The sequence below is a fragment of the Oncorhynchus kisutch genome, linkage group LG2 (genome assembly GCF_002021735.2).
Source record: "Oncorhynchus kisutch isolate 150728-3 linkage group LG2, Okis_V2, whole genome shotgun sequence".
NCBI classification, from domain to species: Eukaryota; Metazoa; Chordata; class Actinopteri; order Salmoniformes; family Salmonidae; genus Oncorhynchus; species Oncorhynchus kisutch.
In genome coordinates, this window is record NC_034175.2 from 47,668,245 (window position 1) to 47,740,333 (window position 72,089).

At 42.7% G+C, this 72,089-nt stretch overlaps 1 protein-coding gene across 1 annotated transcript; it reads right to left on the bottom strand.

Annotated features, from left to right (window-relative positions):
- Positions 1-22,469: 22,469 nt before the first annotated feature.
- On the bottom strand, positions 22,470-48,700 carry LOC109867455 (rho-related GTP-binding protein RhoE). Its single transcript, XM_020456630.2, has 5 exons — positions 48,430-48,700; positions 48,065-48,152; positions 26,156-26,265; positions 25,212-25,346; positions 22,470-25,045 (listed from the first exon to the last, which is right to left on the bottom strand). Exons 1-5 carry the CDS (start codon positions 48,577-48,579, stop codon positions 24,797-24,799), a joined length of 732 nt encoding a protein of 243 aa, XP_020312219.1. The 5' UTR covers positions 48,580-48,700; the 3' UTR covers positions 22,470-24,796.
- Between the last annotated feature and the right edge of the window lie 23,389 nt (positions 48,701-72,089).

Here is a 72,089-nt window from a genome sequence, read left to right on the forward strand (position 1 = left end):
TCAGGATGTGACAGTACTCCCCCACCCCCCCAAAGGTGCGGACTCTGGCTGCAAAACCTAAACCCATAGGGGAGGGTCTGGGTGCGCCTTTGTCCACGATGGCGGCTCTGGCGCGGGACCTGTACCCCACTCCACCATAGACTTGGCCCACTGAGGTGGCGCCTTTGGAGCGGCGACCCTCGCCCCCGACCTCGGACTGGGGACCCTTGCTGCGGGCTCCGAATAGACGGGAGGCGGCTCTGGCAGCTCCAGACAGGAGGGTGGCTCTGGCAGCTCCGGACAGGAGGGCGCCTCTGGCAGCACCGGAGGGAGAACCTGGAGGGAGGAGACGGAGAGACAGCCTGGTGCGTGGGGCTGCAACAGGACCCACCAGGCTGGAGAGACCTACAGGAGACCTGGTGCATGGAGGAGGCACCGAATGGACCGGGCTGTGGGGGAGCACTGGAGCTCTGGTGCGCAGCCTTGGCACCACACCTCCAGGCTGGATGACCACTTTAGCCTGGACCCTCCAGAGTGCAGGCACAGGTTGAACCGGGCTGTGGGTGAGCACCGGAGATCTGGTGCATACCACTCGAACCTCTCCCTTAGGCTCAATGCCCACATTCGCCCGGCACGGGCGGAGAGCAGGCATAGGGCGAACTGCACCCTCCCAGCACCCTGGAGACACAGCACGCAGCGTCGGCGCAGGATACCCTGGGCCGAAACGGCGTACCGGAGACCAAACACGCTGAGCTGGCACAACACGCCCTGGCTGGATGCCCACTCTCGCATGGCACTTGTCGGGGGCTGGCCTATAGCGCACTGGGCTATGATCGCGTACTGGCGACAACGTGCGCTTGACAGCATAACACGGTGCCTGACCAGTACTGCGCTTCTTCTGGTGAGCACGGGGAGTTGGCTCAGGTTTATCGCCTGACTCCGCCAATCTCTCTGTGTGCCCCCAATTTTTTTTGGGGGGGGCTGCCTCTCGTGCCTGTTGCGCTGCCTTGTTTGTGTCGCCAACTCCATTCTCCGGTATCCCTCCTCACACTGCTCTAGAGAATCCCAGACGGGCTCCGGCACTCTCCCTGGGTCGACCGACCACCTCTCTTTCTGTCTCATACTCCAGATAGTGCTGCTCACCTGTCCAGGAGTCCCCTTCACCACGCTGCTTGGTCCTTTGGTCGTGGGTAGTTCTGTAATGATTGTCGTCGGGAGAAGGAGAAGAGGACCAAAGTGCAGCGTGATACGTGTCCATGTTAATATTTATTTAAACTGAACACAGAACTAAATAACAAGAGAACGAACGAAAACGAAACAGTTCTGTCTGGTGCAGACACAGAGACAGAAAACAACTACCCACAAATCATAGTGGGAAAACAGGCTGCCTAAGTATGGTTCTCAATCAGAGACAACAATAAACAGCTGCCTCTGATTGGGAACCATACCAGGCCAAACACAGAAATACAAAAACATAGAACAACACATAGAATGCCCACCCCAACCCACGCCCTGACCAAACTAAAATAGAGACATAAAAAAGGAACTAAGGTCAGGACGTGACAGTGTGACAACCACATATCACAGGCATAGAAAGTACAATCTTCCTCAATAACCTAGCTGTCAGTAGAGTCAGATCTTTTTTTGGGCGGGGGGGTTGAGGTTAGGAGAATCGAGGTGAGGAGGAGGATTATTTAAGATACTGTTTGAAGGTAGGGTTTCAGATATTTTCAGAAGATGGAAGATGGGCTCTCCTGTCCTAGTTTCAGGGGGAAGCTGGTTTCACTATTGGGGTGCCAGGACAGATAAGAGCTTGGACTGGGCTGAGTGGGAGCTGCCCACCCATAGGGGTGGGAGAGCCAAGAGACCTGAGGTGGCAGAATGGAGTACTCGGGTAGCGGTGTAGAGTTTGAGCATAGCCTGAAGGTAGGGAAGTGCAGTTCCTCTTGCTGTTCTATAGGTAAGTACCATGGTCTTGTAGTGGATGTGAGCTTCAACTGGAAGCCAGTGGAGTTGACGGAGGAGCGGGGTGACATGAGAGAACTTGGGAAGGTTAAAAACCATGTGGGCTGCTGCATTCTGGATAAGTTGCAGGGGTTTGAAGGCACAAGCAGGGAGCCCAGCCAACAGCAAGTTGCAGTAGTCCAGACAGGAGAGGACAAGTGCCTGGATTAGGTCCTGCGCCGCTTCCTGTGTGAGGTAGGGTCGTACTCTACCGATGTTGTAGAGCATGAACCTACAGGAGCAGGTCACTGCTTTGATGCTTGCAGAGGACAACAGGGTGTTGTCCAGGGTCACACCAAGATTCTTTGCACTCTAGGAGGGTAAGACTGTGGAGTTTTCAACCGTGATGGAGAGGTCTTTGAGCGGGCAGGCCTCCCCCGGGAGAAAGAGCAGTTCCATCTTGTCGAGCTTGAGCTTGAGGTGGTGGGGCGACATGCAAGTTGAGATATCTGTCAGGCACGCAGATATACGTGTCGCCACCTGGGTGTCAGAAGGGGGGAAGGAGAAAAGTAGTTGAGTGTCATCCGCATAGCAATGATAGGAGAAACCATGGGAGGATATGGCGAGGCCAAGTGACTTGGTGTATAGAGGGAAGAGGAGAGGGCCTAGGGACACCAGTAGTGAGAGTACGTGGTTCAGACATAGATCCTCTCCACATCACCTGGTCGTAGATCCTCTCCACATCACATCGCCTGAAATGCCCAGCCCTGAGAGGGTGGAGAGGAGGATCTGATGGTTCATGGTGTCAAAGACAGCGGATAGATCTAGGAGGATGAGAACAGAGGAGAGAGAGTCAACTTTGGCAGTGCGGAGAGCCTCTGTGACACAGAGAAGAGCAGTCTCGGTTGAGTGACCCGTCCTGGCTGGTTAGGGTCAAGAAAATCGTTCTGAGAGAGATAACAAAAAAGTTCATCAGAAACAGCACGCTCAAGTGTTTCGGAAAGAAAAGAAAGAAGTGATATAGGTCCATTTGAAAGCCACAGCCAGTGGTCCTGGAAGGGAGGAATGGGAGAAGGCCTCCAGAGGTGGTCTGAAGAAGGGAGGAGAGGATGGGGTCGAGCAGTCTGGAGAGAGAGGGGAGAAAGAGGTCAAGGCATAGGGTAGTTCTGTGGGACCAGTGAACTCAATAGGCTAAGTGAATGCTTAGCGGATGTTTGTCAACCTTTTTTTCAAAGTGGTTGACAAAGTCGTCCACAGAGAGGGAGGAGGGAGGGGGAGGTGGAAAATAGTTTCCTAGGGTTTCCTAGGCAGAAGCTCAAAATTTAGAGAGGTAGAAAGTGGCTTTAGCAGCAGATACAGAGGAAGAGGAGGTAGAGAACAGGGAGTGAAAGGATGATAGGTCCTCCAGAAATGTAGTTTTCCTCCATTTTTACTTAGCTGCCCGCAGCCCTGTTCTGTAAATGAGTCACTCCGTCATGGATCTGGAGGTGGAGCCGGGCCGGCCTGGAGGAAAGGGGATAGTGCGCGTTATAGAGAAAGGGAGGAGAAAATGAGACAGGAGGAAGAAGGATTTAGCAGAAGGGAGAGATGATAGGATCAAAGAGGAGAGAGTAGTGGGAGAGAGAGAGCAAAGATTGCGATGGCGCATCACCATCTGGGTAGGGGCTGAGTGGTTAGGGTTGGAGGAAAGGGAGACAGAAAAGGAAATAAAGTAGTGATCAGAGGCCTGGAGGGGGGTTGCAGTGAGATTAGTAGGCTAGCAGCCTCTAGTAAAGATGAGGTCAAGCATATTGCTTGCCATGTGAGTTGGAGGGGATTGGGAAAGGGTGAGGTCAAAGAGGCAAGGAGGGGAAAGAGAGAGTTGGAAAGAAATTAATCTAAGGCAGGCATTGAGAGGTTGAAGTCGCCAAGTACGAAGAGCGGTGAGCCATCGCCAGGAAATGAGCTTATCAAGGTGTCAAGCTCATTGAAGAATTCTCCAATGACACCTTGTGGGCGATAGATGGCAATAATGTTAAGCTTGAGTGGACAAGTGACAGTGGCAGCATGGAATTCAAATGAGGAGATGGACAGAGGGAGAAAAGACAAAATCTCCACTTAGGAAAAATGAGTAGACATGTGCCACCACGTGACGACCAGATGCTCTCGGACTATGAGAGAAAACATAGTCAGATGAAGAAAGAGCAACTGGAGTAGTAGTGTTCTCTGGGGTGAGCCATGTCTCTGTCAGGGCCAAAAAGTAAAGGGACTGAAGGGTAGCATAGGCGGAGATGAACTCAGTGTTCTTGACCGCAGATTGGCTGTTTCAAATGCTGCCAGAGACCCGGAATTCGACATGGGTTGTGCGCACAGGGCACACTAAATTAGAAGGATTGCAGCCAAGGGGTGGAGAGCGTCTGTAAAGCCTACAGGGAGAGGTGTGAACAGGTATAGAAAACACACACATAGTTGACAAAAAAGAGAAAATGAGTTCATCTGTAAATAACCAGGTAAAAAACTCAAGTGAGAGAGTGGTGTGAAGCCCTATAGTCAAGACTAGAGTGAGGGTGTGTAAGAAGTGATTCATGTTGCTCTCACACTCTCATCCACAGCTGATGTCACCACCACTGAGTCAGTCACCCCCGGCAGGGCTCATCAGCCTTGTGAAACAACACTGACACACAGGACAGAAGGAAACAACTACATGGACCTGTTTGACATGAACTGCTTACCACAGCCTTGTAGCTGTCTGTTCTCTTCCTGATACTTTGGAGTTTAATAACCCTGCCCTCTGGGCCCAGGCTGGATAGATAATGTTTACTTACTACTAATATACACTGAGCATACAAAACATTAGGAACACCTGCTCTTTCCATGACATGGACTGACCAGGTGAATCCAGGTGAAAGCTATGATCCCTTATTGATGTCACTTGTTAAATCCACCTCAAATCCGTGTAGATGAAGAGGAGGATTTTTAGGCCTTGAGACAATTGAGGCATTTAAGGAAATCAATCAATTGAAATAAACGCATTCGGCCCTAACCTGTGGATTTCACATGACTGGGAAGACATGTGTATCTATTGGTCAAAAATTAGGGGCGTGGATCAGAAAACCATACAGAATCTGGTGTGACCACTATATGCCTGATACCGCTCGACACATTTCCTTCGCATAGAGTTGACTAGGCTTTTGATTGTGGCCTGTGGAATGTTGTCCCACTCCTCTTCAATGGCTGTGCGAAGTTGCAGGATATTGATGGGAACTGGAACACGCTGTTGTACACGTCAAATCAAAACATCCCAAACATGCTCAATGGGTGACATGTCAGGTGAGTAAGCAGGCCATGGAAGAACTGGAACGTTTTCAGCTTCCAAGAATTGTGTACAGATCCCTGCGACATGAGGCCATGCATTATCATGCTGAAACATGAGGTGATGGCGGCGGATGAATGGCACGACAATGGGCCTCAGGATCTCGTCACGGTATCGCTGTGCATTCAAATTGCCATAGATAAAAAATGCAATTGTGTTTATTGTCCATAGTTTATGCCAGCCCATACCATAACCCCACCGCCACCATGGGCCACTCTGTTCACACCGTTGACATCAGCAAACCGATCACCCACATGACGCCATACACGTGGTCTGCGATTGTGAGGCTGGTTGGCTGTACTACCAAATTCTCTAAATTATGTTGGATGCGGCTTATGGTAGAGAAATTAACATTAACTTAACTGGAAACAGCTCTGGTGGACATTCCTGCAGTCAGCATGCAAATTGCACTCTCCCTCAAAACTTGAGACATCTGTGGCATTTTGTTGTGTGACAAAATCTCACATTTTAGATTGGCCTTTTATTGTCCCCAGCACAAGGTGCACCTGTTTAATGATCATGCTGTTTAATCAGCTTCGTTATATGCTACAGCTGTCAGGTGGATGGATTATCTTGGCAAAGGAGAAATGTTTAACTAACAGAGAGCACAACATTTGGCCACCGGACTATTACATTGAGCCCCCCCCATTTGTTTTGTACACTGCTGCTACTCGCTGTTTATTATCTATGCATAGTCACTTCACCCCTATCTACATGTACAAATGACCTCTAACCTGTACCCCCAAACACTGACTTGGTACCACTCCGTATATAGCTTCTTTATTGTTATATTATTGTGTTACTTTATATAATTTTTTACTTTAGTTTATTTGGTAAATATTTTCTTAACTCTTCTTGAATTGCACTGTTGGTTAAGAGCTTGTAAGTAAGCATTTCACGGTAAGGTCTAAATGCATGTGACAAATAAAGTTTGATTTGATCTGATTTCAGAGAAATAAGTGTTTTGTTCGTATGGAAAATGTCAAGGATCTTGTATTTCAGCTCATGAAACACGGGACCAATACTTTACATGTTGTGTTTATGTATTTGTTCAGTGTAGCTCTCTCTGTCCTTTACTTTAACCCTATCCCGTTATTTATTTATTTATTTATTTATTTATTTATTTATTTTACCTTTATTTAACCAGGTAGGCAAGTTGAGAACAAGTTCTCATTTACAATTGCGACCTGGCCAAGATAAAGCAAAGCAGTTCGACAGATAAAACGACACAGAGTTACACATGGAGTAAAAACAAACATACAGTCAATAATGCAGTATAAACAAGTCTATATACAATGTGAGCAAATGAGGTGAGAAGGGAGGTAAAGGCAAAAAAGGCCATGATGGCAAAGTAAATACAATATAGCAAGTAAAATACTGGAATGGTAGTTTTGCAATGGAAGAATGTGCAAAGTAGAAATAAAAAATAATGGGGTGCAAAGGAGCAAAATAAATAAATAAATAAAAATTAAATACAGTTGGGAAAGAGGTAGTTGTTTGGGCTAAATTATAGGTGGGCTATGTACAGGTGCAGTAATCTGTGAGCTGCTCTGACAGTTAGGCCCTGGGGTGATATCGATACTGGCTGATGCACAGCTGCACTGTCCATGTTGATAATATCTCACTTCCAGGCCTGGTGAGACTCTTTGAATGTGTCCCAAATGGCACCCTATTCCCTTCATTGTGCACTACTTTTGACCAGGGCCCATGGTACTCTGGTCAAAAGTAGTGCCCTATATATTGAATATGGTGCCATTTGGGACATAGCTTTTCTGTCTGCCCAATGCAGGGCATTATAGGAAATTATTTGAATGAGCTCCAGATCTAGAGTTCTTCATTCAAACTAAATAGGTAATAGGGTGCCATTTGGAATGTAGTCATGGTTTGGGATGGGCATTCCTCAAGTGCTCAGTCTGCTTGCAACATTAATAAAAGGCAGATTCTCCTTCAAAACGGGTTTGATCTCCTAGCTCATTTCCTGTATGGGAGAGGGTTAGCTCTAGAATAAGGGTATGTAAATGACTGTATTTGCTCCAGGGGTTGGCTGCTACGTTCTCCAGCTTCTATATCGCTTCAGTTTGAATGCATACATTTTAAGCAATCTGCCTCCATCTGTCTCCGTCTCCACAAGACGGTTGTTAAAAATATATTCATTAGATAACCATCAAAAACTGTCAACACAGGCATACTGTATCTTACATTTCAGACACGACAATTTATCGACTTATATTAAGTCAAAAAACATAAACAAAGACGAAGATATTCTCGACCCTGGCCCACAACTCACAAGCTCTCTCATCTGAGCACAACCTCACTGACGAAGAGAATAATCTTAGTATTGCCAACAACACTTATATTATACCTCACAGCCATAGATTATGTGACATCTGTTGGCTCTGCTGGTGGTATAAGGAGACACTTTGTGTCTTGCCTGCCGATGGCTGCAGGGAGCTTCTGGTAGCTTTTAGTGTTGCAGTTCATTTCCACAGAGTAAAGGAGGAGGATTCTCTCCCTACAGAGAGATAATTAAGAAATAAATATACCACGGCTAAGGGCTATTCTTGGGAAACGCAGAGGAAACACATCTACCTACTCACTTTCTATTTCTATTTGTGTATTTCCCAACTCTGTGACTCTCCTTCCTGCAGCTGCATCCAGAAGACATCATCAGTTCCTCTGTACTGATCTCCCTCTGTATTTTAAGTGTGGCAAACTGCCCCTCCTTGGTGGCTTATGGTCTTCCTTAAAGAGTGTGTCGTGTATATATGTTCCCCTCTCTCTCTCTCTCTTTCTCTCTCTCTCTCTCTCTCTCTCTCTGTGTGTGTGTGTGTAATTATCCAATTATTTTGCCACTAAACTATCTACATATACTGTATACTTCAAATTGTTTATTTTTTTACTGGTCCCAGGGACATTCAGACGAGTCTTGTGAGGTTTCTGGGCATCCTAGGACAAACCGTTCGTATTCTACATCCGATTTAGAGAGAAGACCAATTTTTGGGATGTCACATGGTCTGACAAACACCGCTAGACATCGGCGGTTGTGGTGGATTGAGATGCAAAAAAACAGATAACTCTAGTTTATACTGACAGATTTTGATGGGAATTTTTTTGACAATTCGACTTCCGCGGGGGCACGACCATTGTAGGCTTAGGGTTACGTTAAAGGAATTTCATTCCTATATGTTCATCAACCAATTCAATTAAAACACTCTGCCCATTTCTAAGAATTTGTAAGATACTTATTTGCATAAAATGGACAGAGACCAGTCTCAAAATCAATCAATAGCGTTTATTCTCGAGTACTAATCATAATACAATGTACATTGGTTTATATACATCACATTTCGTCATAGTGTTTTGAATGCTGCTCCTCCTTCTCTCCGATACAATGGCAATATAGTTCACAAGCCTTCCCACATTGTTTAACAGGTGGCAGACAATCTACTAAAAGCCCAAGGTCTCTCCCCTCCCTGGGTAGAGACAGAATGTCCTGTAAGGAACACAGCATTCCAGCCGGTCTGGCGATAGCTCCATTAGTTTCTAACAAGGAACAGACAGTCCTTGTTCTAATTCTTGACTAAAATTACACACATTATATTCAGTATTATGATTCTAATAAGATTCATACATCCATACAGTAACCTAGTAGTATTCTGTTTAGTTATAGTTTTAAGTTAAATGTATACATAATTTAGTAGTCATTATTCATCAAAATCCCATAACAGGTTAATAACAGAAAGTACAGTTATTTTAACAGTAATGTTCCGTCTTAGCGCATAACATTGAAGAAGAGTTGTCTGACGTTGAAAGGTACACTAAATATACACAAAAGTGTGTGGACACCCCTTCAAATTAGTGGATTTGACTATTTCAGCCACACCCATTGCAGACAAGTGTATAAAATCAAGCACACAGCCATGCAACCTCCATTGACAAACATTGGCAGTAAAATGGCCTTACTGAAGAGCTCAGTGACTTTCAATGTGGCACCATCAAAGGATGCCACCTTTCCACAACTCAGTCCTTAAAATGTTTGCCCTGCTCGTCGAACATCCCATTACAAAATCAGTGGCATTAATATGGAGTTGGTTCCCCCTTTGCTGCTATAACAGCCACCACTCTTCTGGGAAGGCTTTCCACTAACAGTAGATGTTGGAACATTACTGCGTGGACTTGCTTCGATTCAGCCACAAGATCATTAATGAGATCGGGAACTGATGTTTGAACAATTAGGCCTGGCTCACAGTCGGGCTTCCAATTCATCCCAAAGGTGTTTGATGGAGTTGAGGCCGGAGCTCTGTGCAGGCCAGTCAAGTTCTTCCACACCGATCTCGACAAACCATTTCTAGCATTATATTTTGGAGACTGCTCGGCGATGCTAACGAGTTCTTCCTAATAAGATCCATCTACCAAATACCGATATCGGCTCGGACGTGGGAAAACTGTCGCCAAGCAGCCACAGGCAAATAACTTGCAAGGTAAGTATGGATGTTGTTATACATGTCTCAATGCTGTTGTTGCTAGGAAAAACTACCTACAGTATGGAGGAGTTGCTGTGAAACGATGTACCTTAGTGTTGATTGACAGATAAGTGTTATGGAAGCCATTCTTATGTAGCCTGCTAGTAGTATTGGGGGAAAACACATTGGTTTCACACAACAGATAAAGGAGGGAAATTGTGAAGACATATTTCTTTCCTCATAGTGTTTACCTTGCACTGTCCCATGTAATTAAATGAGCATATTTATTCATGTTCAGAATCAGAGCTTGTGTTTGTAGGCCTACTGTATGTGTGAGCAATAGCACTTCTTTACATGAATCCTTAGAAGTCATTACGTTGCTTACATTTGCCTAAAAAACATTGTTTAGTTTGTAGCATTTCTAACGCAACTCACCACAGCTTAAAGAGTCTCACATTGGGCATTATTTACCAGGGTAGTGCGCACATTGAGCATAGTGCGCACGCAAAGTCCGTTACTCTTAAAATAAATGTCCTTTCTTATATTCAAGCTAGCATACACGTTTAATAACTTTGTGAAGTGAACTAAACGATCAAAGCTGATATACAGACACATTGAAAAGGCACATTGAATAGGCTCTCTGAACCCTGAAAGAAAAAAATGCATGAAATTAAATCATCCCATCAAGTAGAATCTAGAACAAGGGAAGAATATACTTTTGAATTCACTCTCTCTTTATAAAATAAGCACTTTCGATGGCTGTTAATATCCTTTACTTGAGCTGATGTGTAGCTGTCTTCACAATCTGGACAATTGTTTCTGGGGATTAGAATGTTCACTAAAGTCTATTCTTCTATTCCCCTCCTCCACTCCTCTCTCTATAGTCAAGAGGGGGCCGCTTAAATGTCTCAAGCTATTCACAGGCACACACATCCACACCAAAATAAAATGGAAATACATTTTCTCTAAAGGATTCCTGGGACATAGTTACTGTAGTGGCTGTGATTGTTTATTAAGTAGTTGGAGGGAAAGCCGGGCATACACTACACTAACTCATTCAAGGGTTTTTCTTTATTTGTACTATTTTTGAAATGTAAGAGAAAGGCCATAATGTATTATTCCAGCCCAGGTGGAATATACATTTTGGCGACTAGACGGCAGCAGTGTGCAACTTTTTTTAGACTGATCAAATGAACCATTGCATTTCTGTTCAAAATGTATCAAGACTGCCCAAATATGCCTAATTTGTTTATTAATAACTTTAAAAATGGTGTACTCTCCTCAAACAATAGCATGGTATTCTTCTACTGTAATAGCTACTGTAAATTGGACAGTGCAGATAGCTTAAATTCTTGTTAATCTTTCTGCCAATATCAGATATGTCTATGTCCTGGGAAATTCTCTTGTTACTTACAAGCTCATGCTAATCGCATTAGCCTACGTTAGCTCAACAGTCCCCTGGTAGGGACACCGATCCCAAAGAAGTTTAAACAATCAAAATATATTTTACATTTGAGATTCTTCAAATAGCCACACTTTGTCTTGATGACAGCTTTGCACACTCTTGACAGTCTCCCAACCAGCTTCATGAGGTAGTCACCTGGAACGCATTTCAATTAACAGGTATACCTTCTTAGAAGTTAACTTGAGGAATTTCTTTCCTTCTTAATGCGTTTGAGCCAATCAGTTGTGTTGTGACAAGGTAGGAGCAGTATACAGAAGATAGCCCTATTTGGTAAAAGAACAAGTCCATATTAATGCAAGAACAGCTCAAATAAGCAAAGAGAAACTACAGTCCATCATGACTTTAAGACATGAAGGTCAGTCAAAACGGAAAATTTCAAGAACTTTGAAAGTTTCTTCAAGTGCAGTCGCATAAACCATCAAGCGCTATGATAAAACTGGCTCTCATGAGGACCGCCACAGGAAATGAAGACCCAGAGTTACCTCTGCTGCAGAGGATAAGTTTATTACCAGCCACAGAAATTGCAGCCCAAATAAATGCTTCACAGAGTTCAAGTAACAGACACATCTGTTCAGAGGAGACTGTGTGAATCAGGCCTTCATGGTTGAATTTCTGCAAAGAAACCACTACAAAAGGACACTATTAAGAATAAAAGAGACTTGCTTGGGCCAAGAAACACAAGCAATGGACATTAGACCAGTGGAAGTTCGTCCAAATTTGCCATTTTTGGTTTCAAATGCCTTGTCTTTGTGAGACGCAGTGTAGGTGAACGGATTATCTCCGCATATGAATTTCCCACTGTGAAGCATGGAGGAGGTCTGATAGTGTAGGGGTGCTTTAATGGTGACACAGTCTGTGAATTATTTAGAATTCTAGGCACACTTAACCTGCATGGCTACCACAGCATTCTGCAGCGATACGCCATCCCATCTGGTTTGTGCTGAGACACATTTGTTTTTCAACAGGACAATGACCCACCACACCTCCAGGCTGTGTAAGGGCTATTTTACCAAGAAGGAGAGTGATGGAGTGCTACATCAGATGAACTGCCCTCCACAATCCCCCGATCTCAACCATATTGAGCTGGTTTGGGATGAGTCAGATCCCAGAGTGAAGGAAAAGCAGCAAACAAGTGCTCAGCATATGTGGGAACTCCTTCAAGACTGTTGGAAAAGCATTCCAGGTGAAGCTGGTTGAGAGAATGCCATGAGTGTGCAAAGCTGTCATCAAAGCAAAGGGTGGCTACCTTGAAGAATCTCAAATATAAAAAATATTTTGATTTGTTTAACACTTTTTTTGTTACTACATTATTCCATGTGTTATTTTATTGTTTTGATGTCTTCACTATTATTCTACAATGTAGAAAATAGTAAAAAATAAAATATAAACCCTTGAATGAGTAGGTGTTCCAAAACTTTTGACTGGTAGTGTAAATATTTGCTATTTTTATTACTACACCAATTTCCCTGTATGGCCAGACCAAGACATTCTTCATCCCCAAACAGTTTTCACACAACCTGAAAAAGTGTGTTGGGTTGAATTGGCAAAAGATCATCAGGTGCAGAAGGTAATGTAGAAGGGGGATTGCTGTAGTGTAGCTCATACTACTTGAGGAACTGTCATGCACCAGCTAACAGATCTAAGGAGAGAGAATGTTTTGGTAATGTTACAGGTAATGTTACCCTAATGTTTGAATATCCAGTTTTCTGTTACTTAAGAGAACATTCTTTGTTAGCAAAAACCTTCTGAGAACCGTTTTAGATTTTTTTTTGGTGTTAAAGCAGAAACAAGAACATTCTTGTGTCCAGTTTTCTGAAGGTAAGGATAATATTCCATCAACCTTCCACCAAATATATACAGAACATGGTTGCCATGTTCTCAGAGCAGGAAGCACCAGTGACTAGATCAATAAAAAAGTGGTCAGATGAAGCAGATGCTAAGCTACAGGACTGTTTTGCTAACACAGACTGGAATATGTTCCGGGATTCCTCCGATGGCATTGAAGAGTACACCACATCAGTCATTAGCTTCATCGATAAGTGCATCGATGACCTCATCCCCATAGTGACCGTGCTTGCATATCCCAACCAGAAGCCATGGATTACAGACAACATCCGCACTGAGCTAAAGGCTGTAGCTGCCACTTACAAGGAGAGGGACTCCAGGAAGCTTATACGAAATTCCCCTATGCCCTCCACGAACCATCAAACAGGCAAATAGTCAATACAGGACTAAGATCGAATCATACTCCACCGGCTCTGACACTCATCGGACGTGGCAAGGATTGCAAACCATTACAGACGACAAAGGGAAGCACAGCCGAGAGCAGCCCAGTGACACGAGCCAACCAGACTACTACTATGCTCGCTTCGAGGCAAATAACACTGAAACATGCATGAGAGCATCAGTTGTTCCAGAAGACTGTCTGATCATGTCTCCGCAGCCGATGTAAGACCTTTAGACAGGTCAACATTCACAAGGCTGCAGGACCAGATGAATTACCAGGACGCGTACTGCAAGCATGCACTGACCAACTGGCAACTGTCTTCACTGACATTTTCCACCTCTCCCTGTCCAAGTCTGTAAAACCAACATGTTTTTTTTTTCAATTTAAAGTTTTATTAAGTTTTCTTGTTTTTCAATCAACCAACAAAACACATTCCACATTCACAGATGTGACAGGCTTTAAAAAAAGAATGTCAAAAAATAAAAATACAATTAAAATGAATGATAAAGTCAAATAAAAGCATTTATTTTCCTTGGTGCACACACACACACACACACACACACACACACACACACATACATACATACATACATACATACACACACACACGTACTCAAAAACTAAATTAAAATAAAAACACACAAAAAACATAACAAAACATATATAACACTTGCAGCAGCACTATCAAGGTTCTTATCAGCTATTTCAAGCATTCGCTGAGACGACGGGCCAATAATTCGTTTTTAGGTTTTACAGTACCTTACACAACATGTATCTGCGCGTTTCCCTAGTCACCCCGTTCACTCTGTCCAGTTTGAAATATAGTTGAATAGTGGAGACCAGAGTCTATCAAACTTGGGCTGTCTCTTGTGGAGGTCATAAGTGAGCTTTTCAAGAGGAAGAAAGTCAACAATCTGGTCAATCCACATTTTAAATGTAGGAGGGGTATTTGAGGCCCACAATAGAAGAATACATTTCTTAGCAAAGTTAGTAATAGTCATAAGCTCATTTTCTCTGTCAGGATCAAGAACAAAGTCCTGCTGGGCATTAAGAAGATAGATACACAGGGTCATATCAAACTGTACCTCTAGTATTTTCTGTGCAGCAGTATGTACAGATTGCCAGAATCTGGCAATCTCTCTACAGCTCCAAAATACATGCATATAGGTTCCACTTTCAGAGGTACATATTTTACAGTTGGGAGACATCTGTTTTCTTTCTATGGAGTCTCAAAGGAGTATAATAAAATTTGTACAAAAATTTGTAATTAGATTCTTTCATTTTTACACTGGTAGAGGAGCAGTATACCCTGTCGCAAACCTCCGCCCATAACTCATCACTGATAGTCAGACCAAGGTCCTTTTCCCAGATTATTTTCAAAGGAGTAAAGGAGGAGCTTCCTTTCTCAGAAAGGAGTCTATAGATGTAAGATAGGGTTTCAACTTCATTCAACTGAGTTCTAAACCTCCTCTTGGAGGTAAATGAGGAAATTACATGTCTAATTTGAAGATATTTGAAAAAATGGGATCTTGGCACATCGAATTCACTGCAGAGCTCTTGAAAGGATTTCAGTGTAGTGGTTTTCTGATGAAATAGGTCTGAAAAGGTCCTGATTCCTAGAGTATGCCAAAGATTAAAGTTGGCATCCCTCAGGGCTTTTGGCAAGTCTGGGTTGCCTACTATAGGCAAGTGAGAACATATTTGGGAGGAAATGCCCAGGTATTTCTTACAGTCCCTCCACGCTAGTAGGGTGTTGTAAATCACAAAGGTTTTGGCTATGTTGCCCACTTCACTAAAGTTATTAATGAATATAATTGAGCTTAAGGGCAATGAACCACAGGATTGGGCTTCTATCTGAATCCACGTTGACTCTTGTCTGTTTGTGTTCCATGTTAGCATGTTGTGGATTTGGGCAAACCAGTAGTACAATTGAAGGGAGGGAAGGGCAAGACCACCCTTAGATTCAGGTTTCGATAGAGTGGAAAACTTGATCCTAGGTTTTTTATTGCCCCATATAAATTTGGTGATGCTTTGGTTAGTTGTTTTGAAGAAGGAAACTGGGAGATAGCATGGGAGCATCTGAAATAAGTAGTTCAGTCTAGGGAGGACGTTCATACGGATTACATGAATTCTTCCTACTAAGCTAATTGGGGGGGAGATCCAGGTTTGGAGATCGTTCTTGATTCGGTCCAGGAGTGGAAGATAATTTTCCTTAAAAAGGCTATTCAGATCTGGTGTTATGAAGATCCCGAGGTATTGAAACCCCTGTGTTTTCCATTGGAAAGGACAAAGTGTCTTCATAGAGCTGGTGAGTGTAATATTGAGAGGGCAGACAGTGGATTTGTTAAAATTGATCTTATAACCTGAAAACTTGCCATACTGAGCAATTGTGTCTAAAATGAGAGGAAGGGATTTCTCAGGGTTGGATATGTAGAGCAAGACATCATCCGCGTAAAGCGAAATCTTGTGCTGCAGGCCACCTGCAGAAACACCCATAATACTTGGATTGCTCCTTATCAGCTCTGCCAGAGGCTCCGCCCCCAACAAGTAGAGCAGCGGGGACAGCGAGCACCCTTGTCTTGTGCCCCGTTCCAGAGGGAATCTGTCAGAGTTCAGTCCATTAGTAGTCACCATGGCATTTGGATGAGAGTATAGTGATTTGATCCATTTAATAAAATTTGGGCCCATATTGAACTTTTCTAAGACTGAAAACAGAAAGCTCCACTCCATCCTGTCAAACGTCTTCTCAGCATCCAGTGAAGCCAGCATGACAGGGGTCTTCTGTGCGTTTACTTGATCAATAATATCAAAAAGACGGCGAATGTTATCAGAAGAGTATCTGTCTCTAATAAATATAGTTTGGTCCGCTTTTATTATTTTGGGAAGAAGAGTGTTTAGTCCTTTGGCGAGCAATTTGGTAATTATTTTATAGTCGAAATCCAACAAGCTTATGGGCCGGAAGGACGAGCAGGATAGGGTGTCCTTGTCCTTTTTTAGCAACACTAATGCGAGCTGTGTGCATTGAGTCTGGGAGAACTCAGTTTTTGCAAAAATCCTCCAGCATTGGCATGAAGATAGGGCTGAGCTGGGGCCAAAAAGCTTTGTAGAACTCTCTGGGGAATCCATCTGGGCCTGGGGACTTATTAGGTGGCATGGAGGTAATTGCCTCCAGGATCTGCTCAGGAGTGAAGGGGGAGTTGAGATCTTCTTGGTCGGTCTCTGATAGTTTAGGTAGCGAGATTCCCTCTAGGAAAGAGTGGAGTTCTGCCTCCGTGTGTTTTCTCTCAGAGGTATATAGTTTGCAGTAAAAATCATGAAAAGTTAAATTGATCTTTTTTGGGTCATATGTGACCTCGTCCTCTGCTGTTCGGATAGCCATGATTGTACGCTCTGACTGCTCCTTTTTTAATTGGTAAGCAAGCAATCTACTGGGCCTATTGCTATACTCATGGTATTTCTGTTTAGTAAAGCAAACTTTTTTTTTTATCTCCCGAGTGTAGTCCAAATTCAGTTTGGCTTTGGCTGCTTTAAGATGACTCCAGGAGGTGCTGTCTAGGGATTGTTTATGTATTTTTTCACAGCATTCCAGCTCCCTCTCAAGATCTAGCCTGTGTGCTTCCATTGCTTTTTTCTTAGAGGAAGCATATGCAATTAGATTACCTCTTAGTGTGGCTTTAGCAGAGCCCCACATTGTGGCCGGAGAAACAGGAGAATCTTTATTGTCTTGTGTGTAGTTGTCTATCCATGTAGTTACCGAAGCGTTATGGAACGCTTCGTTTGATAGCATGGAGGTGTTGAATTTCCAGCTCTTTGACCTCGGGATGTTTTTGCAGAGGTCAAAGCGGAGGTGGACAAAGGCGTGATCTGAAAGTGCTATGGGTCCGATTGTACAAGTGGCTGAATTTATAAGTGGCTGGATAAAAATGTAATCTATACGGGAGTAGGTGTTATGGACATTAGAGTAGTATGTATAGTCCATAGATGAGCTATTAGTCTCTCTCCAGATATCTATCAGTCCCATCTCTTTAGTAAGAGAGTTCAACATCTTTGCAGATCTAGGATTTGTGGTGGGGACTTGAGATGATTTGTCTAGGGTTGGGTTAAGGGTACAATTAAAATCTCCGGCCACCACATCTAAGGAGACACAATGCTCATTGAACAGGGTTATAATTTTTGACATGAAGGTAGGAGTATCTGTGTTAGGGGCGTATATGTTTAATATAGTAATTGGTTGACCATATTGTGACCCAGTTATCAAAATAAATCTCCCCTCCGGATCAGATATGTTTTTGTCAATTATGAATGGAACATTTTTATGGATAAGTATGGCTGTGCCTCTACTGTTAGATTTGAAAGATGAGAAATACACCTGTCCCACCCAAGCTCTGCGGAGTTTGGCATGTTCAGCATCACAGAAGTGTGTCTCTTGTAATAGCGCAATGTCTGCTTTTTCCTTTTTTTAGAGCACATAGTATCTTTTTTCATTTTATTGCATGCCCTAGACCATGGCAGTTCCATGTCAATAGATTTAAGGTACTAGTCATCGTCATCGAGCAGTAATCGAACTTTAGTGCAAGTCATCGCTGGGTCAAAGTGGATAGTAGTTACAGCTGCGTTCACATAAAAGGAAAATAAATGGTGTACATAAAATAATAATCTCTGAACACCCCAGCCGAGTTCCCAAACAACTCGACACATCCCGTTGGCTCTATCGCTGCCTGTAGGACTCGTTCCTTGGTCGGTGAATCTCAGGAAACGTATGGTGATTGGGCGCGGTGGTTGTCTGGCTGCTGGTGGGGGCCTCAGTGCTCGGTGAGCTCTCTCGAGTTCTATGGGCCTGTCGGTGGACAGGTGGAGCCACTCGGGAAGTTCGTCTTGCAGGTAGCGGATCAGTGGCATGTTTCCCTCTTCTTTTTCGCCCAGATTGAATAGAACACAATTATTCCTTCGCCCCCTGTTTTCCAGGTCCTCTGTTTTCTCTTCCAGATGCTCAATTTTCTTTTTAGCATACGCTATTGTTTCCATGGCATCTGTCAATAGGTTTTCCATGGATAGGATTCGCCCCTCTGCCTCGTCCAGGCGCCCCGCGTTGTTGTTGATGTCAGGCAAAGCGTTTTCCAGGATTGTCACCTTGCCCCCTAACGCACTGAGCTGAGAGTTAATGGCATCTAATTTAGTGTTTAGTTCTGTACGTTGGGATCTCAACTCAGAAAGGATGTCTTCGACAGAGGGCGAGGTTGGCATTCGTTGTGCCTCGTGGGGGAGCGGGTTCTCTTGCTCCTGGCTAATGGCGCTATTTTTTTTTTAAGCTAGCTTCTTCTTGGAGGCTTTTTCCGTCGCTAATACTCGAGTCCGGGTAAAAATGTCACCATGACTTTTTCTTACTAAAGCTAAATGAGTTTGAACTTGGAGTGGAGGTAAGATTAGGAATTGGAAACTACTTGTGCGGAGCTCTTAGTTCATGCAGCCATCTCGTCCAAGGGTCACGTGATCCCCCCAAACCAACATGTTTTAAGCAGACCACCATAGTCCCTGTGCCCAAGAACACTAAGGTAACCTGCCTAAATGACTACAGACCCGTAGCACTCACGTCTGTAGCCATGAAGTGCTTTGAAAGGCTGGTAATGGCTCACATCATCCCAGGAACCCTACACCCACTCCAATTTGCATACCGCCCAGATCCAATCTCTATTGCACTCCATACTGCCCTTTTCCACTTGGACAAAAGGAACACCTATGTGAGAATGCTATTCATTGAATACAGCTCATCGTTCAACACCATAGTGCCCACAAAGCTCATCAATAAGCTAAGGACCCTGGACTAAACACGTCGCTCTGCAACTGGATCCTGGAATTCCTGACGAGCAGCCACCAGGTTGTAAGGGTAGGTGACAACACATCCGCCATGCTGATCCTCAACACAGGTGCCCCTCAGGGGTGCATGCTCAGTCCCCTCCTGTACTCCCTGTTCACTCATGACTGCACGGCCAGGCACGACTCCAACACTATCATTAAATTTGGTGATGACAACAGTGGTGGGCCTGATCACCGACAACGATGAGACCGCCTATAGGGAGGAAGTCAGACCTGGCCGTGGGGTGCCAGGACAATAACCTCTCCCTCAACATGATCAATACAAAAGGAGATGATTGTGGTCTACAAGAAAAAGAGGACCGAGCATGCTCCCATTCACATCGACGGGGCTGCAGTGGAGCAGGTTAAGAGCATCAAGTTCCTTGGTGTCCACATTAACAAACTAACATGGTCCAAGCACATCAAGACAGCCGTGACAAGGGCACAACAAAACCTATTCCCCCTCAGGAGACTGAAAAGATTTGGCCTGGTTCCTCAGATCTTCAAAAAGGTTCTACATCTGCACCATCGAGAGCACCACTGGTTGCATCACTGCCTGGTATGGCAACTGCTCTGCCTCTGACCACAAGGTACTACAGAGGGTAATGCGAAAGGCCCAGCCCATCACTGGGGCCAAGCTTCCTGCCATCCAGGACCTCTATACAAGGCGGTGTCAGGAAGGCCCTAAAAATGGTCAGTCTCCAGCCACCCTAGTGGACTGTTCTCTCTGCTACCGCACAGCAAGTGGTACCGGAGCACCAAGTCTAGGTCCAAGAGGCTTCCTAAGACTCCTGAACACCTAATCAAATGGCTACCCAGACAATTGGCATTGCACCCTTCTCTTTTGCACCGCTGCTACTCCGTTGTGATCATCTATGCATAGTCACTTTAATAACTCTATCTACATGTACATATTACCTCAACTAACCGATGCCCCCGGCACATTGACTGTACTGGTACCCCCTTGTATATAATCTCACTATTGTTATTTTACTGCTGATCTTTAATTACGTGTTACTTTTATTTCTTATTCTTATTAAACTGCACTGTTGTATTCGGCACATGTGACTAATAGAATTTGATCTCACAACATCTTGGCTTAATGATACTCCTGAAATCACCAAAGTTGTGTGTATTTGTACAGAGCTAAGATTTACTACAAAGTGCATTCACCCCATTTCTGACACCTATCAAGTTTTCATATCTACAGAAGTGCCTAGGGAAGAGGGCTAAGTGGTTCACTCGTGTAGATCAGAAACAACTTGATAGATGTAAAGCAATAAAGTGAATGCACTGGAGTAAATCTCAGCTCTGTTAAAAGTGGCCTGTGTTGGAGACCTGCTTGGGGATGTGAGAGCAGGGTGACTCCCTTAGCAGTTTTCAAACACAGGTCACCAGCACCAATGGCAAACGCCCTAACCACTGTCTAGTACCATCTAGTACTAGTAATAATAAGACTGTATAAATGAACATGCACAACGTAATAATGTATGCAAAGTGTGTCAAATACGTAAGTTGACAGACAAAGAGCCATCAATGGATCAGTGGTTCGCCAATTAGGGCCTTGATTGGCTTGGCAACAGTAACTGGGCGTGATGGGTCAGGAATTTCTTTACACACTAATGTTCTTTAAACAATCCCATGAAGTGTCTAGAACAATATCTTAACTTTTGAAAACTTGGCAACCATGTTCTCTGTATGTTTGGTGGGACGTTGATGGAATATTCTCCTAACCCACAGAACATTTGACACCGTTTTTTGCCACGTTCCCATTAAATCTGTCAAGAACATTAATAATACATTGTATTCTGATAACGTGGTAACCACATTCTGGGTAAGTTATTTAACATTAAGGGAATGGCTTCTCTTGAAACATTCCTTGCATGTCACAGGATCATTCCTATGAAAAAGTTAGTTAATGACCTAACGAGACTTAAGGGTACATTTTCTAAAGTTGTGGAAATGTTTGTTAGCTGGGTGCTTCCCTATACCTTGTGGAATGCTAAGGGATAGGCCAATGACTGTAGAGCACATGTTCTAGGGTTCAAGGACAGTGGTCGTTTAGTAGTTTTGGAAATCCCAGACCTAAGACACATCGTTTACATTGTGAGAGGTCACCTGTTTGCCTAGGTAGACTAGTCCTTTAGGGACTACTGGAGCTGTCAGTAGAGGGCCAGTTCAGCTGTAACCTTAACTTGGAATTGAAAGCATAACATGGTTAGGGTGAAATTTAAGGAACTAGTGGATGTGTACCCCTAGATATAATTACTATACATGCACTGTGCACGTGGCAAATTGTCTGCAGTTAATTCCTGAATGCTGATTTTAAAAAATTGTTATACTTGTCCCAGATTTACCTGGAGTTCTGCCTGACAAACTGCTCACTGGGGAGGAAAGGGGGGGGGGGGGGACAAAAAACTGCAATATCAGCATGTAATCCATCATGAAGAGTTGGATGATGCTACGCATTCCTCAGAGACACGCACAAACGATCAGCGGGGCATAAATGTTTCCATCTCTGAGCAGCCAGCCAGCCACTGTTGTCTCCTATACGGTTCTGTAGAACGTCTAAATCACAATCACAATGCATTTCAGCACTCAGTCCGCTTGCAGCGAAAGTTGTCAGATATTAACCATAAATTACATTTAGAAGATGATAATGGTCACAGTAAAATATCATATTCTGAGAACATGGCAACCATGTTCTGTGTATGTTTGCTGGGACATTGATGGAATAGTCTCCTAACCTACAAGATTATACACAATCTAGAAGCAGATTGATACAGCATAGTGGAATGCCTGACCAATCGAACCGGAACAGTCTTTCCTCCATGTTGTTCATGGTGAGTGAAAGCAATCCTACTGTATTGAATAAAGATTTAAGCACGGTGAGAAAATGCAAGCTGGCCATGTAGATGAGAAAACACTAATTTAATCAAGCAGCCCTCTAGTCAGGAATAGAAATGTGGTTACCATGTCATGATGTTCACAGATTAATGTGCCAGAGGGATAAGACATTTAATTGAATATTATTCATCCCAAGCGATTATTTTACTGCAAGGAGTCTGAGTAGGTTGTAGCAAAACAAAAAAATGGTTCATAATGTGTTCTGCTACGATTTCCAGACAGTGGTACTCCAAACAGTTTGACAAAATACCCATGTCAAGATTAAGTCTCAAGACGTTGTACTGTACATTGAACTTTATTTTCAAAAAGGTAAAATATATAACTTCAATAAATACTGTCAAAACATACATACAAATGGACTAAACATTAAAAAAAAAAAGGTTGATATTCTACAGCTAACACATTCTGAACTTTAATTTACAATTTTTTCATACTGAGAGCTAAGGCTTCCCCCGCTAGCTGATATACTGCCTTGGGGGGCTGTTCTGAAATCAGCTCAACAGACTTCAAACACCAACAACACCCAAGTACTTACTATGCTGCGGAGACAACTGAAATTGTAACTGTTAGATGTGAAAGATGTAAATCTAGTTTAACAGCAACTGCTTGGAGGGGTGGAGAGAAAGGGGGATACCTCTCAGTTGCACAACAACGAGTCTTCTGCATTTAACCAAACCCCTCAGAGGTGGTATGGGGGAGCGGCTGCCTTAAATCGACATCCACATCCCCAACTGTTCCCCAGGCGCAGATGGTTAACAGTCTTGCTCAAGGGCAGAAGGCCTGATTTTTCCCCACCTTGGGGAGTCGAACCAACGACCTTTCGGTTACTGGCCCAATGCTCTTAACCGCAAGGTTACCTGCCGCCATGCGCTATAGCTACGGGCTAGTTCTACTTAGCTACTGGACTTAGCCTACTGCCCCAGTGTGCTGGTCACATTCGTTATCAAATAGCAATTGTATTTGAATCAAGAGTAGGCTACGAATGTGGTGCCTCTGTACCAGAGATGAACAGTGTGAGTAATATGTAGTCTGCCCTAGCACTCCACACAGAAATGTATTTATTTTAACTTTATTTAACTAGGCAAGTCAGTTAAGAACAAATTCTTATTTTCAATGACGGCCTAGGAACAGTGGGTTAACTGCCTGTTCAGGGGCAGAACGACAGATTTGTACCTTGTCAGCTCGGGGATTTGAACTTGCAACCTTTCGGTTACTAATCCAATGCTCTAACCACTAGGCTAACCACTGCCGCCCCAAATCAATAACAGCACTGTACAGGTCATGAACCAGCAAACATTGATAACTAGACTTGTCTTTACAGACCATTGTCCTTCTTGGAGTTCGATAAGAATCCTCACATTGCATAGCCCAGGACATCCTTGAAAAGATCTGTGCAATGGTCTTCTGAGCCGATAACCGAAGCTCAGTGGCTTGATCAGCACTGGCCATGTTTAAGCCCTTAATTAAGCTCGGCATGGGTGTGCACCACATGTACTGGGCAGCTGTGCTGCCCGTAACTCTTGCGATGCCAGGGAGAGAAGAGCAGGGAGCGCAGTCATCCCAGTGACAGAAGTGTGACAGAAGAGCAGGGGTGTAGGATATGTCCTCAGAGATACTGTAGCACATCCTTCAAAATCATTGGTCATGGTCGTTACACAGCTTATCACATTAGTCGTTGCCAGAGAGCTACTTTGTAAGCGATTTCAACGCTCTGTCAAGCTTTTTTGGTTGTAAATGATAAACAGCAAAACAAAGGGTTCAGACTATGCTGAGGTTTAAAAACAGCACTAGAACGATATGCAAAGGAGCAAAACATAGTAAAAAGGCTTTCAGATCTTTCGTAACAGTGTGCAACAGCTTATAACAAACATCTCATTTGGCAAACTCATAAAGGCAGAAACAAAAGAGAAAGGGGGAGAAGATGGGCAATGTGAACGAACCAGTGTTTCTGTCTTTTAGTAACTTCGTCTGTAAGTGCCAGAACCAGGGGCCAGTGCAAGAGATCCATTTGTCTTCTTGATCCATTTTACTGTAGCAGAACACAGCGGCAGTCTCTTGCTTCTAAACAACAATCTTGTCACTCAGTGGTGAATCCACCACCATACCACTTCTCATATCTTTCTGAAGATAAAATTAAAACCTGATACCACTTTAGCTCTTTTCCTGTCCAGATCCCAGACCAAAAGGTTATGATGTAATTGCTGGACCAAAAACATTATTTCCTGGGGTAAAGAAAGCTTTTGAGGACCGACAGAAGTCAGCATGTCTTCCATCTCTTTCTTGTAGTTTATGTCAAAGTGTTGTTGACCATCTTGGCCTTAAAAATAAACCAAAACCCAATTCTGAAGCCTCAGATGGGCTCCAGTGTCCGGTTTCCTTCAGTCTCCTGGTGAACTTCTCCTATGGCGCAGACTAGGGGAGCTTGATGTAAGTTTATGTTTTGCATCAATACAAACCAGTGGAGAAGCGGATTTAAAGTGCAGCGCTAACTCGCCTTCTCACTCCTTTGCGTGTGAGTTGAGTGGGAGGGGCTCTATGCAAAGTGTCCAGTCCCCATCACCTGCCTGCTCCTCCCACAGTCCAGTCAGTCTCCCTACCCCAACCAATCACATTATTGTACAGCTCTTGGCCTTGTCTTTACGCAGGTCTGATGTGACAGCGGTGAGTTCGGGCCTGCTGGGCATGTGCGAGATCCTCTTGGTGCCCCTGGAGGATTTGTTGCGTTTGACGTTCTTGTTGCTCTTGTTGACGCACGCAAGCGTGGCCACGTGGAAGATGTCTCTGACGCTGTTCTCAGACTGCAGGGATGAACACTCGATGTAGGGAGCACTGATCTGCTTGGCCATGTTGGAGCCCTGAGAGAGATTAACACCAGTAGATCAGTCTTATTGGTATTCATAGCTGTTGAGGTTTACAGGTACCACATTAAGGCATATAGTACTAGACCAATAATTCAAATAACTTATGTCCACATCATCATAGTGAGTGTTAAAGTACAAGCAAAATGCATGTACCACCTACCTGATCATATGACACGGGTGTCTGTCTGTGATTGGACAGTTCCACCAGTGTGGTGAGGTCTGTGCGGAGGTCTGACTTGCATCCCACCAGCAGAATCTTGGTGTTGGGACAAAACTCCTGGATCTCTACTCGCCACTATAGAGAAAACAATTCAGAAAATAGAAAAATCATTAACACTTCTAGTACACCTGTGCTTTTACAGGTTCGGCTAATATTCAGACATCCAAACATAAGAGTTATGCACGCAAATCTCGACTTCCGCAAGGTCTATAAAATAAAGTTATGCACCCAGACCTCAGGTTAAGATTTGGGGCCAAAATAGTTAGACAAGTGCCAAAAGGTCCGCATTAATGGGCACTGGAGTTTTTCCAGAGAGTTAACCACCCACACATTCTCTTCATATCATGCGGTCATCTTTGAAAACAGTCACTGACAGCGCCAGCTCTATCGCACAATTTAAGAAATGGAAACCATCCTCTTCCACTTTCCCAGGCTTATTCTGTGCCTTGAACAACTGTCCTCCAGCTCTCTCATTTCACCTCACAACAATGCCCAGTTTGATCAGTGTGTGGTCCAGATACTGGGGCCCAGCCTGGTGATTATGTTCTCTCCAAAGGAGGGATCACTCCCACTCACTGGACCAAACTCCTCTCAGCTGGCACAATACCGAGCCCTGTGTCATCACAGGTCAAAGGGCACCGAGACCCAGAGTAGCCATCCCTGGGATACCACACGTGAACAAGGCCTGTTGGACTACTTCTCAGACTCGTGTGCCCAGTGCAGTAATTTTCATCCATGAGGTTTTTCAGAAGTCACTTCACCCAGCAACACAAACAAGCCTTTTCCAAGAGGGTCCAAGGGGACAGAGTGAAAATGCCTGTGGGACATGTCACTTAATTCAGGGGCAAATCAGAAGAAACTTAAAGGACATATGAAATGCTCACCTTCTTCAGTACACTGTCCAGGGTGTCTGGTCTGCTGATATCAAAGCAGATGAGGACTGCATCAGAGTCTGGGTAGGAGAGCGGTCGCACATTGTCATAGTATGGAGATCCTGCAAAAACACAATAGTAAAAACCTGGTCAAAAATATGCAAATTAGGACAAATAAAGAACTAAGAAATCACATCCCAGCTCTGCACTATTCTTTACATCAACTAACATTAGTTTAGCTCAGATAACTCAAATGTATTTAGTACCCAACAGATTTTACTGTAAATGTTAGAACGACCCAGGGAAGCAAAATTCCTCCCTAACACCATTTCACTGTGAGCCAGCACATCCATAAATTATTACGCTTGTGTCATCATTTCAGCTGCACTGCCCTTGGGGCTGCTCACTCCCTGCCCTCCATTCATACCCAGCCCAGAACCCAGTCAGAACTAGGACAGGAGACATCTGTAATATGGAGCAGATAGAAGGGGGGGGGGGGGGGGGGGGGGGGGGGGTTCTCCGATTACTCTAATAAACTAATTAGTCAAATCAAATTTATTTGTCACATACACATGGTTAGCAGATGTTAATGCGAGTGTAGCGAAATGCTTGTGCTTCTAGTTCCGACAATGCAGTAATAACGAACAAGTAATCTAACTAACAATTCCCAAAAAAACGACTGTCTTATACACAGTGTAAGGGGATAAAGAATATGTACATAAGGATATATGAATGAGTGATGGTACAGAGCAGCATAGGCAAGATACAGTAGATGATATCGAGTACAGTATATACATATGAGATGAGTATGTAAACCAAGTGGCATAGTTAAAGTGGCTAGTGATACATGTATTACATAAGGATGCAGTCGATGATATAGAGTACAGTATCTACGTATGCATATGAGATGAATAATGTAGGGTAAGTAACATTATATAAGGTAGCATTGTTTAAAGTGGCTAGTGATATATTTACATCATTTCCCATCAATTCCCATGATTAAAGTGGCTGGAGTAGAGTCACTGTCACTCCAGTCCCAGGTCACTGCTGTACATCGCATATCCAACACAGTGTCAATCCCTTGACTGTCTTGCTATAGTATACGGCTGGGCAACTGTGATTAGGAGCAGCTTGGATTCAATCTAATTTGAGTTCTAATTTTGGAATGATATATTTTTAGAAAGTCTTTGAAGCATCTTTCCACATGCATTTTAATTTCCTAAATTCTATTGCACAGCGCATGCTAATATAATTGTCCGGATTAGTCGCCAAAGTCAAGAAAGGAGGTGGTATGCTAATCTCGTAAACTATGCATCTGATTAACGACATGTAAAAAGCAAGATGCATGAGATTTCGCAAACAGCACACAGAGCATGTACTGACTAACTATCACATTGAAACCAAACACATTTGCAGTCTGATGACTGGCAGCGGAACATCTGCGCTTCCACCTTCGGAATGCTATGCCAGGAATAGTGTTTTTTTTTCTCCAGATTATGTCTGGGAGATTCTTTCAGCTACACTGACATTTCGGTATTCAACGATGACAGCTCAAGGAATGGTTCCCAGCGATGGGGGGGGGTAGGAGTGAAGCCTTATTCTGAAAAAGGAATGTAGATTAAATCATTTCATGCATTGACAGCTTTTCTCCCCCACAAACATGAATTCTAAACTTGATACCGAAAAAATAAAATTGAAACTTTGTACACTAATGACATCCTCATGTTCCATGGAAAACACACGGCCGGAATGTTACATCCAATTTAAACTTAAATTTCCCTGAACAGCAAGTAATGCCAAAATCTTATTTTGGAGACGGAGGGAAGAGCTTATTTGTACAGTGTAGGCCTAAGAACTACGCCAGCATATGGTGGTGTTTTACCAATCTCCCATTGCTTTCAAGTTTCCATGACCAAATCTGCACTGACAAGACAAATGTAATTTCTCATGTCTGGTGGGCAAGGTTCATAATCTTCTTGTTATGCGTTTGATCTATGCCTGGTGGGCCGCTCTAGTCCAGTGATTAAGGTTTGCTTTTGTAAAACTTTAAAATGGTCTTTGTGGATCGGTCTGACCAAGCTGACAAACTGAGCGACGACTGGCGGCCCTTCTCTGGCTTTAAACATTCTGACCTACTGAACGATGGGACTGGGACCAGGTAGAGAATGAAGACAAATATTTAAACAGTAAATAGTCGCCCAAAAGAGTATACATTGCCCCCTGGAGACTTTCCTCAGTCAATTGAACACAGACAACCAGCGTAGTGATGACACCGGGAAAGGGGAGGAGCCCAAAGAAGGTACTGCTTTTTTACGATTCTGCTACCGAATCGACTAGCACTCACTTTGGGGATCCAGACCGTTATACAAGAGCCCAGGAAAAGGAAAGCCATGTCGATGGACTGACAGCTCATTTGCCCCATTTCACTGCAGCCCTAAGGCCTTGTTCAGTCCCCAGAGCCAGCCAGACACCCACACCCATCCCTCTACCCCCTACTGTGAGTAAAAACCCCCACTATCAGACTGAAGGAGCCATTCTGAGGGCTTAAAAGGAGATCCCAGTTGGAGTCCATAAAAAAAGACAGGCTACCACAATGCATCTGACAAGGAGAGACAAGGGGACATTTTTATTCTACCCATTCCTGATGACAGAGCAGGGACCAGCTCAAAACAGAACCACTACCACCCCCCCCCCCCACAAAGGACAGCGTCACCATCATTTGTTTCATATCCCATGTACTTGAGGGAATAAGATCAAGGGCTAAAGCGCAGTCTGTGTAACTTGATATAGAATAGAGAGTATAATAGGGAGCACCCCCCCCCCTCAGAACACTAGAATGAAACTGTACATGAATCTACAGACAGGAGGGGTGAGAGGGGTCTCCAGGGAACTCTAAAACACTAACACCCCCATATCCACATCGACGGGACAGTAGTGGAGAGAGTAGTAAGTTTCAAGTTCCTCGGCATACACAGACAAACTGAACTGGTCCACCCACACAGACAGCATCGTGAAGAAGGCGCAGCAGCGCCTCTTCAACCTCAGGAGGCTGAAGAAATTCAGCTCGTCACCAAAAGCACACACACTTCTACAGATGCACAATCGAGAGCATCCTGTCGGGCTGTATCACCGCCTGGTACGGCAACTGCTCCGCCCACAACCGTAAGGCTCTCCAGAGGGTAGTGAGGTCTGCACAACGCATCACCGGGGGCAAACTACCTGCCCTCCAGGACACCTACACCACCCGATGTCACAGGAAGGCCATAAAGATCATCAAGGACAACAACCACCCGAGCCACTGCCTGTTCACCCCGCTATCATCCAGAAGGCGAGGTCAGTACAGGTGCATCAAAGCTGGGACCGAGAGACTGAAAAACAGCTTCTATCTCAAGGCCATCAGACTGTTATACAGCCACCACTAACATTGAGTGGCTACTGCCAACACACTGACTCAACTCCAGCCACTTTAATAATGGGAATTGATGGGAAATGTAAAATATATCACTAGCCACTTTTAAACAATGCTACCTAATATAATATTTACATACCCTACATTATTCATCTCAAATGTATATACTGTACTCTATATCATCTACTGCATCTTTATGTAATACATGTATCACTAGCCACTAACTATGCCACTTTGTTTACATACTCATCTCATATGTATATACTGCACTCAATACCATCTACTGTATCTTGCCTATGCCGCTCTGTACCATCACTCACTCATATATCTTTATGTACATATTCTTATCCCCTTACACTTGTGTCTATAAGGTAGTAGTTTTGGAATTGTTAGCTAGATTACTTGGTTATTACTGCATTGTCGGAACTAGAAGCACAAGCATTTCGCTACACTCGCATTAACATCTGCTAACCATGTGTATGTGACAAATAAAATTTGATTTGATTTGATTTAAAAGGTAACTGTCCTTTACCGGTGATATGGAGACACCTTTCACTGTGGGAATACCTCTAAAAGAATCACCATATTCTTGGCTTCCGCGTGGAACTGCCTTGTTTAACATATTCAAAACAAATCCGAGAGAATGGAAAAGTAACTAAATCATTGATGAAAACCGGTTGGTGCATTGAATCAACTTCAGTCTGGTTGCAAACTCAAAATGTGAGAATGTTTTGCTCAAAATAGTTTTCAAAACAAGCTTTACTTTTTTTTTTATAACTCTGCATTGTGAACAATGGGGTCTTTGTGAGGATTAAAATGTAGTCTTATGAATGGCATGCAGCTCAAATTCTCTCAACCGAGATGCATGAGCTCTGCCAGTGCCACTATAGCAGAGAGCAGTCCAGCCACATCAGTCAAGGGCTTAACTACCAAAACAATGAAGTCACAAAAAAAAAAAAAACGACTGGCCTAAAAAGTGATACATTTCTTCAGAGACCTCAAGAAGCTGCAAGCAAGTGGGAGCATTGACAGACTACCTGCTATACCTTACCTGAGATATAACAGCTCTCTCCTTGCCTACCCCTCAGGCACTGTCTCGGACCTCATCCACCAATAAGTAAATGACCAGCCTGAGGGGCATCTACATGAAATGTGGTGATGTCTGTGGGGGGCTAAGGAGACACCTTAAAAAATTACCGTTTGTAATGAGGACCTAAACAAAACCCATAGCACTAAAGAAGTGTTCCCCCTGTACTCATGGAAAAACTTTCAGTGTAAACTTAAACCAAATCCTAAGTTTGTAGAAAATATACCTATATTTTTTATAATACAATTTGAGAACTAGAAATGTCCAAAATAAAAGCTAAAAGATTAAACCAATAAATAAAACAAAATTAATTTACAAGTACTTTTGGCATGGCTGAATTATTGACCGGGCACATGCCCAGGGGGCTCCATTGACTGTTATGTTTGAGCAAAACACAGAATTAGCCATGATAACATTCTTCAAATTGCAGGACATTTTTACACTGCAACATTGTCAACTCCATGGGAAGAGTTGCAGAATTAAGTACATTAAAATTGCTAAATTCCCTCGGCTCCTTGTAAGAATTTACAGAATTGAAGGAAAGAACCCTAAGTTAAATTGAAAATGCTTGTTGTTATCTAGCTAGTGAGCTCATGTTCGCAACATTAGCCTGGTTAGATGACGCCATTTAAACACGAGAAAGTCATAAAAATGGGTTTAGTTCTCTTTGGCGTTTATAAACCAACAGTCTACAGTGGTTCCTCCTTTAAAAGTTGTCATACAGCGGCACACCTTGCGTGCTGCCACAGAATTTTTATTTTACATTTATTTAACTAGGCAAGTCAGTTAAGAACAAATTCTTATTTTAAATGACAGCCTGGGTTAACTGCCCTGTTCAGATGCAGAACGACATTTTTACCTTGTCAGCTTGGGGATTCGATCTTGCAACCTTTCGGTTACTAGTCCCAACGCTCTAACCACTAGGCTACTTGCCGCCCCCCGCCACGTAGTTTAATTAGCCATTTTATCTATTCCTACAAGTTAATGCTAGTTTGACCACCAGATGGTATCTTAGAGAAGCATTTGAAAGTATTCCATATTGGCAATACTAAAACATTTGTAATAACAGTATATGGTAATTTATGAATCCATAACTAAACCAACATCTGCATTTTGAAAGAGTATCACGTTATTAGCGAAATGTGTTTAAAAGGCTACTGTGCAGTTTACAATAAATATTGTAGTAAACATGGGATGGTGCCTAATTGCTTGCATAAGGGCGAGCAGGCCATGTCAGTACTACAGAATGCAGGGCATGTGTTATTTCATAGTTGGGATGTCTTCGCCATTTTCTACAATGTAGAAAATAAATAAATCCTGGAATGAGTAGGAGTCCAATCTTTTGGCTGATACTTGCTTATATTATATTACATTTCTATTCCATGAAAAATTCCATGTGTTATTTCATAGTGGTGACGTCTTCACTATTAACCTAGAAAAATAATAAACGAAATCCTGGAATGAGTAGGTGTCCAAACTTGGTACTTGCTTAATTAATATTATGGTGTTTCTATTCCATGAAAAAATCCCTGGGTTTGCTAGACTGGAACAGAAAATATGGTGCTGTACAATGTGATTCCATGTGCGTTATTTCATACTTGTGATGTCTAATTCTGTAGTAGACATTACTCAACACTAGTGAGACTCATTTTGCCTATAGTAGGGCTACAGTATATTGAGAAATATTTCTCAATGGTGTGACTCTCCGCCAACAATTACAGATATTAATTTAGAGTCCTCCAATCCTCTAAGGGGCATTTCCCGTTAGATATTCTTAGATCACAAGTGGCTTTGATATAATTCTAAATTAATAGTCCATTTAAAAAAGTAACATTTGTTTTTATTTAACCTAGAGTGAGCATGAAAAGGGCAAAACATTTTTTTTAAAGCAGGCATCACTTGCTTATATTCAGTCAACACATTAAGAATATCATGGTGTACAAGTAATTCGTTATGGACATTTTGAAAGTGTATTTATCATTACTTTATTAACGAAAGCATAAAGATGCTGATGAAGAAATGCAGTACAGTATATGCTTTTACATATGGATAATAAAGCATTTAGAAGGTAAGCCACCTGCATTTGTTTTTAGGCTACTGTGCAGTGACAAGTAAACATGGCATATAGTACATACTGCATGGGAAAGTGCCTAATTCCTTCCATAAGGGAGAGCAGGCCACGTCCAGACTTTCTCGGTGACCTCAAGTACTCATTAACGCGGTCTTTAATGCTTTTTCAGGTTGCATGGACGGAAACGTCTGAGACACAGTATTAATGATGAACACCTGGAGGTTCACTGGTAAGCCACATTTGCCTCGGGATCCATCCCAGTTTGTATTCCGAGCCCACTCGTGGTGGTCTCTTCGGTTACACATCCTTGGAATAGCAGAACAGGATAACGGTCTGGGCGGCCCTTGCTGTGCAGTTGGTCAAGTTCTGTTGTCAGAAGAGGAATGGAAATGTCAGGGTGAACCAACGACCTGACAAACCCACCATGCAGGTTGACTGCTTGTCGGAGGTGGAGTTCCAGAGCTCACAGGTGTGCCTGGCATGGATTGTGACACCATTTCCTTCCTCACCCTTTTCAACACTTCCGTCACCTGACTCTCAGCTAATGAGGAGTGACTCTCCACCAATACCACCTGGCTCTGGACCAATGCATCAGCTGTCGCCCGTATCTCTGCCCTCAGAATGTTTCTTTTTCAGCTTTCAAATGACACGATCTTCAAAAGTTTGAATCTCACCCACGAGTGCCTTCTTTAGATGAGCAGAATGGTACAGCCCTGAGCCCCCATCCATTACAGTGGCCTATGATAGAAACGGTAGATCAATTAAGAATTCAAAGTGACTAACACGCATGTTAAGATTCTAGCTTAACTAATAGCCTTCTTGGCAACCATGCGTTTTTTCGTTGTCCAGCCCTTTGTCCACGGATCTCCACATGTTGTAAGCTCTGCAAAAACACATTCACGTTTTTCGTACACAATTATAGAGTTTAAGACATTATGCCTATTGCCGCTTAATAAAAAATGCTCTAAAACCAAAATACCTTTCGGTGATCCTCAGCTCCGGCTCATTTAAGTCCTCTGGTGGTTACAGTCCTTAACCTGGAACGGGTAGCACCATAGAAAGAAGCTGGTTTGATGAAAACTTTGTCCATTTTGTCTGTTATCTTTGGTCACAATGTGATTTTTAAAATTAAGAGCTCGGTTTTTAAATGGTAACCGTTAAGGGTGGAGTGAGGAAAGGCATGACTTTCAGGTTACAATAGGCTATAAGTATACAGCAGATTGCCCTCACTTGGATAATATTGTAGCACCATGATTTTTATTCATTTAAGTGAGCAGATTAGGGCATTCAGGAGGAACGGAAAAATCTACTGGAGACATTTCAAAAATACTGGTAGACTTGCGGATTTTGGTCACGGACAGTGCTACTCGGAAAAACACTACAAGACGCCTGTTTGACACCGAACTCGAAAGGCCAGGAAAATGAACAGGTACAGTAGGCTACCATACCAGTATTTAAACATCATTAGGCATAGATTAATCATCCGCTGGTCAAAACCTGCTCCCTGCTTGTTACATTACATTATTATGCAGGTCTCAGAGCAAATAGCCTGGATTCTTACACCCATCTCATTCAGGACACTTGTGGGCGTGCTGGCAGGATGTACTGTTGATACACATACATATATGAATTACAAATCATGGTTCTAGTCTATTGCATAGTTACAATGCGTAATCACTGATGTCCCAGGAGCAGTACACTGTTGAGGTGTATCATTTTAATACATATATAGGACACCAGTCACAGAATTGAGTTTGATACACATGGTATTGGATATGACAGATTATTTACTTTCCCCCGTAAATTAACTGACAAAATATGCACAATCGCTTGCCTCCACATGAACACATTTTTTGCATGACTCGATATAACTACTTACATTTGCCTCCCCGTAATATTTTGTCAGCCATCTTTGCTGAAGAAAGCCACAAGGGAGGGGTGGCTCCGCGTCAAAGTCATCATTGGAACAACTCAATATGATTGTCAAAAAAACAACAACCTTGGGACCCATATGCATGAGAGCTCTAACCTCCCCTTGTGGTGGTCTGAAGCAATGAAGCCGTGACGCTGGGTACCGCTAAGTCCCGGTGTAAGCTCTCAACTTTTAAAGGAGTAACCAGTGTAGCTTGCGCGTTAACAAGCTAGGGCTTGGCATTCTTGATAATGTGTCTGTTGGTGACGGGTAGGTAGCCTACTTCAAGTACTACTTGACTTGTAGCTACCCTAGCTGTATTATTTTAGTCTGGCTTTGAGAGGATTCAGAGATGGACTGCGGGAGAACATTGATAGGTTTGCTGTCACCCTCTGTACAAGCAAATTATTATTATAGCTAATAGGCAAGGTTATGTAACCTTATTTAGGTCCTACCTGTTAGGGCGGGTTTTATAGTAATCGGCATGCACTAGAAGTTGACCGATTAAATCAGAATGGCCAATTAATTAGGGCCGATTTCAAGTTCATAAATCTGAATTTGACACTGATTTGGCCATTTTTTTTTACACCTTTATTTAACAAGGCTCGTCTGAAGAACACGCTCTTATTTTAAATGACGTCCTAGGAACGGTGGGTTAACTGCCTTGTTCAGGGGGCAGAACGACAGATTGAATCCCTGAGCTGACAAGGTCAATCTTGCAAACTTAGTTAACTAGTCCAACGCTCTAACCACCTGCCTCATTGCACTCCACGAGGAGCCTACCTGTTATGCGAATGCAGTAAGAAGCCAAGGTAAGTTGCTAGCTAGCATTAAACTACTAATATCATCAACCATGTGTAGTTATCTAGAGTGTCCTGCATTGCATATAAGCGATGCGGTGTGCATTCGCGGAAAAAGGACTGTCGTTGCTCCAACGTGTACCTACCCATAAACACCAATGCCTTAAAATCAATACACCGAAGTATACATTTTTAAACCTGCATATTTGGCTAGAAGTCTAGGTTAGCAGGCAATATTAACCAGGTGAAATTGTGTCACTTCTCTTGCTTTCATTGCACACAGAGTCAGGGTATATGCGAAAATTGTTTTTGATCTGATAGGTCAATATGGTCGAATCCGGAAACTAAGGCTCGTATTCCTGTTTGCCAGCAGCTCTTCACTGTGCTTCAAGCATTAAGCTGTTTATGACTTCAAGCCTATCAACTCCCGAGATTAGGCTGGTGTAACCAAAGTGAAATGGCTAGCTAGTTAGTGGGGTGCGCGCTAATAGCATTTCAAATGTGACTCGCTCTGAGACTTCTAGTAGTTGTTCCCCTTGCTCTGCATGGGTAACAATGCTTCGAGGGTGGCTGTTGATGTGTTCCTGGTTCGAGCCCAGGTAGCGGCGAGGAGAGGGATGGAAGCTATACTGTTATACTGGCAATACTAAGGTGCCTACAAGAACATCCAATAGTCATAGGTATATGGAATACAAAATGGTATAGAGAGAAATAATCCTATAAATACTATATTAACTACAACTTAAAACCTCTTACCTGGGAATATTGAAGTCTCATGTTAAAAGGAACCACCAGCTTTCATATGTTCTGAGCAAGGAACTTAAACTTTAGCTTTCTTACATGGCACATATTGCACTTTTACTTCTCCAACACTTTGTTTTTGCATTATTTAAAGCAAATTGAACATGTTACATTTATTTGAGGCTAAATAGATTAATCAGTATCGGCTTTTTTTGATCCTCCAATAAAATGTAAAAAATAAATAATCTAAAAATCATAAGATCGGTATGCACCTCTAGTATGCACACATGAGAGAATTGAGGGGGTATTGATAACACATATTACTCTCAATTTGAAGTTCAACTTAACGGATGCCATGACGGCAGCTGCTAAGGAGGGAGCAGCTGCGAACCAGAAGACTGCAGCCAAGGCAGCGCTGGTCCACACCTGCCCTGTGCATGGCCGGCATGCTCATTGGGCAGCTGCCTATGGTGGCAGACTGACAAAGGGGCAGCATTTTCTGAGCTAAACAGACCAACGCACCTCCTACATATAAAACATCACAATTCTGCTCAGAACAGTGACTCAACCAACTAAGGGATTTTTATGAGAGCGTTGATGCCAACCTGTGATAAGCAATGACCACTGCCAAAGGCAGGGGCGCAACATATTTTGCGTCGCTGCATCTCTAACAGCAGTAAATTGTCTAGAAAATATAGGATGTGGTAGAAAGAGTATGTAGCCTACAGGCTGGAGATAAATGACAATGTAATGAGACTGACACTTCATTGTGCAGTAAGCTAGACTAACCTAAAAGGTGCCCAATAAATAGTGCTGTCATGTTAACCTGAAAACAGGACAGGTCAAAGTAAAATGGATAATCAGTGTTGTCCAGGAGTTGCACCTCATGTTAAGTGGTTTCAATCTTTTTGGTCCTGTCCAGATGTTTGAGTGTTTTATAAAACTGCAGGCTGACCAGAGGGCATTCATCAAATTAAACTTCAGGCAACACCTCAGTAAGCCCGGAACGACAGATGCCTTTTTGGTGCTGTTTGGACCAGCCTTGATTTCCACAGCAACGGACATTGGTTTTTGTTCCGGACCAGACCAAATCATAGAAGTCTACGTACGGTTCAGATTATGTCCAGTCCAGCCTTGACCCAAAACAGAAGTATTATCACATTCAGAACCCAATTTCAATGATGGGAAAATATGGTATTTCAGTGTCCTGGAAAATATACATTTTAAAAACAGATATATTTTCACCCTTCAGAATGTCTGGAAAAGACAAACAGTGCAGTCGGAAAGTATGCAGACCCCTTGACTCATTGTTACAGCCTTATTCCCCCCCGGTTTAGACATTTTTGGAAATTAAAACGGAAAAAATATTTTGTAAATAAGTATCCAAACCCTTTGCTATGAGACTCGAAATTGAACAAAAATTCTATTGATTGGACATGATTTGGAAAGGCACAGGTCTAAGGCCCCACATTTGACGGTGCATGTCAGAGAAAAAACAGACAGGATTTTGGCAAGGCACAGAAAACATTTCTGCAGCATTGAAGGTCCCCAAGAACACAGTGGCCTCCATAAGAAGCGTGGAACCACAATTACTCGTCCTAGAGCTGGCCGCCCAGCCAAACTGAGCAATCGGGGAAGGGCCTTGGTCAGAGAGGTGACCAAGAACCCAGTGGTCACTGACAGAGCTCCTCTGTGGAGATAGAGAACCTTCAAGAAGGACAACCATCTCTGCAGCACGCCACCAATCAGGCCTTTATGGAAGAGTAGCCAGACAGAAGCCACATGGCAAACTCAAAGGCTGTCAAGAGGCACCGAAAGGGCTCTGACCATGAGAAAAAAATAGATTCTGGTCTGATGTTACCAAGATTGAACTCTTTGGCCTGAATACCAAGAGTCACATCTTGAGGAAACCTGCACTGTCCCTACGGTGAAGCATGGTGGTGGCAGCATCATGCTGTGGGGATGTTTTTCAGGATTGAGGGAAAAATGAACGAAGCATAGAGAGATCCTTGATGAGTTCGGAGTCCTCTGGAGCAGGTTACTCCGACAGGGACGAAGGTTCAACTTCAACAGGATAACAACCCTAAGCACACAGCCATGCAGTCTCCATAGACAAACATTGGCAGTAGAATGGCCTTTCTGCCCTGCTAGAGCTGCATGATCAACTAAGTGCTGTCATTGTGAAGTGGAAATGTCTAGGAGCAACAACGGCTCAGCCTCAAAGTGGTAGGCCACAAGCTCACAGAACGAGACCAGAGTTCTGAAGCGTATACAAATCTGTCCTTAAAGCGAAACTGCCTCGAAGTCACGTCAGCACAAGAATTGTTCGTCGGGAGTTACATGAAATGGGTTTCCTTGACCGAGCAGCCGCAATAGCCTAACGCCACCATGCGCAATGCCAAGCGTCAGCTGGAGTGGTGTAAAGCACACCACTATTGGAGCAGTGGAAATCATGACTCACGCTTCATCTGGCAGTCTGAACAAATCTGGGTTTGGTGGATGCCAGGAGAACGCTACCTACCCCAATGCATAGTGCCAACTGTAAAGTTTGATGGAAGATAGGTGGAATAATGGGGGCTGTTTCATCGTTTGGGCTTGGCCCCTTAGGTCAAGTGAAGGGAAATCTTAATGATACAGCATACAATGACATTCTAGACAATTGTGGGGTTTCATCTTTGTGGCAACCGTTTGGCAAAGGCCCTTTCCTGTTTCAGCATGACAATGCCCCTGTGCACAAAGCAAGGTGCATACAGAATGAACTTGACTGGCCTGCACAGAGCCCGGACTTCAACCCCATCGAACACCTCTGGGATGAATTGGAACGCCGACTGCGAGCCATGCCTAATCGCCCAGCATCAGTGCCTGACCTCACTAATGCTTGTGGCTGAATGGAGGCAATTCCCTGCAGCAATGTCCCAATATTTAGTGAAAAGCCTTCTCAGAAAAGTAGAGGCAGTTACAGCGAAGGGAGGAGACCAACTTAAATAAAACACCCATGACTTTGGATTGAGATGTTCGACGAGCAGGTGTCCACATACCTTTGGTCGTGTGTGTGGAATCGTATTGCTTAGTTTATAATATGTCAACTTATGTATATCTAAGCCACAGATCATCTTCCGCAATTAGGAACTTAACTGTTATAGATGCAGACCCAAAGAAATTCAAGCAGCACTTTGAGAGAAAGCACCCCAAGTCTCTACTGGTCCCAGTACTGGTTGATGTGCAGGCCTAAGTGACCACACACACACACAAATGGACCTACAGCTGGGGTAGGATACTTCAATCATTCACAGTAGATGGTGTAAACCACCACATTATCCCCCCAAAAAAAAATATATATAAAAAGCTGTCCTCAATGCTTAAGTTTTGTTTGTGCCTCAATTGTGGAAATACTGTGATTGGGCAGTCTTAAAATGTTGTGATTCAGACACAGGATGAGCACAATTTGAATGCTGTAACTGAGATGGAATGATATCAAGGGACACACGCCGATAATGACTGGACATGGGACAGGATATTTGTAACATCCTAAAGTAGGTGCAGAAGCACACTAGCATCCAATTTTATGTTTATTCCATGAACAACCAGCTCTAGCTACCACTTATTTCACACTATGCAGTTTATGCCCCATTGTTCACACAATTTCGGACACTTTGGAACTTGCCATCTTCTCTATAAAACCTACCTTCACCCATTGTCCCTATGCTGCTATGTTGAGCTTCCCCCCCCATTGTAATGCTGTCCCTATTCGGGTTCAGACAATGCAGCAGCAACATGGACCTGTTACATTGAAAAGGGTGCTGATATAGCTGCTTTTAGGCATGGCTTCCTTGATTTGAGTCTCATTCTGCTGGAGTTTACCTAGTATTTTATATAAAACCTACCTTACGCATCCTGTTGCCATTTTTAACTCACCCACCCAAAAATCACAATATGCTGTTCTACATTGTGTTATTGCTAGTCTAATTCCTAAAATGGAATTCTGCCCTCAGAGAAATAATGGTTCATATGGTGCTCTGTGATGTCCCAGGTTAATAATGGCATTGATAAAATGTTTACTTGAAATGCAGATGTTTATGTGGTGTATGCATCATTTGAAAGAAATCAAACTAGTAAACAATGTAAATGTTGGAGTTCGACGTGATTGATGACCAGGTGTATTTGTCAAATAAATATGCATATTCATGATTATGGATACATTCTGCAATGAGTTAATCTGGCTTTGAACACGTCAAAGTGAGTTCTGAATTGCTTGAATACAGTACTGCATTCTGATGAATTGAAATAGACTTCACCTTGTTCATATAGTTGGCAGAAATAAGGGATTAAATAGACCTCCACTGGCTGAAACAGAAGAGGATCTGGTAAAAATAAAGGGTAGGTTTCTAATATCTACATAGGTAGCTAGCTTCCTTGCAAGAACTAGCCTCGTATTCATGGTACATTATAAATCTGACTGATACTAGGATAGTACTCTGTACAAGACCAAATGCATAAAAACAAGCGTTAAAAGTAACATTTTAAATACATATTTCGTTTTGGATCAAGGTAGCGAACTAGTTGACAGCAAAGCTAGAGAAGCCGTGCAGGAGCTTGCAGGGATTTGTAGTCTGGCATGACCTGTACTTTGATGCTAACTAGCATTTCTTAATCTGAGATTAAACAGAGCCCAATATATTCATAAAAGGCAAAACGTCTCACTAGGGTAAACACAAAACACAGCCCTTATTTGATAAACTGATAAAATGGTGGAAAAACAATTGGAACAATTTCTGTGTTTGACCGCTAGGTCTTATGGACACGTCCACTGTAGGGCTCTAGTCACATTCATAGCACAAGGTGAGAAGGCGGGTTCATATCAAACATGACCCAATTCAAAATGTACAGGTTGGAACAGTGTAGGGGTGAGCCGGAGGCTGCTAGACAACCCAGACAGTGGGGAGAAACCTGCACAACCATCTGCGCTACATACTAATAGCTAGGCCCAGAGCCATTGATACACAGTATAGTGACGACCCAGGTGATGCAGAGCTGCCAAATCACGCATTGGCTGCGAGACTCGCATTTGACCCCCCCTCACATTGAAAAATACTGTGTTTAATTAGTCCATTATATTGTCAGCATGTTAACCTTTCAACTGTGCTCCAAATGGATTTGAAATGCGTATCCGTAATTTAATCTCCCGGTTGAAACCACTATCATTGTCCCGTCTTGCCACAGCACTGAACCATGACACATTGAAGCATAATTGGTTTAGTTATGTAAGGAATCAAGGGGATTGGAAGCATGTTTTAAAGAAACGCCTCTTGAGAGTTTATGAAACTAAAGAGCAGCATGGTTAGAGCAGTTTAATGTACAATGTTGTCAACAAAATTAGGTTGCTATTACTCTTCCCATTGCAGAATGCAGCCTTTTGTCAGCATTGCACTAAAGTCAAATGTAATCCACACTTGCATTAGTCCCCTCTTTTGGGGATTGGCATTTAGGCTGTGACAATGAAGGCAGCATAAAAATCTACTAGTTCCAAGCAGGGAAGCGTGGTAGGGCCACCTGATTTGTAACTACGAAAATAATTGTCAAAACAGACTGAACTCAAATTTTTTAATTATAGTAGGGACAAATAGAAAAATTATTTGGTTAGGGTGTAGGGGCAGATAGTTACCTGACCTATTTACTTTTAGTCTGATCAGTGGAACAATTCTAATTATTAAGGGGATAAAAATAGGGTTATGAGTGTGCTTGTTCGCAAGAACTGTTATTCCCCACTTATTTTATTATTACACTCCTTCCCAGTACAAATCACATATTTGAAATCTGGAGTCTTAAAAATATTTATAAGAGGCTATGTATTTTGCAGCCATTCATGGACAGTTTTAAATAAGTGATACAAATAAAGCATTGGCTATTAAAATGAGTCAGTTTAAATTTGACATTTTAGTATTATGCACAGTCTAGGCAGAACTGTTGGGGGGGGGGGGGGGGGGGAAACAGGTCCCAGACGTGCTCAAAGGGATTGAGACCCGGGCTCGTCACTGGCCATGGCAGAACACTGACATTCTGGTCTTGCAGAAAATCACGCACAGAACAAGCAGTATGGCATTGTCATGCTGGAGGGTCATGTCAGGCTGAGACTGCAGGAAGGGTACCACATGAGGGAGGAGGTCTTCTCTGTAACGCATAGCGTTGAGATTGCCTGCAATTTCAACAAGCGCAGTCCGATGCTGCGACACACTGCCCCAGACTAATGACAGACCCTCCACCCCCAAATCAATCCCGCTCCAGAGTACAGGCCTCGGAGTAACGCGCATTCCTTCGACGATAAACACATCCGACCATCACCCCTGGTGAGACAAACCGCAACTTGTCAGTGGAGAGCACTTTTTGCCAGTCCTGTCTGGTCCAGCGACAGTGGGTTTGTTCCCATGGGTGACGCTGTTGCCGGTGATGTAAGGCAGGTCCTCACCAGACAAGAGACCTACAAGCACCCAGTCCAGCATCGCTCAGCCTATTGCAGACAGTGTGTGTTCCTGGTGTAACTTGGCCAGTTGTTACAATTCTGTACCGGTCCCGCAGGTGTGATGTTCGGATGTGCCGATCCTGTGCAGGTGTTGTTACACATGGTCTGCCACTGCAAGGATGATCAGCTGTCTGTCCTGTTACAATTATTTTTAAATTTTAACATTGTCCTGGAGGAGGACCCCAAATTCCCCTTCTAGGGGTTGTGCCAGAAGGCAATGAAATTCACATAGCAAATCTCACACCAAGCTTTCTTCAAAAAGGTCTGCAGCCCTGTGATATGTCCCAACAATAAAAACTACTGGGGCACTAATGCAACACCAACGACAGAATAATACATCAGGCCGCTTGTAATGCTGGACAGAAACATTCCTCATTAAATGGTTTCTGCTAAAAATAAACATTTTCTATAATTTTGTAAAACAAACATTCCCTGGTGTATGAAAGGCCACATTGGTGTGATCGATAAATAGTAGAAGCAGCAGTTTGTGCAAATAGTCCGGGTAGCTATTTGGTGAACTATTCAGCAGTCTCATGGCTTGGGTGTTGAAGCTGTTCAGAGTCCTTTTCCAGACTTGCATGGTACCGCATGTTGTGCAGTATTTGAGAACATTCGGACTTGGGTAGCTGGAGTATTTGACAATTTCTAAGGCCTCCCTCTAACATCTGATAGAGGTCCTGATGGCAAGCTTGGCACCAGGGATGTACAGTGCTTTGCAGTCAGATGTCAAGCAGTTGTCATACCAAGCAGTGATACAGCCAGTCAAAATTCTCTCAATGGTGCATCTGTAGTACCCCTCCCTCTACAACAGCCCAATCCTCCAGACAGGCTGGAGGACTCCGAGGCTGTTGTATAAGAGGTAATTACCTTCTGATCTGCGGCTGGGTTAGATACCCCAGGGACCACTAGATGTGGGCATTTTGTACCAAGAAATTTAACATAAGCAATGTGTCACAGCATTTATTTACTCAGGAAAAAAATAAAATAGTACTTGAACTGGGGAAGGTGTTTAATTTGGAGTGTTGCTGACAGTCCAGCAGTGGCATGTATTCATGGAAGCCAGGCTGAATGCATGTCACCGGAGAAAGCGTCAGAGCAAGCGAAACAGCTCCCCTCTGTACGTGTCGGCCATCTGATGCGGTCTGGTCCAAAAGAGTATGACATTGTTGACGCCTGTAGCATTGGACACAAGGGAAGCCAATGAGCATTTGGCCTCCCTTGATAAAAAATAAAAATGTATAAAAAAAAAAAGAGAATAAAAGGGAATAAAGGGAAGCCAGTTTGGATTTGGCGTCACACACTTGAATTGTTGCATCTGGTTGTGTTGTCCTCCGGTGGCTAGCTAGATAAAATTCACCCTTTCCTAAATTAGAATTAAATCCCCATCTCCATCCATAGCTCTGTACTGGCCAATGATTATAAAATGGTGATTCTGAGCCAACCATTAATTCATACATTATGCCCCTGGCCTGAGAGGATGGAAGTTCAACATGTACAGTCCATTCAGACCTTGACGGCAACTTTGTTACATTACAGCCTCATATCCCCCCCCCCCCCCCCCCAAATCTACACACAATACTCCCATAATAACAAAGCAAACTGGCGTTTATTTTTTATAATACACTTGCAAAAATGTATAAGCTACATAAGTATTCAGACCATTTAGTCAGTTGAAACACCTTTGGCAGCAGTTACAGCCTTGAATGTTCTTGGGCATGTCACAACAAGCTTGGTATATGGGTATTTGGGGGAGTTTCTCCCTTTCTTTGCAGATCCTCTCAAGCGGTCAGGTTGGATGGGGAGTGTAGCAACACAGCCATTTTAAGGTTTCTCCAGAGATGTTCGATCGAGTTCGGGCTCTGGCTGGGTCACTCAAGGACATTCAGACTTGTCCCGAAGCCAATCCTGCCTTGTCTGTGTGCTTAGGATCATTGTCCTGGTGGAAGGTGAACAGTCACCCCAGTGAGGTCCTGAACACTCTGGAGCAGGTTTTCATCAAGGATCCCTATGTACTTTGCGGCGTTCAGCTTTCCTTCTATCCGGACTAGTCTCCTAGTCCCGGCCGCTAAAAGAAATATCCCCACAGCATGCTGCCACCACGTTTAACCGTAGGGATGATGCCAGGCTTCCTCCAGATGTGACACTTGGCATTCATGCCAAAGAGTTCAATCTTGTTTCATGGTCAGAATCCTTTAAGTCCCTTCTCCAGATCTGTACCTCAACACAATCTTGTCTCGGAGCGCTACGGACAATTCCTTAGACCTCATGGCTTTTTCTTTTTGCTCTGACCTGCACTGTCAACTGAGACCTTATATAGACATGTGTGAGCCTTTCCAACTCATTTCCAATCAATTGAATTTAGCAAAGGTGGACTTCATTCAAGTTGAAGAAACATCAAGGATGATCAATAGAAACAGGATGCACCGCAGCTCAATTTGAAGTATTATAGCAAAGGGTCTGATCACTTATGTAAATGAGGAATGAGATCCACACAAATACCGGTTTTCACTTTGTCATTATGGGGTATTGTGTGTAGATGGCTGAGAAAAAGAAACATTTTAAAATAAGGCTGTAATGTAACCAAATGTGGAAAAAGTCAAGGGGACTGAATACTTTGAAGACACTGTACATAGATGTAGAAGGCTAATGTTATCCAGGTAACGTTGCCCATTAAATGGAAATTAGGCTAGCGAGCAAGCATTTTAGCCAGGTAGCCTAGGACAACAAAAATGAAAGCGTGTACTGTGTGACAGACCGTTTCCGCAACATTAAAGAGGACGGCATTGGTGTTTCTCTACAAGTAGGGTGAGGATGCATGTTTTTTCTACTTGCAGGAACACATGCACACAGAGAAATCAAAACCATGGAAAACCACATTTAGCTTACGTTGATTGGACAAAATATTTTGGCATCTTTTAGTTGTCACTGTATTAGACTAAGCATGAGTGATGATGTTGAAGTTGAAAGGGTGCTGGAGTAGTGGAGGCAGCTCATATTTTCTTTGCAACTGTGGTTCTAAATCAATAATTGTTTAGTGGTCCGCAAATGTCCGAAACAATAACTGGCTTGACCATGCTGTAGGTCATGTAACTGGTTGTTACATGCAATATTTTTTTGTGGACTTCAGTCGCTCTCCAGTCATGTATATATAAAACAAAAGTTTGAAATTTATTCTGCCACTGTCTTATGGTCTCGGCCTTTGGGCCTTTGGGCCGTTCACATGGCATATGAACTAACAGGTCATGGAGCAAGCAATGCAATTATCACAAAACAGGTTGTAATATGGCTTTTTTGTCTTCCCCAGTTAATTTACCCATGCACCGCTACTGCAGTCAAGTCTCTAAATTATGATTTTATAAAATAAAAAGTTATACATTTTGACAGTGTTTATTTCATAACCATTTCTTCATATTTTCTTAGCTGGTGCCTCCACTGAGTGCACCAAATGCCTTCATCTGTTACGCATCTGAGTGGAGAGAGAGGATGTGGACACGGCACACTGAATCAGTGGTTGCCATGGCACCACAAGGTCACCAAGAGAGCTCTGTAAATATTGCACACGGTTATTTTGAAGTGTTAAGCATTGCTTTTTACTGCTCTGGGGTTTGATCACTCACATCGTGTGGTCTTGACGCTGAGATTTCAAGAATTGTGATGGAAAATCTATTTTTGGCTTACACATTATAGCTAGCTAGACGACTGTTCGGATTTAAATAACGCGGCCCATGCTTTTTCAGTTTAAGCTGTTCGAAATAAATACAACAAGGACTGCATGCAGTGTCCAGAGATGGCTGTTGAGGCGCAGGGACTGTTCTTAACTGACAATTTGTGCACTTTCACTAGCATTACCCAGGTGGGTGCTACATGGTCGGCAATGGAAGACCAATACCCTACCTACGGAGGAGCGACGTTTGGAGGAACTGACAGTCAAAAACAGGTGTGAGGCACAGATGCAGCGCTCCAGGCCTGTTTGTCTTGGTTTCTTATTGGCTGTAACAATGCCCCCTCCACTGCATTCCCAAGCCAAACTACCTCAACTCCTGGCCTTTCCATCATTCAAAGCCAACTAGAGAAATTCAATCTCGCATTTCAATTTAAATGTGTTCAATACAGGCTCACGCTAGAGTGGTCCATAACATTCCAAGGATGCAGTGTCAGTTTAAACTCTGGATATTCCTTGCCACCTACTGGGCTAGTTTAATGTATTGATGACCAGTCAAATTTAGATTAAGCTAGGCAGTCTGATTTTTCACAAGCTTTTAAATGTGGTGAAGAAATGTTTACTCTAATTCATGGCAACGCTCACATTCCACCGTGCCAGTCCATAGTCGGGCTCGTGCCCTGTAGTGCATAATTAGTAGGCTCTTATGTCTCTGTACACCAAACAAAAGTGTAAAATGCAACATGCAATGTGTTGGTCTCATGAGCTGAAATAAAAGATCCAAGAAGTTCTCCTTATGCACAAAATGCTTTTTTAACAAATTTGTTTACATCCCTGTTAGTAAGCATTTCTCCTTTGCCAAGATAATCCAGCCACCTTACAGGTGGCATATCAAGAATCTGACGAAAGAGTCTGATCTTATACAGGTGCACCTTGTGCTTAGGACAATAAAGGCCACTAAAATGTCAATGCTTCAGATCTCAAGTTGAGGGAGTGTGCAATTGCTGACTTCAGGAATGTCCACCTGAGATGTTGCCAGATAATTCAATTTGTATTCCTCTACCATAAGCCGCTTCCAATGTCATTTTAGAGAATTTGGCAGTACAGACAACTGCCCTCACAACCGCAGACCATTTGGGCTCCCGAGTGGTGCAGCAGTCTAAGGCACTGCATCTCAGTGCAAGGGGTGTCACTACAGTCCCTGGTTTGAATCCAAGCTGTATCACATCCAGACGTGATTGGGAATCCCAACGGGCGGTGCACAATTGGCCCAGCGTCATCCAGGTTAGGCCTTCATTCTAAACAAGAACTTGTTTTTAACTGACTTGCCTAGTTAAATAAATGTGTACGGCTTGTTGATGTCAACATTGCTAACTGAGTGCCCCATGGTGGCTGTGGGTTTATGGTATGGGCAGGCATAAGTTAAACACAATTGCATTTGATCTATTGGCAATGTGAATTCACAAAAACACCATGAAGAAATCCCGAGGCCCATTGTGACGACAATTTTTTTTGTAGACATTTAACCAACAAATGCATCTATTCCCAGTCATGTGAAATCCATAGATTAAGGCCAAATGATTTTATTTTAATTGACTGATTCTCATATGAACTGTAAGTGAGTAAAATCGTTGAAGTGATTGCCTTTATATTTTTGTTCAGGATAGAATGCTGTAGAGATTAAATAGACATTAAAATAGTATAATTCAAAAAAAGTTCTCACCTGAAGTGTCCCAGAGACTAAGTTCTATTCTTTGCGTGTCGATTTCAAAACTGGCTGTGTAGTTCTCAAACACAGTTGGGACATAGTTCTATAAAATAAAGAATTTGCAATACATCATTACGTTGATCATACACGTTATCCAATATACCAAGATGAACTGTACTCAAAAACACTAACACATTATCCATCGTAATTTAATCTGTAACTATGCAAGCAGTCAATTTGAAATCACTTGGTCGGTGTGTAAAAGTGCACAAAAGTTCAGAAGATATCATTTTTCAACACTAACCCTCGGGTAACGACTCGTAAATGGCACAAAACACGCAAATTAGTTAACTCATCCAAACGACATACAACAGTCCTACCTCTGGAAAGCAATCTTTTGCAAAGACGTGAAGTAGAGCAGTTTTTCCACACTGGCTGTCCCCAACGACAACGATTTTACACTTCACGCTCTGGTTAGGATCCATCTCGGATTTCGGTGAAAGCTTTTGAACAGATCCTGTATCCTTCATTGATTTTTCTAAATGTCTATAGATAAGCTCCGCACCAAAATCAGATCCCCATAACAATCCCTACTGTCCTGTGATATTGTCAGCAACGTCCTATACACACCGGTAAACTACTTTTGATCGCACAAAGTGACGAACACAGGGGGTTTATATACGAGGCGCTAAACCAATCCGCTGCCTCTGTCATTTGATGAAGGAGTGGTCCGCCCCTTTCTCCCTCGTGGAGACGTCAACATTACCACGTGAACAGCGCCCTCTATTTGTCGATATTCCCTACCATGCTCTCAGAGGAGAGGACAAGCAAGATGTGTTCAGAGGTGTAAAGAAGCTAGCAAATGTCCATAGTAAAAAACTAACAAAAGAGTCATTATCATTGTGGCTGATTAAGTGGGATACCTAAAGATAAGGTAATAATACAGTTACTTAACGGTCCATTGTGTAATTCAGAAATACCTAGAAGGCTGGCACAACATGTGCTGAACATCTGGTGAACTAAAAAGCACATAACTCATGTTCAGAAACTTGTGGCTGATGCAACAACTACATGATGTTCCCTCAGGGCGAAACACAGCACTGGCAGCACATGGATTGTCATCACTAGTTACCACAGCCACAAAGTCATAAACCCAGTCTATTTCTACAACCTTATGCCTTATGCCTAACCCCAACTTTAAATTAAGACCAAAAAGCACATTTTTGTTTTCATAATTTCTGAGTTTGTGGCTGTGGTAACTGGAAACCCCACATGAATGGAGAGTGGTGCTTAAATTATTATTATTATTTTTTTAAACTTCTGTTAGGTCTGCTTCTACATCTGGTAACAGAGAGGAGGGCCAAAGCCCTCTGTTGTGTTTTAGTCAAATGTCAATGGAGGGAGGACAAAGAGATTCATTTAATTAACTTTCGAATTAACGGATGAAGGACACTGGAATGGTTCAAGATTAAGAGGGATGGAAATTACATTTGATTTGGATTATTAAGTAGGGCTATTCATCAGTGTTGAGATGGGGGATCACTGCCATCCAGGCCCTCTACACCAGGCGGTGTCAGAGGAAGGCCCCAAAAAATGGTTGAAGACTCCAGCCAACCAAGCCATAGACTGTTCTCTTCGCTACCGCACGGCAAGCGGTACTAGTGCACCAAGTCTGTAACCAACAGGACCCTGAACAGCTTCTACTCCAAGCCATAAGATTACTAAATAGCAAATCAATTGGCTACTCAGACTACCTGCATTGACTCTTGTTTTGCACTAACTCTCTTGCACTGACTCTACCCACACACTCACTCTGACACCCCAACAAATACATACACACAGCACGCTCACACATGCATCCTGACGCGACACACACAGACACACACACACCACATTTGCTGCTGCTACTGTCTTATCTATCCGGTTGCCTAGTCACCCTTACCTATATGTACATAGCTACCTCAATTACTTCATACCCCTGTAGAACGACTCAGCACTGGTACTCCCTTGCATGTAGCCATGTTACTTTTACTCGTTATTGTTATTCAATGTGTATTTATTCTTCATGTCACTATTTCTATTTTTTATTACATTTTTTAAGGACCCTTAAAGTAAGTATTTCACTGTTTACACCTTCTATCTCAAGGCCACCAGACTGTTAAACAGCCATCACTAGCGCATTAGAGGATGCTGTCTATAGGTATAGACTAGGAATCACTGGCCACTTTAAGGAATGGAACACTAGTCACTTAAATAATGTTTACATATCTGGCATTACTCACTACACTACCGTTCAAAAGTTTGAAAGAAAAGCAACAATTTTGTCCATTAAAATAACATCAAATTGATCCGAAATACAGTGTAGACATTGTTAATGTTGTAAATGACTATTGTAGCTGGAAACAGCAGATTTTTAATGGAATATCTAAACTGCAAAAAAATAAATGTCCTCTCACTGTCAACTGCGTTTATTTTCAGCAAACTTAACATGTGTAAATATTTGTATGAACATAACAAGATTCCACAACTGAGACATAAACTGAACAAGTTCCACAGACATGTGACTAACAGAAATGGAATGATGTGTGAACAAGGGGGGGGGGGTCAAAATCAAAAGTAACAGTCAGTATATGGTGTGGCCACCAGCTCCATTAGGTACTGCAACGCATCTCCTCCTCGTGGACTGCACCAGATGTGCCAGTTCTTGCTGTGAGATGTTACCCCACTCTTCCACCAAGGCACCTGCAAGTTCCCGGACATTTCTGGGGGGAATGGCCCTAGCCCTCACCCTCCGATCCAACAGGTCCCAGATGTGCTCAATGGGATTGAGATCCGGTCTCTTCGCTGGCCATGGCAGAACACTGACATTCCTGTCTTGCAGGAAATCACACACAGAACAAGCAGTATGGCTGGTGGCATTGTCATGCTGGAGGGTCATGTCAGGATGAGCCTGCAGGAAGGGTACCACACGAGGGAGGAGGAGGTCTTCCCTGTAACGCACAGCATTGAGATTGCCTGCAATCACAACAAGCTCAGTCTGATGATGCTGCGATACACTGCCCAAGACCATGACGGACCCTCCACCTCCAAATCGATCCCGCTCCAGAGTACAGGCCTCGGTGTAACGCTCATTCCTTCGACGATAAACGTGAATCCGACCATCACCCCTGGTGAGACAAAACCGCAACTCGTCAGCGACGAGCACTTTTTGCCAGTCCTGTCTGGTCCAGCGACGCTGGGTTTGTGTCCATAGGGGACGCTGTTGCCGGTGATGTCTGGTGAGGACCTGCCTTACAAGAGGCCTACAAGCCCTCAGTCCAGCCTCTCTCAAGCCTATTGTGGACAGTCTGAGCACTGATGGAGGGATTGTGCGTTCCTGATGTAACTCGGGCAGTTGTTGTTGTTGCCAACTCGGGCAGTTGGCAGTTGTTGTTGCCATCCTGTACCTGTCCCGCAGGTGTGGTGTTCGGATGTACTGATCCTGTGCAGGTGTTGTTACACGTGGTCTGCCACTGCGAGGACGATCGGCTCTCTGTCCTGTCTCCCTGTTGCACTGTCTTAGGCGTCTCACAGTAATTGCAATTTATTGCCCTGGCCACATCTGCAGTCCTCATGCCTCCTTGCAGCATGCCTAAGGCACATTCACACAGATGAGCAGGGACCCTGGGCATCTTTCTTTTGGTGTTTTTCAGAGTCAGTAGAAAGGCCTCTTTAGTGTCCTAAGTTTTCATAACTGAGACCTTAATTGCCTACCGCCTGTCAGAGTGATAGTGACCGTTCCACAGGTGCATGTTCATTAATTGTTTATGGTTCATTGAACAAGCGTCGGCTGATTTTTTTATGGAATATCTACATAGGCGTACAGAGGCCCATTATCAGCAACCATCACTCCTGTGTTCCAATGGCACATTGTGTTAGCTAATCCAAGATTATCATTTTAAAAGGCTAATTGATCATTAGAAACCCCTTTGGCAATCATGTTAGCACAGCTGAAAACCGTTGTCCTGATTAAAGAAGCAATAAAACTGGCCTTCTTTAGATTAGTTGAGTATCTTCTAGGCAGAGTTGCAATGAAAAAAACATGTCAGACAGGCCAATAAAAATAAAAGATTAAGATGAGCAAAATAACACAAACACTGGACAGAGGAACTCTGCCTAGAAGGCCAGCATCCCGGAGTCGCATCTTCTCTATTGACGTTGAGACTGGTGTTTTGCAGGTAATATTTAATGAAGCTGCCTGTTGAGGACTTGTGAGGCATCTGTTTCTCAAACTAGACATTCTAATGTGCTTGTCCTCTTGCTCAGTTGTGCACCGGGGCCTCCCACTCCTCTTTATATTCTGGTTAGAGACAGTTTGCTCTGTTCTATGAAGGGAGTAGTACACAGAGTTGCATGAGATCTAGTTTCTTGGCAATTTCTCGCATGGAATTGCCTTCATTTCTCAGAACAAGACTAGACTGACAAGTTTCAGAAGAAAGTTATTTGTTTCTGGACATTTTGAGCCTGTAATCAAACCCACAAATGCTGACGCTCCAGATACTCAACCAGTCTAAAGAAGGCCAGTTTTATTGCTTCTTTAATTAGTACAACAGTTTTCAGCTGTGCTAATATAATTGCAAAAGGGTGTTCTAATGATCAATTAGCCTTTTAAAATTATAAACTTGGATTATGTTATACAACGTGCCATTGGAACACAGGAGTGATGGATGCTGATAATGGGCCTCTGTATGCCTATGTAGATATTACATAAAAAATCTGCAGTTTGCAGCTGCAATAGTCATTTGCAACATTAACAATGTCTACACTATATTTCTGATCAATTTTATGTTATTTTAATGGATAATTTGGTTGCTTATCTTTCATAAACAAGGACATTTCTAAGTGACCCCATTCTTTTGAACTGGGGTGTATGTATATACTGTATTCTATACTATTCTACGATATCTTAGTCACTTAATGTTTACGTATCTGGCATTACTCATCTCATGTGCATATACTGTTTTTCTATTCTATATTGTAGTCCGTTCAGCTCCGACATCGCTTGTCCGTATGTATATTGTCTTAATTCATTCCTTTACTTATATTTGTGTGTATTGGGTATATGTTGTGTAATTTGTTAGATATTACTTGTTAGATATTGCTGCACTGTCGGAGCTTGAAGCACCAGCATTTCGCTACACCCGCAATATCATCTGTTAATCACCTGTATGTGACCAATAATTTGCTTTGATTTGTTTACGAAGCATGTGGCAAATAAAATTTGATTTGATGAATATGATTTAAGAATGGGGAAAAACACTTCTGTGAAAAAACACGACATTCAAATAACATGCGGAAGATTGCTATATTGTGCTATGTTTTCCTCCTGGAAGACCAGCCAAAACAGCATCATTACAACAGAGAATGAATATTTCTCTGTCACTCAAAACCTCTATCTTGCCAAAAATATATCACTGATTGTGTGAAACCCCCAATTTCCTACAGAGTTTGATTAATATGAATGACGACAGAGCCCATAGGCATCATCTGCCGTCTCTCACCTAACCTAGGAGAATCAGGACCAGGTCGGTCTGTGTGTCCTATACTGTAGTAAGTGGAGGAAACCCATTCACACACACACACTCTCTCTCTCAGCAGCACTTACAGTGAGACATCTTGATGAGTTCCCGGACTTTGCCCTGCAGCTGTTCGTCATAGTAAACGCATAATGAGGCCCTCTTGAGAGAGAGGATCCCTGCTTCACGTGAAGGGAAGCACTTCATTCTGCAGCCTTGCTCCAGGACCCGGGGCCCCGAAATGTTGCCCCTCCCCTCATTCACCCAAATGAGCCACTAATGTTGTCGATTGCTGCTAATGAAGTTCGCCATGTGGTGTCACATACTGTAATTTCCGAATATGCTAATCATTATAAACATTATATAAATATGAAGAAATATTATCTGTGAGTGATTAGATGCTGACAGCTGGGAACATTCACCACCAACACCACCACCACCACCAAATACAGTGCCTTGCGAAAGTATTCGGCCCCCTTGAACTTTGCGACCTTTTGCCACATTTCAGGCTTCAAACATAAAGATATAAAACTGTATTTTTTTGTGAAGAATCAACAACAAGTGGGACACAATCATGAAGTGGAACGACATTTATTGGATATTTCAAACTTTTTTAACAAATCAAAAACTGAAATTGGGCGTGCAAAATTATTCAGCCCCTTTACTTTCAGTGCAGCAAACTCTCTCCAGAAGTTCAGTGAGGATCTCTGAATGATCCAATGTTGACCTAAATGACTAATGATGATAAATACAATCCACCTGTGTGTAATCAAGTCTCCGTATAAATGTACCTGCAATGTGATAGTCTCAGAGGTCCGTTAAAAGCGCAGAGAGCATCATGAAGAACAAGGAACACACCAGGCAGGTCCGAGATACTGTTGTGAAGAAGTTTAAAGCCGGATTTGGATACAAAAAGATTTCCCAAGCTTTAAACATCCCAAGGAGCACTGTGCAAGCGATAATATTGAAATGGAAGGAGTATCAGACCACTGCAAATCTACCAAGACCTGGCCGTCCCTCTAAACTTTCAGCTCATACAAGGAGAAGACTGATCAGAGATGCAGCCAAGAGGCCCATGATCACTCTGGATGAACTGCAGAGATCTACAGCTGAGGTGGGAGACTCTGTCCATAGGACAACAATCAATCGTATATTGCATAAATCTGGCCTTTATGGAAGAGTGGCAAGAAGAAAGCCATTTCTTAAAGATATCCATAAAAAGTGTCGTTTAAAGTTTGCCACAAGCCACCTGGGAGACACACCAAACATGTGGAAGAAGGTGCTCTGGTCAGATGAAACCAAAATTGAACTTTTTGGCAACAATGCAAAACGTTATGTTTGGCGTAAAAGCAACACAGCTATCACCCTGAACACACCATCCCCACTGTCAAACATGGTGGTGGCAGCATCATGGTTTGGGCCTGCTTTTCTTCAGCAGGGACAGGGAAGATGGTTAAAATTGATGGGAAGATGGATGGAGCCAAATACAGGACCATTCTGGAAGAAAACCTGATGGAGTCTGCAAAAGACCTGAGACTGGGACGGAGATTTGTCTTCCAACAAGACAATGATCCAAAACATAAAGCAAAATCTACAATGGAATGGTTAAAAAAAAAACATATCCAGGTGTTAGAATGGCCAAGTCAAAGTCCAGACCTGAATCCAATCGAGAATCTGTGGAAAGAACTGAAAACTGCTGTTCAAAAATGCTCTCCATCCAACCTCACTGAGCTCGAGCTGTTTTGCAAGGAGGAATGGGAAAAAATGTCAGTCTCTCGATGTGCAAAACTGATAGAGACATACCCCATGCGACTTACAGCTGTAATCGCAGCAAAAGCTGGCGCTACAAAGTATTAACTTAAGGGGGCTGAATAATTATGCACGCCCAATTTTTCAGTCTTTGATTTGTTAAAAAAGTTTGAAATATCCAATAAATGTCGTTCCACTTCATGATTGTGTCCCACTTGTTGTTGATTCTTCACAAAAAAATACAGTTTTATATCTTTATGTTTGAAGCCTGAAATGTGGCAAAAGGTCGCAAAGTTCAAGGGGGCCGAATACTTTCGCAAGGCACTGTAACTGATGAACATGAACTGAACATACTGAACATACTGCACAAAAAAAACGGTGAGAAAAATACATGATCCATTGCACTGCATTGGGTGATGCTATTGATTTTCATTTGAGAAAAGCAGGGCAAGTAAATTTGAATTGGTGTGGCAGAGAGGGAAAGAGCAAAGAAACAAAAGCAGTATATTGTGAGCCCATCCCCCTTGTCAGACAGCTCCACAACAGTTCAAAGTGATGTAATAAGTCCTGACATTGTGCAGTGGCATGCCCCGGCTGAATACAGGCATCACATGGACAAGATATGACAGACAGATGCTGTCATCATCGGCTCCCCCTTTGTCTTAGATGTAGAAGAGTAGGATATCTGCATTTTGGCAAGTTCAAGATTCTTGAGAATGCATCTATTTTAAAGATTTATAGACTTGCTTTTTCTTTTTTCACAACAATAATCCACCTTAAACTTCTGTGTTTTTGTTCCACTGTCCAATGTTAAATGAACCACTTCAAGGAAAACTAACCCTACTTCCCTGCCTACTGCTGCCAGATCATTACCGTAACCCAAATCTACGTTCTGTGGTTGTGTCGTTAAACCACATTAACTTGGTAGCCTGTTATTTTCACACCTAATATACTTTCTCTTTTACACTTGATGTGTTGGTGGAACACGCTTAAAGGCTGCAGCTGCAGGGTCCAGCTAGTCCTGTCAGCCACTAGTCAGCCTCCAATGAGAGACCCCCTACGGGGTCCTGGTTGGGCCATCACTGCCTTTTAGCAAGTGACCACAGATTAGAATATGGATGTCTGCAGGCACTTTGCGAGCATGCAAGCAAACACATACTTGCACACACACGTTTTGTTCTTCTATCTTCGTGGGGACCTAAAATTGATTTCCATTAAAATTCCTGTTTTTCCTAACCCTTACCCTAATTCCTAACCTCAACAGCCTTTGTCCTCATGTGAGTAAGCCAGGACAGCTCATAGGGCAGGAGCCTATCTCCTGTTTCTGTAATACGAGGCAGCTTGATGTACAAGCACACCCCCTGGACAAGATGCTAGACTGACACAGGGCCTTACACCCAATCTATCTCCTTAATACTGAGTCCCAAGCAAAGATGCATCAGGTCCCAATTTTACAATCTTTGTTATGACTCAGCCAGGGGTTGAACTCACAACCTTCCAAACACTCTAACCACAAGGCCATGAGGGAGAATGTTTCTTGTTTTAATATCCTTGTGGGGACTTTGGGGGATTTTAGGTCCTCACAAGGATAGAAGAACCAACCCCACCAACACCCACACCTAAGAGAGATGGTGTGGGGGAGGGGAGTTAGGAATTGGTAGAGGGCTTGGAAGAAAACGGCGGAAAGAATGGGATAGAAACAAACAAAGCCATGTAAAGGGAAGGGGGGAAATATAATGAAAGGAAGAACAAATAAAGAGGAACAGAGGGCAGGAGGGTGGGGTATGGAAAGGTCAGAAGCTAAGAAAATGAGAGGATGGGAGAGGGGAGGAGAGGTGTGAACATCTGTGGCTCAGCTCTCCAGAGGGTTGGTGTGTCTGTGTGTGTCGTCACGTCCCAGCCCTGTGTGTGGCTAATTAAACTCAGCCAGCAGGCTTCAATGGTCCCAGAGTTTCCCCCGCCTCAATTCACAGTCTGGTGGTAACCTCCATTAATGGACTGCCAGGGAGCTTCATCCTCAACAAACAACAAATGGATGGTTAAGGACATGGGGGAGAAGGGTGTGGGGATTTGATTTGTCAGGCTATGAAGTCCAGTTGGCAAGTCACTTCAGAAGTATGTAAGAAGAACACACGTAAATACACAAACACCTTTTTTTAACAGCACTCTGTCATCTTGGGCTGGGTTCAGTGTGAGGTAATTCCTATGATTCCTCCTAGTGTGTCAGCTGCTCTGACTCACTCTTCCTGGAATGTGTGGGATGAATGGTTCTCAAGCCATTACGGCTGACAGGTCAGTAGAGTCAACAACTCTTCTATAGCATGGCCCATTATCAACAATGAACATGTAATTTTACTTATCAAACAGGGTGTGTTGATTGAGGTGATTGGATTACTAACAAATGTAGTTAAAATTGACTGATGGTCACCGGTGGTAGAAGTAGCCTGGATTTGAACCGAATGGACAGTTCTGTATGGCCTTGTTGAGTTTGGGCTTTTCGAAAGACCAAGTAACATAGGCATGGTGTACAGACAAAGCATATGGAATTCAAATGTGATCTGAACATGTTTCTATTGGTGACAATGGAACAGTTTGGCAATGCAGCCCAACCTGTCTGTATTGAGGTAGTGGGGAATTTCCTGTGCTCAGTAGTAACCACGTCGACCACATGTCTGTTGCTCTCCTGTTCTAGACGGGGCTCCGATCTGGGAGTGGTGAGCAATGGAAAACTCAACTCTTGTTTCCTTTCCTTCCCATTCAAAAGAAGCACTGCTCTGGAAGCTTCTCTTCCTTCTTCTTTCTACTCTAACCCACCTCACTTTAAAGCTTAGGTGCTAAATTAGAGCCGAATCAGAGCTCGATTTTCCCAGTGCTCTGGTGAAGATAGCTCAATAAAGGGAAGAACACACTAGACTGTTGTGCAGTCCAACATCTGGGCCGCATGTGGTCATATCAGCCTTTCCTTGTTTGGTAACACTTAACTTGAACCCTTGATCATCAGAGCTACGTAACACTGTCATGATAATGGCATAGCAGATGTCATAAACAGTCATGACAGTGTTATGTAGCCCTAATGACGGAGGGTTCAAGTAGAGTGTAAGTTATTATCAAGGTCATTGGTTATTATGATGTTTTCCTGCAATATATAATCAAAATGGTGATCACTGGTATAGGTTTGAATATCGATGGCATAGTTTGGTTCTGTATTTAAAGAGGAATTGACCGCGTTTGAACTACTTTGAAACAAACAGACAATCATAATATCAGTCAAAAATATCAAATTGACAGTTTATGCTACAAAACCAACTTTGTGAGAGGTTTTAAAAATAGGTTCTACTTGACAAAAAAGTATATGACAAACTGTTTTTGGCAGAATAGATTAATACAGTTCAATGATTGATTAATATGATCCACCAATACATTTCTTGGTAGTCCAAAGAACATTTCTATCAGGTTGTAAATCACAGCTGGCCTGGTACATTGTTTGCAGACTCCACCCATTCGGGATGCACTGTTTCAGTTTTAATGGCTCAATATTTTTGGACAAAAACAGACTAATGTACAGTAACTAATCCTGGGAATGTCAAAACCAAGCTAGCAAGGGTAATGACCACAAGTCCGTCATAATGTGGCTAATAGGCTAGCTTATATATTTATCTATTTATTTATTTAGCAAGCTAAAAACACGCAGCCTAATGTTGGCTAGCTAGCTGCTGGGAGGATGTCAGGTCATTGGAGGAGTGGGTGAGTGACAGTCTTTTCCCCCTCATATTGTTTTTCGGTGTCTACAGCTAGAGATGCAGGTGTCATTTGGATAGCTAGCAAGAAATATGTTAGCATATCATGAATTCACTCTAGCTATCTACTCTGATTGCATAATAGAAGATCGCGCAACACCTGCCGAATATGACCGGTTTCAGTAAATGTAAAAAAAAAAAAGTTATACAATTGTAGCCAGCAGCACATTTAGTCCCTAATGCTTTATATAACATGCCTAACCAGCTCTGATAGGGCAAGTAAAATGTTCAGAGTGAGGTGTTCTCTCATTTGTCTCTTGAAGTATCTAGCAAGCCTGCTTGGGTGCTTGACTGCCGTTATGAGGAACGCTAGGATTAACCCTACTCCTCGGCCAGAGCATCCAGTGTCAGTAGTGCAGTGTGTGCACTCTGAACACTCAGAGAGCAACAATCTGACAACGCTCTGACTTTACGAACGACCCAGAGCACACTCTGACACACTGGAGGCAATTTACGAGCGCACCCTTAGTTGTCAGTCAAATGTATTTGGCATTGATCAAATGGGTGGGCGGGCAGGCAGGCAATTCCTGTTCAGTTGTCAAAACGTGAGTTGGGACAAGCATGAATGGTCAGGCAAGCTGCTATTCCCCATTGTTTATCAGTGTAATTTTGACAGCCAACAAGCTGAAAACGTTTTAGAGGGTTTATCTAATGTTCCCTTGTTAGATTTTAGCTCAACTCACTCTGGCTAGCATTACTTGTTGATTTTGTTGTTGTTGATGTGCATAACTGAGGGAGAGATAGCCTACCCATTCATGGTTGTTATATAAATAGGACTGTAAACTTCCGCTAGTATGTACACTACCATTCAAGTGTTTGGGTCACTTAAAAATGTCCTTGTTTTTTAAAGAAAATATTTTTTTTGTCCATTAAAATAACATAAAATTGATCAGAAATAGTGTAGATATTGTTAATGTTGTAAATGACTATTGTAGCTGGAAACAGCTTTTTTTTATGGAATATCTACAGTACATAGGCGTACAGAGGCCCATTATCAGCAACCATCACTCCTGTGTTAAAATGGCATGTTGTGTTAGCTAATCCAATTTGATCATTTTAAAAGGATAATAGATCATTAGAAAACTATTTTGCAATTATGTAAGCACAGCTGAAAACTGTTGCACTGATTAAAGAAGCAAAAAAAACTGGCCTTCTTTAGACTAGTTGAGCTGAAGATCTCGTACAACACTGTGTGCTACTCCCTTCACAAAACAGCGCAAACTGGCTCTAACCAGAATAGAAAGAGGAGTGGGAGGCCCCGGTGCACAACTGAGCAAGAGGATAAGTACATTAGAGTGTTTAGTTTTAGAAACAGATGCCTCACATGTCCTCAACAGGTAGCTTCATTAAATAGTACCCTCAAAACACCAGTCATAACGTCAACAGTGAAGAGGCTGCTCCGGGATGCTGGCTCTCCTCAGATATGTGTGCAAGGCATATTGGTGTAGCTAACGTTCAGTCTAGACTCTAGTCAGTGTGTCAGGAGAGGGACAAGGATTTATTCAGTTATAAGCCCAATAACTATTATAATAACACTAGTGACACTGATGCATATACATTAACCAGATTAAACTGGACGAGAACATTTGTGATAATTTTCCCTTTGTTGTGTGGCTTTTAACGTTAAAATAAATCCCATCTGTATTCTGACTTCTCCAGAGACTAGGGTAAAGGTAAACGTGAGAGAAAACCCTACAGTGAATAACGTAACCCACAGGTTAATGCCTATTGGGCTTTGAGGACTTGACCTCATGACCTTTTGACCTGGCAGTTGCCTCACCTGCCAGGTGACCCCAGTCTGCCTGCACATTATTCCTAGGTCACCCCATCCCGTCCACCATAATAACTATGTTTAGTCTATCTTAGTTAAAGTGTGAGAACACTACATAGAGAATTTAAGAAAATTGAGAAAGTGGCTAGATTTCATAATAATGTATTAATACATGGATTTTATATAGAGCTTTTCATTGTTCCAAAGACATGTAAAACGTCTCTCTTTTAGCTGATTTCAGGAAGATACTGCTAATGACCACTGGCACTGACACAGTTACATAGTTAAAAACCTTGAAGCCAGATGAATAAGGGTGGCCAAAAAGGGGAGCACATTCCCCCTCTTCACAAAATGTTCACCTGTAGTATTGAAAATGTATCAATTCACCGTGAGGTCTCTCTCACAGCGAAGGAGGGGTGAGTGGGACAGCCAAGTGCACAGCATTATCAGTAGTTAACTTTCTGGACAGCAGAGCAGTTTTCATGGCTAAGGTTGAACATGATGCAGATTTGCACTCCCATTGTTGACTGAAATCTCAATGGGACCTCATATGCCCCTGGAGTGACTTGAATACAGAAAGGAAAGACCATGTCCACACATGTCTGTGTTATAAGAGGGAGAATGGGATGATATGGGAGAATAGATGGGGGGAAGAGAAGACACATATTCAAACATAATACCGTCATAGGTCTGATTTCTTTTACACTAGACTTTTGCTTCCAAAAAAATTTCAAGTTACATTATTTTTGATGAAACGGCTCTATTATGAACAGTCATCTCAAGCAGGTGCTATTTCTCTCTAAATCAATCACACCAAATCTTCCACTGTCTGTGAATACCACTTGCTACAGTCTAGGGCCGGGGCACAGTAGATAGATGGATGAGGCTCACTGAGGAGAAGTTTGTGAATATGCTACAGACCCTACCACCCCAATCTCAGAGTGAAGCTATCCATGACTGCAGGAGTCCCAGGAGCCAACTGGTGGGTAAAATTTGGTTGGTTGATCCTCAATACAGTACAGTGCTTCAGAAAGTATTCAAACCCTTTGACTTTCTCTCAATTTTATTGTTACAGCCTGAATTAAAATTGATTAAATTGAAATGTTGTGTCACTGGCCTACACACACAAAACCATTTGCTTAACAAGTCACACAATAATTTGCATGGACTCACAATAATATCAAATCAGGCCCTTAACCAACAATGCAGTTCAAGAAATAAAGTTTAGAAAATATTTATTAAATAAACTAAAGTTTAAAAAAATAAACAGAATAAAAGGGTTTTTAATAACTTTACTGTTTTCTACATTGTAGAATAATAGTGAAGACATCAAAACTTTGAAATAACACATGGAATCAGGGTTCCAAGTGGCGCAGCTGTCTAAGGCACCGCATCTCATTGCAACAGGGGTCACTGCAGTCCCTGGTTTGATTCCAGGTTGCGCCATATCCGGCTGTGATTGGGAGTCCCATAGGGTGGCGCACAATTGGCCCGGGGTAGGATGTCATTGTAAATAAGAATTTGTTCTTAACTCACTTATCTAGTTTTTTTTCAGTATCCACCCTTTGCTTTGATGACAGTTTTAAACACTCTTGGCATTCTCTCAACCAGCTTCACCTGGAATGTTTTCCAACAGTCTTGAAGGAGTTACCACATATGCTGAGCACTTGTTGGCTGTTTTTCCTTTGCTCTGTGGTCAAACTCATCCCAAATCATCTCAATTGGGTTGAGGTCGGTTGATTGTGGAGGCCAGGTCATCTGATGCAGCACTCCATCACTCTCCTTCTTGGTAAAATGTCCTTATCAGAGCAAAGGACAGGTTTCCACCAATCTAATGTCCATTGCTCGTGTTTCTTGGCTCAAGTCTCTTCTTACTGGTGTCCTTTAGTAGTGGTTTCTTTGCAGAAATTCAACCATGAAGGCCTGATTCACACAGTCTCCTCTGAATATTGATGTTGATGTTGATGTTGAGATGTGTCTGTTACTTGAACTCTGTGAAGCATTTATTTGGGCTGCAATTTCTGAGGCTGGTAAATCTAATGAACTTATCCTATGCGACAGAGGTAACTCTGGGTCTTCCTTTCCTTTTGACGGTCCTCATGAGAGCATTGTTCATCATAACGCTTGATGGTTTTTGTGACTGCACTTTAAGAAACTTTCTAAGTTCTTGAAATGATTGACTGACCTTCATGTCTTAAAGAAATTATGGACTTTTGTTTCTCTTTTGCTTATTTGAGCTTTTCTTGACATAATATGGACTTGGTATTTTACCAAATAAGTCCATCTTCTGTATACCACCCCTACCATATCACAACAGAACTGATCAGCTCAAACACATTAAATGTCACAAATGTACTTTTAACAAGGCACACCTGTTAATTGAAATGCATTCCAGGTGACTACCCCATGAAGCTGGTTGAGACAATGCCAAGAGTGTGCAAAGCTGTCATCAAGGCAAAGGGTGGCTACTTTGAAGAATCTCAAATATAAAATATATTTTGATTTGTTTAACAATTTTTTGGTTACTACACAATCCTATATGTGTTATTTCAAAGTTTTGATGTCTTCACTATTATTCTAAAATGTAGAAAATAATACAAATTAAAGAAAAACCCTGGAATGAGTAGGTGTGTCAACTTTGACTGGTACTGTATATGTGTAATTATATATGTATGTATGTACGTGTGTGTGTGTATTTAGATATAGAAAAAATTACTCAGGCCGGACATTGGTGTCGTCGTATGTAGCTATGACCCCGATGTGCACCTTGTTCCTTACATCTTTCATTCCATTCAAGGCTTCACCTCTCAACAAGTAAGTATGAAATATCACACAATAACAAGTGCCAGTACTGGCCCCAGTGCCTTTGCGAAGTTATACCAGTGAGACACACAGGTACTTTTGCTACAGCAACAGCAATCACTACAGACATTTTACATTTACATTTGAGTCATTTAGCAGATGACTCAAATGTAAACTTATAGTTTATGCTTTCATTTTAAGATGGCTACTGTAGGTGGGACAGCCACATGTCCCAGGCATAGTGAGTACATAGTGGAGAGTGCCCCTGGCTGTACTTAAATACATTAAAAAATATATATAATAATAATCATGCCATCTGGTTTGCTTAATATGAGCAACTTGATGTATAGCATTTAATTGTATTTTTTCTTTTGAGTACTTTTTCCACCACTGTATTTACAATAAGTACATTTAAAACCATATACTTTCACTCAAGTACTATTTTACTGGGTGACTTTCACTTTGACTTGAGTGATTTTTCTATTATGGTATCTTTACTTTTGCTCAAGTATTGACTTTTTCCACCAGTGAAAATAGTGCTGTTCTTGCTAAGGAATGGTAGTGTCAAGTCAGGTATAGAGGGACACAATGTTTTGTTTTTGTTCATGTGGTCATCATGGAGGAAGGAGTCAAGAGAGAACTCGCAGATGAGTATCTCCGATGGCAGCCATTTTAGTTTATTTCCATAGGCATTAGATAAATAACATCAGAAAGAAAGCTTATGTCAGTTTAAGCTCATTTCAACCTCAAGACAACTTTAAAATTATAAATGACAATCTTCTCAGCCAAAGGAAGTACAATATTATACTGTACAAGTGAACTATTCAGTTATGGGGCTGCAAAGTGTATTAGGGCAATACAATCTGCCTGTGGACCACATTAACATATTAATACGAAGTGCCATTTTTTTTGCTGGGAGGCTAAATCTTTCCCCCTGGGTGCACAGAGTCTTTGATCAGCCAACTCAGAACGCTAAGGCAGTTATGAAAATAGACGATTCAGAATTAGTGGAGCATCTCAGGAAATAATTTGCCATGCATACATTATATTTGGAGACTGAGAAACTCAAATATGAGATAATGCGAGAGCCCGGATGTTAAATGAAATTCTGAAATAATAGGCAAGGCCAACTATTCAGTCTGATTCAGAATGGCAAGACATTCTTAAAATTCTGCCACATAATTATAGAGAATTGTACATTGTGTAGTAGCTCCCAGTGTAATGACAATATCATCCCATGGGAATTTATTCCAGATAATATTAAACATCATCTATTTCTCCTGCTCTACAATCCTATATATCAACATTCTCATTTCATATCAATCAGTTAATCACATGGACAGATCTACTCAGACTTAAAAAGCTGCTGTGAGGTCATACCATACCAACTGCCACTGTAGCCAATGTCGATTTGTACAGGCCTATTTATTATCTCCAATGACACATTCACTCATGAGACATTGTAAGCAAGCAAGTGCCAGTGACTTCTAAGCCTTTAACTTGAACAGACTAGAGACAATTGACTTCAGGAAAAGTGGCTATCAGCTGATAGCGTAAATCTTTTAGCTAGCTACTTAGCTACGCTTTCAAAACAAACTTGTTTTTTCTTGATTTTAGTTTGTTCTGCTGCTGACATCTGCCTCTTAATAACAGTCAAATTGCCCCCTTCTCTGTCCTTAACAGTGAGAGACAAACATAACAGATATAACAAAAACAATTGCCAACTAGCTAGGCCTACCTACCAGTATTCAAACTCTCCGCTCGCCGCCACACTGCATGGAGCAACCAGACGTGTCTACGCTTGGGGCAAGAGGGAGGGGGAATTTACCGAGGTTCAACAGCTTATGAAATAAGCTAGTTTGATGTGCAATTCATTACATTTAATATTAAAACATTGAAAAGAGATTTAACATTTTAATTAAAATAAATTCATGAAAAAAAAAAAAATCCACCAAGCTGCGAGGGCACTTTGTCATAGGAGGGCAAAAAGGCAGGTGTTGCTCGGGCACTAGTTGAGCCCCATCTGTCCATGTTCCTGCCTCCACCCCACACCGTGGTAACGTTAGAGCTCAGTGAGTCAGAGAGGTGCACTGACATTCAGTGCACCTCTGTCTGGGATATGGCCTGGCTAGCCACACATTTTCCCTTTTGTTCTCCAACGTAGCATTTGCCTATCGTTTGTAAGCTTTTATAGAGGAAAAAGGGATAAAAGACATTAGACATTTCCACTGATTTTACATCAGAGACTGGAAGCAAGGGAGTTTGTGTGGCAATTCTTTGTGTTGTGGTGTAAATATAAAAATAAAGGATTATCTTTGGATTCATTGAAACAGGACACTGTACAGAACAGAGGATAAATATGTCCTTTGCCCTATTCCCTCGCCCTTACCTCACCTAGCTTGTTGCCTGTAACCGACCTCACTAATCCTAAAATCTGCAGACTAACAGTGTTAGGACCTTTAGGTTACAAGGCTTCAGGTTGCAAAGTGACCTGATACATACACAGATAACCACTACCAGCCACACAATTATGTAACCTACAGTGTAACCACGTTATTTGGTTTAAGAATAAAGACACTAGGAAGTGAGTCTATGGCAGTAAAAATACTAGGGATTTGCGACAATATCCTTTTTGGAACTATTTGTTCTTTTAATAGAGATAGTGAGTGGAGCTAAACTGAACAAAACACAGAAGACACTCAGACAGAAAATGACCTCCATAGCAGTAAAGTTTCAGGCTAAGGCCTGTCAGAAATAGTTTCTCCCACAAATAATTATTTCCCTTAAGACGGTAAAAAGTATGCTAAAAGCCATATTATGTCTGCTAACTGCACGATTACCATCTTCTCCCCACTTTACGTAACACCTTTAGAAAATAAAATCTCTCTCCATCGCTTAATGCTTTTAGTAAGAGTAGTGAGTAGAGAATAGGGCCATTTACCATATTAAAGAATAACATGAATAGGATTGGTTTGCTAATGACTTCCCTCATAATGAGGGGCCAGGTGCATCGGCCTAACCTCAGTCCTCAGTCCTAATTGGATCTCTGCTACAGGGAGGAATGCCCTGTCTATGAAGACGTTTTACAGAGGGACCCAGGCCCATAGCCATCCCATAATTACCCACTAGCTAAACCTCCCTGATTGCAGATGCTCTTTTCAGAGTTGTCTGGATTGGAGGAACATCTACTGTTACATTGTCTCCAGAGCGTTGTATGAGGAGCACTAAAATTATTAGAAAGAACATCATGAGCATTACATTTCAGATGGCTTTCAATTTGTTTGAATATGATTGATATAACAACCACCAAATAGGTTATATAATATTTATATAAAAATCACAAGACTATTCACTGAGTTCAAAGTCCCAATCGTCTAGCCCAGAGGAAATCATCCCCTGCGGTAGCCTGACCTTTGACTTATGAACCCTGGCACTGACCCCTCCGCTGACCTCCCAAAGACAACAGTCTATCACAGAAAAAGAACAGAGCACACAAACACGTGACCCTGTGGATCAATACAAAAATACCACTAGACTCAAAGATCTAGATTGCCATCAGAATCGTTCAACCAAACATTATGATATTGCAGTGGTATTCAAAAAGTTTCAGTGGACCCAATTTTAAAAAAAAATAATCTTGCGAGCCCACCTCACCCCAGATCTAATGACAACCTTACAAGTGATACATTTCTATTTTTAAATGAACAAATATCCTTCAATTCATTCAATTTCCATCTAAATTGTTCATCAAAATGAAAAGAAACCAATAGATACATTTACTAAATACAATTGTATGTTTCAAATTACCTTTCTCAAAAACAATAATCTATGCTCTTCATTTTATGTTCTCCCCCCAAATTATTTTTTTTTCCACATTTATTGAACCAGGTAGGCAAGTTGAGAACAAGTTCTCATTGGCAACTGTGACCTGGCCAAGATAAAGCATAGCAATTTGACACATACAACAACACAGAGTTACACATGGAATAAACAAAACATAGTCAATAATACAGTAGAACAAAAGAAAACAAAAAGTCTATATACAGTGAGTGCAAATGAGGTAAGATAAGGGTGTTAAGGCAATAAATAGGCCATGGTGGCGAAGTAATTACAAAATAGCAATTAAACACTGGAATGGTAGATGTGCAGAAGATGCATGTGCAAGTAGAGATACTGGGGTGCAAAGGAGCAAGATAAATAAATAAATACTGTATGGGGATGAGGTAGGTAGATAGATGGGCTATGTACAGGTGGGGCTTTACCTAGCAGAGACTTGTAGATAACCTGTAGCCAGTGGGTTTGGCGACGAGTATGAAGCGAGGGCCAACCAACGAGAGCGTACAGGTCGCAATGGTGGGTAGTGTATGGGGCTTTGGTGACAAAACGGATGGCAATGTGATAGACTGCATCCAGTTTGTTGAGTAGAGTGTTGGAGGCTATTTTATAGATGACATCACCAAAGTCGAGGATCGGTAGGATGGTCAGTTTTACGAGGGTATGTTTGGCAGCATGAGTGAAGGATGCTTTGTTGCGATATAGGAAGCCAATTCTAGATTTAATTTTGGATTGGAGATGCTTAATGTGAGTCTGGAAGGAGAGTTTACAGTCTAACCAGACACCTAGGTATTTGTAGTTGTCCACGTAGTCTAAGTCAGAGGCGTCCAGAGTGGTGATGCTGAACGGGTGAGCAGGTGCGGGCAGTGATCGGTTGAATAGCATGCATTTAGTTTCCCCTGCATTTAAGAGCAGTTGGAGACCACAGAAGGAGAGTTGTTTGGTATTGAAGCTCATCTGGAGGTTAGTTAACACAGTGTCCAAAGATGGGCCAGAAGTATACAGAATGGTGTCTTCTGCGTAGAGGTGTACCAGAGAATCACCAGCAGCAAGAGTCGGCCCGAGGATTGAACCCTGTGGCACCCCCATAGAGACTGCCAGAGGTCCGGACAACAGGCCCTCCGATTTGACAACACTGATCTCTATCAGAGAAGTAGTTGGTAAACCAGGCGAGGCAATCATTTGAGCAACCAAGGCTGTCAAGTCTGCCAATAAGAATGTGGTGATTGACAGAGTCGAAAGACTTGGCCAGGTCGATGAATACGGCTGCACAGCAGTAATGTCTCTTATTGATGGCGGTTATGATGTCGTTTAGGACCTTGAGCGTGGCTGAGGTGCACCCATGACTAGCTCTGAAACCAGATTGCATAGTGGAGAAGGTACGGTGGGATCCGAAATGGTCGGTAATCTGTTTGTTAACTTGGCCTTCGAAGACCTTAGAAAGACAGCGTAGGATAGATGTAGGTCTGTAGCAGTTTGGGTCTAGAGTGTCACCCCCTTTGAAGAGGGGGATGACCGCGGCAGCTTTCCAACCTTTGGGAATCTCAGACGATACGAAAGAGAGATTGAACAGGCTAGTAATAGGGGTTGCAACAATTTCGGCAGATAATTTTTGAAAGAGAGGGTCCAGATTGTCTAGCCCGGCTGATTTGTAGGGGTCCAGATTTTGCAGCTTTCAGAACATCAGCTATCTGGATTTGGGTAACGGAGAAATGGTGGGGGCTTTGGCGGGTTGCTGTGGAGGGTGCCGGGCAGTTGACCGGGGTAGGCATAGCCAGGTGGAAAGCATGGCCAGCCGTAGAGAAATGCTTATTGAAATTGTCAATTATAGTGGATTTATCAGTGGTGACAGTGTTTCCTGGCCTCAGAGCAGTGGCCAGAACTTTTTTGAGTTAGTACTACAAGATGCAAATTTCTGTTTGAAAAAGCTAGCCTTAGCTTTCCTAACTGCCTGTGTATATTTGTTCCTAACTTCCCTGAAAAGTTGCATATCACGGGGGCTATTCAATGCTAATGCAGAATGCCACAGGATGTTTTTGTGCTGGTCAAGGGCAGACAGGTCTGGAGTGAACCAAGGACTATATCTATGCCTAGTACTACATTTTTTGAACAGGGCATGCTTATTTAAGATGGTGAGGAAGGCACTTTTAAAGAATAGCCAGGCATCATCTACTGACTGGATGAGGTCAATGTCATTCCAGGATACCCCGGCATGGTCAATTAGAAAGGCCTGCTCGCAGAAGTGTTTTAGGGAGCGTTTGACAGTGATGAGGGGTAGTCGTTTGGCAATGAGGCAGTGATCGCTGAGATCTTTATTGAAAACAGCAGAGGTGTATTTGGAGGGCGAGTTAGTTAGGATGACTTCTATGAGGGTGCCCGTGTTTACGGATTTGGAGTTGTACCTGGTAGGTTCATTGATCATTTGTGTGAGATTGAAGGCATCAAGCTTGGATTGTAGGATGGAGAGGGTGTAAAGCCTGTCCCAGTTTAGGTCACCTAGTAGCACGAGCTCAGAAGATAGATGGGGGTCAATCAATTCACATATGGTATCGAGGGCACAGCTGGGGGCAGAGGGAGGTCTATAGCAAGCGACAACAGAGAGACTTGTTTCTGGAAAGGTGAATTTTTAGAAGTAGAAGCTCGAATTGTTTGGGTACAGACTTGGATAGTGATACAGAACTCTGCAGGCTGTCTTTGCAGTAGATTGCAACACTGCCCCCGTTGGCAGTTCTATCTTGGCGGAAATTTTTATAGTTGGCGATGGAGATTTCAAAGTTTTTGGTGGTTTTCCTAAGCCAGGATTCAGACACGACTAAGACATCTGGGTTGGCAGAGTGTGCTAAAGCAGTGAGTAAAACAAACTTAGGGAGTAGGCTTCTAATGTTAACATGCATGAAACCAAGGCTTTTATGGTTATAGAAGTCAACAAATGAGAGCACCTGGGGAGTGGGAGTGGAGCTAGGCACTGCAGGACCTGGATTAACCTCTACATCACCAGAGGAACAGAGGAGAAGTAGGATAAGGGTACGGCTAAATGCTATACGAACAGGCCGTCTAGCATGTTCAGGACAGAGAGTAAAAAGAGCAGGTTTCTGGGCACGATAGCATAGATTCAAGGCTTAGTGTACAGACAAAGGTAAGGTAGGATGTGAGTACATTGGAGGTAAACCTAGGCATTGAGTAATGATGAGAGAGATATAGTCTCTAGAGACATTTAAACCAGGTGATGTCATCACATATGTAGGAGGTGGAACAACATGGTTGTTTAAGACATATTGAGCATGGCTAGAGGCTCTACAGTGAAATAAGACAGTAATCACTAACCAGGACAGTAATGGACGAGGCATATCGATATTAGAGAGAGGCATGCGTAGCCAAGTGAACATATGGGTCATATGATCATATGAACGTATGACCCCACTGCAGTACCCCTGCGACCCCACTAGAGGTGGCAACCCCCACTTTGAATACCACTGCTCTACTGTTTATTTCCATTGTCATGTAGCATACTGTATATCTATTCAACCATTAGATCAGGGATAATGGGAGGGGTACAAGACCAGATAGTTCCTTACGGCTGCCTTTATCATCATCTTCAGCCTCCTGCACAGGATAGTAATCTCCTCTGTCAATTACTTCGGTAGAAACCCAACCTGGCCTCATGGCAATTTGTAGGATTTGGTACGTGAATATGTTTCCCTGAATTGGGTATGATATATTACCTTACGTTAGTTTACGTTATGAATGGAATAGCGGTCATACAACATTATATGAATTGCATAATGTAACTTATTATACAGTATTATATGTCTTTCTCTGAGACCAGGCTTCTTGTTGCGTCATAACAAAAAGGAGAATTACAAGGAGAATTTACATTGTTGGCTAGGGGAACTAATGACAAAGGTAAGGAAAATTAGGTTAAGGTTAGGAAAAGGGAATGGGAATGGTTAGCTAAAATATGACAGTTGTCCCCGACATGACTCGAACACGCAACCTTCGGATTGCTTGATGGTCGCGGTATACTGTACACCCACCCATCCTCCCCAACCAACCTCCCTACTTTCGTTTGTGTCTTAAGTACCATACCATTATTGCATTTGTAACATGTAGCATATCATACCTAATGGAGGTACACATTTCCGTAAAATAGCCTGTTAGTCTGCCAAACCAGGTAATGATATATATATATATATATATATATATATATATATATATTTATTTATTTTACCCCCTTGTCTCATCACTGCAACTCCCCAACGGGCTCAGGAGGCGAAGGACTAGTCATGCGTCCTTCGAGCCATGACCCGCAAAACTGTGCTTCTTAACACCCACCCGCTTAACATGGAAGCCAGCTGTACCAATGTGTCAGAGGAAACACAGTTCAACTGGCTCTACTGAAGTCAGCCTGCAGTCACCCTGCAGTCACCCTGCCCGCCACAAGGAGTCGCTAGAGTGCAATGCCCCCCCAGCCAAACCCTCCCCTAACCTGGACGACGCTGGGCCAATTGTGCACCACCCTATAGGACTCCCGA

Excerpts from the sequence above, each read along its gene's own strand:
- LOC109867455 (XM_020456630.2), bottom strand. The coding sequence starts at position 48,579 with ATGAAGGATACAGGATCTGTTCAAAAGCTTTCACCGAAATCCGAGATG. Across the intron at positions 48,153-48,429 it reads CAAAAGATTGCTTTCCAGAG|AACTATGTCCCAACTGTGTT; the intron begins GTAGGACTGTTG and ends TTTATTTTATAG. Across the intron at positions 25,046-25,211 it reads CACCCGTGTCATATGATCAG|GGCTCCAACATGGCCAAGCA; the intron begins GTAGGTGGTACA and ends AATCTCTCTCAG.